Raw genomic sequence first — 72,089 nt, forward strand, 5'->3', positions numbered from 1 at the left:
ACAACTCCAAGTTCCCTCTCCTGGTCAGTCACCGACAGCTCAGATCCCATCAACATATACCTGAAGTTGGGGTTTTCATCCCAATGTGCATCACTTTAGACCTGCCAACACTGAACTGCATTTGCCATTTTGTGCCCACTCACCCAATTCGGAGAGATCCTTTTGGAGCTCTTCACAATCCGTTTGGGATTTCACTACCCGAAAGAGTTTAGTATCATCTGCAAACTTGGCCACCTCACAGCTTACCCCTACTTCTAGATCATTTATGAATAAATTAAAAACCACTGGTCCCATGTACAGATCCCTGGGGGACCCCACTTCTTACTTACTTCCATTGTAGGGAAGGGAAGCTGCCTTAGACCACTGGTCCCTCTAGGTCAGTACTGGCTACTCTGACTGGCAGGAGCTCTCCAAGGTTTCAGGGCAGAATCTTTCTGAGCCCTACTTGGAGTTGCCAGGAATTGAACCTGGGAGGGACCTTCAGCATGCAAAGCAAATGCTCTACTGCTGAGCTACAATCCCAGCACATGTCACAGTTACTAGCTACAAATCTTCAGGCATTCTGGGACATAATTTAGAGCCCTTTAAGTAACTGCATCCCTTTGGAAAGTCATTAATTTAGATCACGCCTGCTCAACTTTGCCCCCCCAGATAGTTTTTGACTACAACTCCCATAATTCCCAGCAACAGTAGCCAATAGCCAGGGATTGTGGGAGTTGCAGGCCAACCTCTGCAGGAGGGCCAAAGTTGAGCAGCCCTGATTAGTTTCAAGTCATTCAATTCAAAATTCATAGGACATTTGGAAATGGGTTCTCCATTTTTGCTGCCTATGGATATGGTTGAGAAAATGAGAGGGACATTTTGACTCAGCATTAACTATAGGACTGAATGAACGGAATGGCGCATGGGCCATTTTGTCCATTTGGGCCCCATTCATTTTCATAACAAAGTGGTTAGGGGGCTTACTGTGTAGAGCAGTAGACTCCCCCCTCCCCGTTTTAAGTAACTGTTTTTAAAGTTGAAATGGAACGCCCAAGCTGTTCCTGTCAGCTGCCTTGTAGAAACTGTTGAACTGGGGGCTTTCATATCACTCTGGTTCCTTAGTCTAGCAGAAATCCTGCAGCAAGCCAGAGCTCTGTCAGGAAGCTATTTATAATCTGGTTTAATAAACTGGCCATGTTAACTGGCTGGTATAGCACAGTGGGTAAAAGCACCTGAATGCCAAGTTCTATGATCAGGGGTTCAATCCCCAGTGTGCACCCTGGGAAAAGGGCCAGCTAAAAGAGAAAACATGTTCTACCACCTGTGCAGTCGTGACAAGTTGAACAGTAAAGAGCTCCTGGCCCCAGGAAAGGGGGGCAAAAAAGGTTGCAGATGACGAGGGAAAAGATAGGGTGGTTGCTGCTGCTGCTGTAGCTGAAGTCAGAGCATCTACCTTGCATGCCAAGGGTCCCAGCTTCAGTCCCTGGCAGCATCTCCAAGTAGGGCTAGGAAAGATTCCTGCCTGAAATCTTGGAGAGCTGCTGCCAATCAATGTAGACAATACCAAGATGGACTGATGGGGGCTGTTCACACGATGGTGCAAAATCGGGCTAGCGGAGGCTAGCCCGATTTTGCCCCATCGTGTGAACCACCAGGCTCGGCTGCGAGCCCGGTGGTTCCTAGGCGGGTAACCCACCTAAGTACCCCTCCCCTTAGCCCGGGTTTGTGGAGCGAGTGTTCCGCAAAACTGAGCTATCTGGTCGTGAGTAGCGCGGCACGGGTCCACGCCATGGCTACTTGCGAGTAGACCCCCAGAGGGGAGGTAACCGCCTCCCGGATCTGGGGGTCTCCTCAATATGCCCTGCACACTCGTGCAGGGCATACTGGGGCTTCTGGGGGCCACACAGCCCCTGAGCTCCCCAGCCCCTGCCGACTCCACCACGGAGCCGGAAATCGTGTGGGCGGCTGATCCGGCCACCCAGGGCTCTCTCTCTGCTCACCACCCAAAACTGGCTCTCACGGATCGTGAGACCCAGCTCATGGTCTGATTAGGGCTGTGCATGGACCATTTGGCTCAGTTCAGTCCAAATTTGAACCCAATTTAGACCGAACCGTGGGTATGCAAACCAGTTTGGTTGAACCACTGGCTGCACTGGTTGGTTCGATGAATCAGCTCAAACTGGTTCGAAGCAGTTTGCGATCAGACCGCTCACAACGGTGTGGTTCATGTTGGTCCAGTTTGTGATCGAACTGGTCCTGTACATCCCTAGGTCTGACTCAATATTATGTTCCTATTATTAGCACCTGCATGGAATCTGAATGAATAATCAAGTTTTAACAGACAACACACTAGCCATTTTCATGAAATATTCAGGGTGCATGAATATTAGGGGTGATCTTCATGCATTTTGTCTGCACAGTGTGTACCTATCTCCTTGCAATTAGGAATCTTACCTTTCCAGGGTTTTAGATTGTGTGAAGATAGTCCTATGGACATACCTGCCTATCTGCCTACCATGCAGGTATGCACAGACTGGGGATAAAGCCTGCTTTCATAATCCTGTCCTCCCCTATATTCTCATTCACTCACCCTTTATATGTCATAAGAATAGGGATAATGTTAGTATTTATTTATTTACATCCCACTTTTTTTAGTATACCTTTAACTATTTTTAGCCTACTTTCCTTGAGGAAAGTAAGCTTAGGATATTATTATGTGTCTGTGTGTCTGTGTGTGTGTCCCCCTATCAACTTCACAATGCCTGTACGAGTATGAACCAAATTGGGTACAGTTGTAGTAACACAAAGGGACACCTCAATGGCATTGTTTGTGATGATGTCATCCACACCAATTCAAGATGGCAGACATGTAAATGTTTGAGGCGCTAACTTGAAAGCTAATGTTTAAATCTCGCACCTAGCCGATTTAAACTAAATTTGCTACTGCTGTAGGGACAGATAGGGACACCTCAGTGGTGTAGTTTGTGATGATGCACCACACAAATAGCGTAAAAGGATCTGAAACTATGAATCCAAAACACAACACAACCGATCCAATGATACAATTGGAAGAAAGGAAATAAGGAGTGATTATATAAACTATATTGTGAATTCTAAAGTCGTATAAACATAGTGATAATGATAGATCATGTGAGGTAGAAATGCTAACTAAACATAGGCTGTTACACATTCAGATCTCTTTGTAGATTTCTTCAGAAGAAAACAGAAGCAAAAGCCCGAAAGCTCCAGTGCTGTGAATGGTGCTAAATTTTTAAATTGGTTGAGATGTCTCTGAATAATGCTTCAGATTGTGCTAAGAGCTTTATAATTTATAGCCATGATTTGTTCCATTTATAATTCCAGAGGGTTCTATACTTAGTTTTTATTCCACAGAGGAGTTTTACGAACACCGGTAAATCCTATTTTTGCAACATGTATAATACACAGTGCTCTCCACAGACAGCTCTGAATGGGGGCTTTGTCTCTATAGTCCTCTTTATTTTCCAATAAGAATGCAAAGAGAGAAACGGATGGATTCCAGGACTTCATCATCGTTTATTTATTTATTTATTGGTCACAGAGTCCCCTGGAAAACTGATAAGAATTCTTCATGAAGAACAAAATATTCAGGTGTTTAAAAGGGATAAGAAAATATGCACAGCCATTTCAGATGGAGATAAGAAGAAGACCAGGGGATTTAATGTGGACACATTCGTACCTGCTGAAAGATAAGGCACAAGGCTTCACAGGCTCTGAAACTCCTGGTATTCCAGCATCATCTGGATGCAAGATTCCAGGCCTCTGATGCCTCCCCACCCACCTCACCAAGGTCCAGCCTGGAGCACAGGAGGATGTTTTCCCACCTTCTGTATATTTCTTTCTTACTTCATCCTGCTCTTTCTCAAAGAGCCCAGAGCTGTACATATAGTTATGTCTATCATCACAACAACCCTGTGAAGTAGGTTCAGCTGGGAGAAAGTGATTGTCCTAGACTGAGCCACTCAGTGAGTTTCATGGATGAATGGGGACTTGAACCTGAGTCTCTCTAAGTCTAGTCCAACACTCTAACCAATACACCATGCTGGCTCCCAAGGCCATTTCCCAACCCCTTTCCTTGGTTGTGACTTGCCACACAATTTGCAGCTTCAGGGGTGTGGCAAGGTTGGAGTAAGCCCTGGCACATGTTGAGAAGCTCCTACGACTTTCTTTTTCACCTAGGGTTGCCAGGTTGAGATGGTGAAACAAATTGATATCCATCATCAAAAAAGTAAAAAGGGATCCACTTTGCATTAAACGTGTCCATGTTTTGGGGGTTATGTATGAATATTTTGATAAAAATTGGATAATTTGAGGATAAATGCCACCCGCTACAGTGAAGCTGATGACCAGGTGAACTGTATGTCTGCTCGGTCTGCTGACTAGGAGCTGAGTTCTCAAGGCCTCTGCTTCTAGTAAATTCCTTACCTGCTTAGGTTTACCACACACACTGTCCTCTGCCTTCCTTCCCCACGGGTCACACAGTCTGCTCTCCCCAGCCAGGCCAGCAACTCCATCTCTTGGCTTGAGGCAGGGCAGTCATCCAGCTACCAAGCCAGCTTCTTTGCATGCTGGGGCAGTGGTGCATGCATGGTCTCCCATTCGTTTGCTTTTCTCTACAACCACCAACATGTATATACCACTTTTCAACAGAAGGTTTCACAGTGGTTTTCAATGAAAAATAAATATTAAGATGCCCCCCTGTCCCCCAAATGGGGGGGAAAGCCACCGAATGGCGCAGCGGGGAAAAAACCTGCCTAGAGAGCAGGAGGCTGTTGGTTCGAATCCCCGCTGGTGTGTTTCCCAGAATATGGGAAACTCCTATATTGGGCAGCAGCGATAGAGGAAGGTGCTGATACTCAAACTGCGTGGGAGAAGGCAAAGGTAAACCACTCCTGTATTCTACCAAGAAAACCACAGGGCTCTGTGGACGCCAGGAGTCGACACCGACTCAATGGCACAACCTTTCCTTCTTTCCTTCCTGTCCCCAAAGGGCTCACAGTCTTGAAGAAGAAGAAAAATCCAAGTTAACACCGCCATCAGCCACGGAAGGAATGCTGTTCTGGGTTGGATAGGGCCAGTTGCTCTCCCCATGATAAATAGAAGAGATTCACCACTTTAAAAAGGAGCCGTTTTACTCAGCAGGCATAAATGCTAACTGGGTAAAGTGCAAACTGTTAATCTTCCACTGCTGCCGCCACCATCACCACCACATGAAGGAAGCAAGCTGCACCTGTTGGGCCTACCTATCCATGCTCCTGCATCATTTGGCTCTGCAACCTGCTGCTGAAGCAGAAGCTCCACTCTGGCTTCCCCATTGGATGGATGGTCAGTAGGGTGCTGGCAGGGGAAAGAGACAGAGGGAGAGAAGCTGGTCATAAGCGCAACGTGTTGCAGCTGCTGTCCTATACTTTGGTCACCACAACAAATGCAAGAGAAGTAGTTTGGTCCCCCAAACAGTCACATGTCCTCTATAAAAGTCCCCAGTTGGCAACCTGTGTTTTTAACAAGTAAAAGTGAAGGACTGTGATCCAAGAGGTCCATAAAAGTATGCATGGTGGAGAGAGAGAGAGTGGAGAAAGATAATTTCCCCCCCTTCTCCTCTAACAACGATAGGACCAGGGATTATCTCATGAAATGATTATGAGAGCTGGTCTTGTGGTAGCAAGCATGACTTGTCCCCTTAGCTAAGCAGGGTCCACCCTGGTTGCATATGAATGGGAGACTAGAAGTGTGAGCACTGGAAGATATTCCCTTCAGGGGATGGAGCCGCTCTGGGAAGAGCAGAAGGTTCCAAGTTCCCTCCGTGGTTTCTCCAAGATAGGGCTGAGAAAGATTTCTGCCTGCAACTTTGGAAAAGCCACTGCCAGTCTGTGAAGACAATACTAGGGATGTGCACGAATAACTTCAGCACCGGCGAGAGTAGTTCTTTAAGGATGGGGGAGGGTGTACTCACCCCTCCCGCTGCATTTCCCCCACCAGTGCTCTGTTATCTTTAAGCCCCTCGGGGCGGCAGCATTCCTCCCTGCTGCCCCATTTCCTCCATTGGCCAGAAGTGGCAGGAAGCAGCGAGTGCATGTGCACCCATTGCGTGTGCGTGCCCGTCTGCCGTGAATGCACACGATTGGTGCACGCGCACTCGCTACTTCCGGCCACTTCCAGCCAATAGGGGAAACGAGGCGGCAGGGAGGAATGCCGCTGCTCTGAGGGGCTTAAAGATAACAGAGCGCCAGTGGGGCAAATGCGGTGGGAGGGGTGAGTACACCCTCCCCCATCCTTAAAGAACTACAGCAGGACAGCAGGATCACCACTGCCAACAGTGACAGGGGAGCTTCCTCCTCTGTGATGATGATGGAGGCTATTCCTGAGCAGACCACTCACTCATGAAAGTTTAAGGCCATGGGGATGCCCCACAACTCATGAGAAGAACTGTCAGCAGGGACAGGGGTGTTGAGCTGAATCACTATTCCCCCGCTGGCCTCCTTGCCACCCTAACCAGCCATCATCCCACAGCTATCAAAGCGTGCCCACTGTCAGGCCATCCACTCATGTGAACATCTCCATCTTTATTTTTGCCCAGAACGGCGACCCCACTCTTCTGGGGTTAGTGGAATTTGGGGCTCCCCTCCCCTGCGGTGGCAGATCTGCGTATGAACCCAGGAAATTTTGAATGAGCGTAAAGATCTATCCCCGGTCCCTGTGTTTCCTCTGTCTGCCCACCTGGCTACGCCTGGACACATGTAGCATCAAAATCTTCTTTGGGGGCATGAAAGGCTTTCCTGGAGAGGCGAGGGTCGCTGTGCAAAAGGTATATCATTAACCAGAGAGAACGGGGGCCCCACACAAATGGGGGCCCCTTTATTGGGTTAGTTCAACTCATGATGGTGCAGTCCAACAGAAGCCTAAGGTCCTCCTCAGTAGACTGGCCCTCTCATGAGATTGCTAGTCCCCTGGTGGCAGGAGTGTGGCTTGCTCTCCATGGACTGCTTTGCCAGGATGAGCTATCGCAAGAGCATCCTTGGTCACAGCGGGTCGGACCCCAGGATCCTTTGCCCTCCTCCATATACATATCCCTCCTACGAAGTCATCATGTTCCTTTCTGTTTCCAGAGTAACTGGGAAATACCTGGGTCATGGCCCGGCCATGCAGAGTCCCACTGCACAGGCACAGCAGTCTCCAAAATGGCCACCATGCAAAAGGAATAGGCCCAGAAAGGTCCAAGTATCCCTGAACTGGGTGATTTTTATGAAAAGAGAGGATGGTGGGGGGGAACTGGCAGGGAAGGTTCCACGGAACCCACCACCACCTTGGAGATGCCCCCTGGAGGGAGTAAGTTAAAAAAAAGATCCCCCCCCAAAAAAAGTTATTTGATGAACCCCCAAACTAGGGGTAAGGGGAGTGTTTGGTCTGGGGCTGAGGCAAACAAGGTGGTGCTTCAGCTCGACCCCGACCCTTCGAACTGAACCGGTGCAATATCAAGTCAGTTCGGATTTGAACCAGTTTGCACACCCCTAGAGACGGGTGGGAGAAGGAAGCCCAAAAACCTGGAGAGGTTCTTCAGATAAGCCCGGAAGCTTCCTGTAGCTCCTGAGCTACCTAATGCCTGCCCCCGATCTATGGGAACAAGATGCATGACAGGCATCCCACAATTTGGCATGGCTATCGTGGATTACATATTGCAGACAGAGCACTGATATCACCAGATATCAACTGTGTTTGCTGCTTAGTTACTTGGATGCTGCGCTCACCCTGTCCCAAGTAGTATATATCCTGCTTAGTAGTATATATGTGTCTGTGTCCTTTAAAAGGTTCACAAAATACAAAACTCACATCACATCAATGGACCCGAGCAAAGAGAAAAAGGAGAGAAGAAAAAGAGCATTTTAAAAATACAGAGTCAGGAGCAATTGTAAGTTTTTGTCAGACTGCTTCTTTTCCTGGCTCTCTCACTCACACTAGTGATGCAGCAGACTGAAGTGGTAAAGTACTGAAGTGGTAGAATGGATTGGATGCTTCATTCCAGGAAGGGATCACATTTTTTTTTTAATGCTTCCTGTGTGGGGGGAAAAACCTCCATCCCTGCAAGTGGAAACTGGCAGGTAATAAACTGAAGCAGAATCTACTTATTCTCCTGATACTACAGTGTTTTACTTGCAAAGAAATGTTCCCTTTTGTTTTTAGTGTGGGAGAGCTTTCAGAAATACAATGTAATCTTTTTTTTCTTTTTTTTTTAGTTTAAAGTGGGTAGTATGGCCCTTTAAGTGAAAGAAGAAAGGGAGAAGGAGAACCATGGATTTTTATGTGCTCAGAGGGGTTGTTCTTCATTTTATAGCTTCCTCTTCTCTCTTTTTTTTTTGCATATGTTGCTGCTGGAATCACAGGCCACATTTTTACGAGAGAATCTGAAGAGGCATTTTAAAGCCTGAACAGCTTGACTCAGGTAAGATAAGGATTTGGAAATATAATGGAGGCAGTATGATAACTTCACCTGTCTGAGTGGGCACAATATAAATATATAAATATCTGGTTGCAGTGTTTTTCCATTTTCTGCTTCTGTTTACTTTTGTTTTCTTGGGCTCCTGCTGCTGCTGCTGCCACCATTTAGGCTTTTGAGGATATTGCCAGAGACTAATCTCCTTCTGGACAGTGACCTGCAATGGGGCTTCTGTCAATGCTATTGGTACCAAAACAGGAGGACTAATCAAGCACTGGGATTTTGGAATTGCAGGTAGATTTTCCAGGATTTGGGAACGGCATCTTGTGCTGGTATTTTGAAGGGATGCAAGAGATAGCATACAGCAATGAGTGTCTGTAATTGTTGTTTATATAAAATATATGCAAACACATGATTATATAATATATGCAAATATATTATGGTGTATCTGTAAAACATGTGCCTCTGCACCTGCTTTGCCATTAGTTCTTAACCTTTACCCTTGAAGAAAAGGAGGTTACACATACTGCTACAGTTTGAAGTGTTACTGTCAATTCCACCACCATGGGATTCTTCCACCTCATTCTGCTGCATGAGTCACCCAGGCCCAATTTGGCTGTTGTGCTGGGGGAAGGCAGATCCAGGTATGTGATGTCTTTGCCGCCTTCAAAGCCGAACCTTCTCCATGGAGGCAGGTCACATTATGGCAAAATGCATGATCATTAGTTTACTCAAAACCACAATACTAGAAGCCCAGTTAGACTGTATATTCCAAAGGAGGAAAGGTACCACTAAGTCCAGGAGGATGCTAGCATGGCAAACAGGTAACGTTGAGCAAGCCATAAAAGGGAAGAAGACTTCCTTCTAAAATTGAAAGGCCTGTCCAAATGAGGAGAACAGAAAGGAACACAAACTCTGGCAAAAGAAATGCAAGGTGATAATAAGGGAGGCAAAAAGAGAGTTTGAGGAACATTTAGCAAAAAGCATCAAGGGGAATAACAAGAACTTCTTTAAATACATCAGAAGCAGGAAACCTGCCAGTGGGGCTGTTGGACCATGAGACAATGAGGGAGTGAAAGGGATTATTAAGGAGGATATGGAGGTTGCAGAGAAGCTAAATGAGTTCTTTGCGTCCATCTTCACGGCAGAGGATACTGAACATATACCTGTTCCTGCACCAGGCTTTTCGGGGATGGCAGCTAAAGAACTGAATCAGATAGAAGTGACAAGAGATTATGTTCTAAAAACTGTCTAGAAAAACTGAAAACTAGCAAATCGCTAGGGCCAGACAGCATCCATCCAAGTGTCCTCAAAGAACTCAAATGTGAAACTGCCGACCTCCTTGCTAAAATATATAACTTATCCCTGCAATCAGGCTCTGTACTGGAAAGTAGGACTGGAAAGTAGCAAATGTAACACCGATTTTCAAAAAGGGATCTAGGGGTGATCCCAGAAATTACAGGCTGGTTAGCTTAATGTCCATTCCAGGCAGATTGATGGAAAGCATACTCAAGGATAAAATTGTAAAGCACATAGAAGAACAGGCCTTGCTGTATTTTCGACATATTGAGGAAACTGATCTATCTGCTTGCCATATGTAATCATTTAAGTTTTCAATAAAGCTTTAAATTACAGCCTGTGTGAGGCACCTCTTCCCCCCCCCCCCAAAAAAACGCACATGAACTCACGAAAAAAGAATCTGAAGCAGTCTGATTGGCTGCAGTGTGTCTGTGACAGCCAGGCTGTTCACAACAATACCTGGACTTCCAAAAAGCTTTTGACAAAGTTCCTCATCAAAGACTCCTGAGGAAACTTAGAGGTCATGGGATAAGAGGACAAGTACATGTGTGGATTACTAACTGGTTGAAGGACAGAAAACAGGGTAGGGATAAATGGAGTTTTCACAATGGAGGGAAGTAAGAAGCGGAGTCCCACAGGGATCTGGACTGGGACTGGTGCTTTTTAATTTATTCATAAATGATCTAGAAGTAGGCGTAAGCAGCGAGGTGGCCAGATTGGCAGATGATACTAAACTCTTTTGGGAAGTGAAATCCAAAACGGATTGTGAGGAGCTCAAAACGATCTCTCCAAACTGGGTGAGTGGGCGACAAAGTGGCAAATGTGCTTTAGTGATGGCAAGTGTAAAGTGAAGCACATTGGGATGAAAAACCCCAAGTTCAAGTATACGTTGATGGGATCTGAGCTGTCAGTGACTGACCAGGAGAGGGATCTTGGGCTTGTGGTGGACAGCTCATTGAAAATGTCGACTCAATGTGCAGCAGCTGTGAAAAAGGCCAATCCATGCTACGGATCATTAGGAAGGGGATTGAAAATAAAACTGCTAATATTATAATGCCCTCATACAAATCTATGGTGCGGCCACACCTGGAGTACTGTGTACAATTCTGGTCACCACATCTAAAAAAGGACACTGCAGAATGGGAAAAGGTGCAGAAGAGGGCAACCAAGATGATCAGATAGAGCACCTTTCTTATGAGGCAAGGCTACAACACCTGGGGCTATTTAGTTTAGAAAAAAGACGACTGCGGGGAGACATGATAGAGGTCGATAAAATCATGCATGGTGTGGAGAACATGGAGAGAGATAAATTCTTCTCCCTCTCACATAACACTAGAACCAGGGGTCATCCCATGAAATTGATTGCCAGGAAATTTAGGACCAATGGAAGTACTTTTTCACACAGCGCATCATCAACTTGTGGAATTCTCTGCCACACGATGTGGTGACAGCCAACAACCTGGATGGCTTTAAGAAGGGTTTGGATAACTTCATGGCGTCTATCATTGGCTACTAGTCGGAGGGCTATAGGCCACCTCCAGCCCCAAAGGCAGGATGCCTCTGAGGAGCAGTTGCAGGGCAGTAACAGCAGGAGGGAGGCAATGCCCTCAACTCCTGCCTGTAGGCTTCCAGTGGCATCTGGTGGGCCACTGTGTGAAACAGGATGCTAGACTAGATGGGCCTTGGGCCTGATCCAGCAGGGCTGTTCTTATGTTCTTAGCATTCACTCCTTTCCCAATCCCTTCTTCGCTCTTTCTTGTGTTTTCATGGAAGGGAGGGAGGCAACTGGGTTCCTCACCTCCATCTCTTCCTCCTTCTCCTAGACCACAGTTAAACAAAGAAGGAAGGTGGGTAGGAAGTCGGCTGGGTTCTTTCCCTCTAGCCATCACAGTATAGCAGCTGAGCATGGAGGAGGAGCAGCAATGGCGGCAGTTGGAATATCTTTGATGGGCAAGTTAGTCAATACCTCCACATGCAGCCACATATGTTGCAGCAGAAGCTGCCTCCAGGACTCATTGTCTCACTGACAATGTGAGCCTGAGCCACCTCAGGTGTGCCACCACCTCCTCCTCTTCTAGCCCACAGACCAGCAGCCGTCTAGTGAAGCCTTCCTTCCTGTGGTGAGCGTTGTAAAGCTGAACAAGGTGGCAATCTCTGAATGTCTTAAGTGCCATTCATCTTTACTCGTCATGTCGAAAGTCGAGGACTGCCTGTATCTGTCACTAGTCCCTTTGAAAAAAATCTTTGCTGGATAAGGATATGATTCTACCCTGCTGTATCTTACCCCAGTTAAGTGGCTGCATTCACATGTAACATGGAACCAGAGTTGAAGGGGCCAGAGGTTGTTGGACTGTTGTGTCCGAATGCAGGATGAGCCAGAGGTTGTTGGACTGTTGTGTCCAAATGCAGGATGGAGTTCCCTTAGAACTCCAGTTCCATGTGGAGAGTAACCCAAGGATCCTCCCCGAACTCCAGTTTGTACCCTTGGGTTGTAGTGAGTTTCTCCGCCACAACCCAAGGTTTAACGCAGCCTGCATTACATCCAATTTCATAATGGCAGGCTGCATTCCTTCAATCCGGAGTTGAGGAAGGAAGCTCCTTCCTCTCTCTGGCTAGCATTGGCTTTGTGAGCTGTCATTCATGAAAGAAGGAAACCCGCATGGCCATTTCCTCCTCCTCTCTCTATTATGTCCAAATTCAGAGAGGAGAGTGGGGTGGGGAGGAGAACCGCGTTTCCAGTGGACCCACAGATCTGCATTACATGTGAGTGTGGCCTTGGTGTTGGCCTGACACACCACATGCTACAATTTAGACTGAGCAGAAAAGCTGGCCGTCAACATTGGATGCCTGCTCCAGTGAGCCATTTTTTCAGTTCAGCAGCAGCCCATTCAACCTTCTCGGGTATATTAGTCTCCTGATTCCCTGATCTGTATCTTCAACAGATTACATTTTCTAAACCATACAAATGCATGAATCTGCTTTATACTGAGTCAGTTCATTGGTCCATCTAGATTAGTATTTTCTGCCCAGGGCTTGTGGACAACCCTCCCTAGAGATGTCAGGGACTGAACCTGGGACCTTTTGCATGAGAAGCAGATGCTCCACCACGGTCCTATGCCTTCAAGTAATGCTCATGCTCTAAATATGGATTTACATTTATGTAACTGAGCAAATGTGGCCCACAGACCTTGCTTGCCAAAACATCTGGCACCAGTGTAATTATTTTAATGAAAACAGGCTTTGCTTAATTGGTCTATATTTAGTAATTTTGAATAGGGGCATTTAATTAACAGATGTGTAGAAGTAATCACAGTAATCCCCCCCCCCCGTTTCATTCTCTCTCATGATTTCTCCATTGTAAAATAGCTATATTTCTTTTTTAAATTTTAATTCAGTAGGAAATATCACATTGAGATACATCATATAAAGTTGCAAGTTACAAAAAGGAAACAAACCCACAAATTTTACCAATTACAATTGTTAAGACATTTTTAACATTAGAAATTTATTTTAAAATTTGTACTTCCTCTTATCTTCTTAAAATTGTCTCTAAAGAAAGGAGAAAATCATCCTGTATGATACTGTTACAGTAGCCTATACGTAGGCTCCCTCACTCCAAAAATCTGTCCTGCCTCCTTCCTTCTAATGCTTTTTAATATGTTAATTTTATCCTCAGGGTAGCCTTTTTCAAACCAGTTCTAGAAAGATGGGGCCCCATGCAATTTCCATTTTGCTGCTATGGATACTCTGGCCACTGCTAATAGATTGCATTTTAGGCAGTGGTGGTCCTTCTATGAGAACATAGGAAGTTGATTATACTATTACCAAGTCAAACCCTTGGTCCCTCTTGCTCGGGATAGTCTACACTGACTGGCAGCAGCTCTCCAAGGTATCAGGCAGGAGCCTCTCCCAGCCCTTTCCTGGAGATGTGAGGGAGTGAATCTGGAACTTTCTGCATGCAGGCATACTGATGTTCTTCCACCGAGCTTTGGCCCCATCCCCTAAAGCAGAGGTGTCAAACTCAAATCTGGTGGTTGGCCAGATTAGATTCCAATGCACCTCTGCAGGGCTGCACATAGCCTCTCATCATTTTCTGTCACCTCACGTCCACCTCGTACCACCTTCTGTCTTCCTCCTCCCCTTCCCCACTCTTTCTCTCCCCAACAGTCTCCACCCAACTTCAAATGTTGCTTGCAGATGTCAGGAGAATGTCAGCGACATAATTAATCTGAGGAATTCTCTGCCATGGGATGTAGTGGTGGCCACCAGTCTAGATGGTTTTAAAAGCAGTTTAGGCAAATTCATGGAGGACAGGTCTATCAATGGCAATTAGTCTTGATGACTATAGCCTGCCTCCTGGCTCAGAAGCAGAATGCCTCTGGATACCAGTTGCATGGAAGCAGCAGCAGAAGAGAGGCCATTTATTCACCTCTTGCTTATGGGCTTCCCAGAGGCATTTGGTGGGCCACTGTGGGAAACAGGAGACTGGACTAGCTTGTCATGAACCCAGGCCACCTGGACCACACACCAGGCCTGTGTGATGAGAGCTCAGGGGATGAGGACTCTGAATGGAGGCCAGACCCCCTTGCTGTACCCTTGCTCCACAATCCCAAGGACCCACAAAGTGAGTCAGAGCTATCAGCCTCGGAATAGGAAGAAGGGCATGTAGGAGAGCTGGTATCAACAGAGACTCTCAACCCAAAAGAATCACTGCCCCCACCTCACCCAAAAATTACTTTCTTGTCTCCATCTTTTGACTCTGAACCACAACAAACAGAGGAGGAATTAATCCCCCACCGGAGAAGCCTGCATATAAGGAACAGGGCGTGGCTCATTTAAATGACTGCAAGTCCTAGAAGAGGGGGCGGGGGCGGGGGGCTGAAACAGGGATCCTGGAGCAGGCCCTATTTAACTGCTCAGTCTTGAAGGAGCAGTTGCTGAAGCAACTTTGTTGTACAGGCTTCCTGCCTGCTACTGAGCACTTGCCTTGACTCCTTGGTTCCTGGCTGACGGCTTGCCTGATTTTGCCTCCTCCTGTATATTGTCTCTGGCTACTGACCCATTGCTTGTCTGAGCATGCTTCTTGCCTGCTCCTGTTCATGTCAACATGTGATGAACAAGATCACAAGTTGACATGATCACATGTCAACATGTGAGCTTGATCTGCCAGTACTGACCTTTGCACGTATGATCTTGACCTTGCCTTATCCTATGGATTGCCTTCTGGTTTTGACCCTTGGCCTGATGACTATGATTACATGGACCTATGCTACGCTGATCGGCTCACCCGTACATTCCAAACATGACATAGGTAGGCCTTGGGCATGACCCAGCAGGGCTATTTTTATATACTTATGGGCAGTGGAGGGAACCTGACATTCTCCACACAACATTGGCAGGTTTGGACAACATGGACAAGCTGGGTCACACCTGCCAGGAGCCCCTGGTTCCCTCTTTTGTGTTGCTAACTGATTTGCTGGTGATTATATGACGCAGGCCATAGTGTGCCTTGAGTTCTGCATGTAACCCATTTCATTCCTTGCATTAGACTAGACCGGCCTTGGGCCTGATCCAGCAGGGCTGTTCTTATGTCCTCATCACAGGGGCTGCTTCTAGCCAACCCCCCTTGAGCTTTGCAGCCATTCGAGCTGCTCGTTTTCAGAAGGCAGAAATTATAAAGCCATTAGTCACTGTGACTTAATGGCTGTGACACCTGAATAACACAGCCTGGCAAAGGCTAAGATACTTATCTCTAAAACACATACTGAAAATAGAGTCACCAAAGTTGTCAGGCCCACAAGGTGTTCAGTGGGAGTAATCTGTGAAGATAAACATCTGCTTAGTTGCACTCATAATTGCTAATTATGTTTATTACTAATTATCTTTTCTTTTTCATATGGCTCCTGAGGAACACCTTGAGGTCAAAACCGATTTGCTGGCTCGGCTTCCTCATGTAGCATCTTTAACCCTTTCTCCCCCTTCCTCTCTGGCTCGTGACCTGCCTGGTGCTGTTTCCTAATTTGATTATGCTCTGTGAATCCTTCTTGTGGGCCAGACTTGATATATTTGGTGACTGCACCTTTTTGAAAGGTAATTACTTGCACTGCAGAGATAATCATTCATAATGCTTGGCACGTGTTTGTTTCCTTCATATTAAGATGCTGTAATGCTGGATGCTGGCTATTTATTTGTTGCTCATTTAGATGTTTAACCCACCCTCTTCTGAAGACTCAGGTCCTTTTCATACCACACTTGTGGGGACAGTAAATGTGTGTAGGGAGGGGAGCAGGATTGCAGCTGGAGTATGTGTATTTCCCTCCCCATGCATTTGGGAACCCTGGATTCTTTATTGCTCAGAAGAGTTCCTAGAGAGGCAACCTGAGAGAGTGCCTTTCCCCATATGTCCCAACTAGGACCTTGAGATCTTCTTTGGAGGTCCTGTTCCAAGTGCTCCTGCCAAATGAGGTAAGGCAGGTAGCTAGTAGAGAGAGGGCCTCTTCAGTGGTGGCACACCATCAATGGAATAGGCTCACCTGGCATCATCACTCTGTTCTTTTAGACGCCAGGTGAAGACCTTTCTATTCATTCAAGCTTTTAAAATTTGATTTTGAAATAATTATTTTATTTTATTTTTTTAAAATGCTTTATATTGTATTTTGTGTTGTAATTTGTTTGTGTTATGTGTTGGATTTTTTTAAAACATTGTGTTGTTGTGAGCCTCCCAAATAACAATAGGGTATGGGGTGGCTAACACATTGTATTGTTTGTTCTTACCCATGTAGGAGTCTCTATAATCAAACATGTGTGGGATGCAGATGGAGCTTACTGCCACAAGCCTGCCCACTCCCAAGGTGTAAGGGAGTGAAGTTAGCAGATGTGCTTCCTTGGAGGAAGGGTGGGTCTGATGGGGAGACAAGATAAAATCGGGGAGTTTGGGACTATGGCGATTTTGTCAGCTCAAATAGTCAGCAGAGGATAGCCCAAATAAATCCTTGCAAGCACTTCTGAAGTGTTCCAATGCTCACAGGTTGACTCACCTCCATGGGAAAGGAGGACAACTCATGTGAAGCCTCTAGGTCTGATGGAGACATGGGCGAAGATTGGTTCCCCCTTTGTGGATACTCTGATGGGCTTCCCAGACAGCAGTGGGCAGTGGCAGCAACAGAACACCTTCCAATGTCGCCATTTTAATTCCTCCCAAATGCTCCAATGTAATGTCGCTCCAGATCTTGTGGGGGAATCAGAATGGTGGCTCCAGTGATACCAGCAGGAAGGAGAAGACTGAGTGATTGTGTAGACATCACAGCAGCAGGCCCGCCCTCCGGGGGCACTGGACTCTCAGCATTTTCCCAAGGGTGCCATTTGTGGATGCTGGTCCTGTCTCTCTTTGCACTCTTGTCGTAAGGACTTCATATGCAGATGGTAGAGTTTGGGCACACTTCAGAGACATGATGGGCAGGGGCAGCTGGCTAATAAAGCAAAGTGAGGTGATGGCCTGAGGTGGTGCCTGCACCTGAGGGCAAGTATCGGCATCCCACCCCACCCAACCCCCACCACCCATGGGGGTCAACTCACCTGCTTGTCACTCCCCATGCCACCCACCATCTCCTCCATCTCCCTTCTCATGCCTCTGTAGCATCTGAGCATGCAGAGATGGATGGGTTTTAAGTTGGCATGCTCAAAAGGTACAGTGCTGGGAGAAGAGGAAGGAGGCACCTGAATGAGGTGGGATGGAGCTGGGCTAGTTAGCCCAGCCTTTGATGCTGGTGTCTGAATCAGGGTGTGTGGCCAGCATAGTGGGTGTGGCCAGTAAGCCTGCTCTAGTGATGAGACATGGAAAAGAAGTGGTTCCAAATATATTCAGGCCCCATGCCATTTAGGATTTTATAGGTGGTAACAGCCAGGGCCATGACTGGAGCCTGAAAGGCAGTAGGGTGTCCGTGTTAATGATGGGACACCTGTCAAACTGCATTGGCTCTGGTTTCTGAGTGCAGCCTTTATTACATAGTTATATTCCCCTATGTTTTGAATTTTAAGAATTAAAATAGTAGGCGGCAATTCCTTAAGAAGATAAAGCACAGCAATAAAGCTGAAGGATGTGGCCTTGTAGGTAGAAATAAGCTACAGCATGCAAACTAATCAGATATTTCTCACCTTCTCTTCATGAATGAAACAGTGTTTCTATCGTGATAATGGCATGAGGGATTCCTGCCATTTCAAAGACAATGCTCTAGGATCTCCATGTGATGAGCAGCCCTCTGGGGTGAGCCAAATGAATAATCAGCAGCAGCACCTATTGGGTCTTGCTAGGAGACACCTCTTTGGAAACAGCTGGCAAAAGGACCAGAGAGTGCTTCTGCTCTTGCCACTTGGCCTTCAGTCCAAGGCTTGCTAGGGTAGCCGTAGCCGTAGCTGTAGCTTACATAGGAAGCTGCCATATACTGAGTCAGACCATAGGTCCATCTAGCTCAGTATTGTCTTCACAGACTGGCAGCAGCTTCTCCAAGGTTGCAGGCAGGAATCTCTCTCAGCCCTGTCTTGGAGATGCCAGGGAAGGAAGTTGGAACCTTCTGCTCTTCCCAGAGCAGGCGGCTCCATCCCCTAAGGGGAATCTCTTACATTGTTCACACATCTAGTCTCCCATTCATATGCAATCAGGGCAGAACCTGCTTAGCTAAGAGGACAAGTCATGCTTGCTACCACAAGACTAGCTCTCTTCCCTAATGACAGCTTAATGGCAGAGCACATCCTTTGTGAACAAAAGGTCTCTCAGGGTCATCCCAAACTTCTCTGCATGGAACTGGGAACATATCCCTCTCTGAAACCCTGGAGAGCCAGTCAGTGGAGTCAATATGGCTGTTCAGTTGTATTGTTGGACCAATATGCCACTATTGGGCACTATTGGAAGGGCTTCAGACACAATAGCAAGGAGCCCTGTCAGTTAGAACTCTGACTCCTCCTACTTCCGACATTCCTCTCCAACCAGCTGCACTTGGGGCACTGCATGGTAGAAATCCAAGGAAGAGGGAGTAAGGCAACACCCATAGGGTTGGAGGGTTCCCTGTGGGAGGAGGATGCCTTGTCCTCCTCTTCCCTGCCCTTCAAAAGCACCCCTGTTGCCGAGTCAGGGAGCAATAACCTTGACTCTGCAGCTCAGAGGCTATTGAAAGGCTCAACTGCATTCTGGAAACCTGGGGAATGGGGGAGGGCACAATCAGGGGGCCCCCTTTAAAAAAGTATCTCCAAGCTGGCTCCTGGACTGATTTAAAGGGACTGCACCCTCAAAATCACTCCCTTGTGAAGGCTGCCTTTGCCCCCCAGTTTCCAATATTGGGGGTGCGGGCCCTTTAAACCAACCAGGGGTTTGGCTTTGAGAGACTCCCTCCAAGCCAGCTCCTGGGATGTTTTTAATGACTGTACTTCCAAAATGGAATGGGGCAAAGGCAACCCCACCCCACCTACCCAGAGGACCCACTGGGGTTGAGAGTGCAAGAGACTGAGAAAATATGAGCATCCACTCAGCGACGTGACCTTTCTGTCAGCATACATCTGTGTTCATTGCTCTAGTTGTGTTAGTCTGGATGTCAGCGACTGATTATTATTGAATAGTGTTTGTATTCATGGCTGGATAAGAGCCTTTGACTGCTGTGGCATTAATTTGTTGACGTAGATTTGCTATGTGAAGAAAGATGGCCACATTAAAAATTAAAGCTATTGTCCTCTGTTTATTGTCCCGAATTCTTTCTCAATGGGAGGCTTGGACTAGCTCAGTTCCACCTGTGGTTAGCCAGCCCTTCAGAGCAATCTCCAAAAACCTCTCCTTAAATTGCCTCTACTCAGACCCTTGTATATATTATAGTGCAGATTTTTAATTCTTGCTGATGAGCTTCTACTCCAGTGAAGGGACCACTTCTGTGGATCTGCAACACAAAGATGTCCCATCTATTGAAATCAACTTCGTTCAGAGCTCATGTATTTACAGAAGATAGTTGAATCAGGGTCCATAACTCTTAAACGCGTGGCTTTGGGTCCATTATGACATTCCCTTTAGTAGCAGGGGAACTATTGCAATGGGGTAGCAGGGGAACTATTGCAATCTCAATAAAGCTGGATGCTCAAGGTCCTGTAAGAGGAATCAATAGCATGGCTTCTTTTATGCTAGCATTGCTCTATTTTGGAGGAAGTAGAGTAATGCTGGCATGGAAGAGAGGCATCACATGGTTCCTCTTAAGTCAAAGGTTCTCAAACTTGGGCCATTGTGGCTGGGGATGATGGGAGTTGAAGTCCAACCACATCTGAGGACCAACATTTGAGAACCCTTGTCATAAGTGATTTTAGCAGATGGTGTGGGAAGCAGCCTTGATGCAATGGCTCCCAGTATGTTACATAGGAAGGGGTGCTTATGCAGCTGAATGTCCATCAGAATGCTACATAAGAAGAGCCCTACTGGATCAGGCCAAAGGTCATCTAGCCTAGCACTGTCTCTCAAACACATAGCCAACCAGCTGTGTCCAGGAAGTGGGCTCCTGATATAGTTCACTGAGTAGATGGCTGAGCAGTCCAAGGCACCCTTGCTGCCTCCATCTGGAGGTGTGGCTTTAAATCCCACTCCTGCTGGGCCAGCCTTTTGTCAGAACAGCTGAGTGCTCAAGACATTGCATTTAGGCTACAGTCTTGTGTGTGTTTGTTTCATTTATTTTTACATTTATCTCCCACTGTCCTCCTCCAAGGAGCCCGGAGCTCATGTCTACACCAGTGCATGGCTGCGCTTATCCCCACAACAACCCTGTGAGGAAGCTTAGCCTGAGAGAAAAGTGGCTGGCCCAGAATTACCCAGTGAGCTTTGTGGCTGGATGGGGGATTTGAACGCCAGTCTTCCTGGTCCTATGTTGAGACATGGGTTCAAAACCCACTCCTGATATCCTGTCTGCTGATTGCCAGTTACTGGGAGGTGACGGCAGGGGAGGGTTGTTTGTTTGTTTTTATTTCAACGTTTATATCCCGCTCTTCCTCCAAGGAGCCTAGAGCGGTGTACTACATACTTAAGTTTCTCCTCACAACAACCCTGTGAAGTAAGTTAGGCTGAGAGAGAAGTGACTGGCCCAGAATCATCCAGCTAGTATCATGGCTGAATGGGGATTTGAACTTGGGTATCCCCGGTCCTAGTCCAGCACTCTAACCACTACACCACACGTGCTTCGTCGCTTCTCTGAGGCATCTGGTTGGCTACTTTGGAAGCAGGATGCTGAACTAAACTGACCTTGGGTCTGATGCCACAGGGCTCATATGGAGCCCACAACAAAAGCCCTTCTGCTATTCAGAGGCGCTCTTACCCCTGGACTTCCAGGCTGAAATCCAGGGTCTTCACACCTCTGCCCCCTCCCCCCAATCCTCTTTAGTCTGTCCCAGGTGGTGTGGTTGCTACACCACGCCGGTGGCCCATGCTGTGCTGGGCGGCCGAACATCACTGTGACCTGCGCCACGCGGCTGAGCATGACCTCTGCTTTAGAGTGCGGGAGTGGGGAAAGAAATATGTGGGGTGGGAATATATTATGGGTGGAAATGTTTCTGCTAATGCATATTTGTACCTATACCTGTTTTATATTCTTACATTCATATTAGTTGTGTGTGTGTGTGTGTGTGTGTGTGTGTGTGTAGGGGAATGATGCTTAACTTGCAGTGGGGCAGGGGGGGCACCTCCAGAGGCCTTTAGGGTCCAGGCTCCCAAATTACCTAGGTGTACTTCTGTCAGAGGTGTTGATCTTTAGGATGGGTTTTCTAGAACAAAGTAGTCTATAAACACACACACACACACACACAGATGCAATCCAAAATGATTCGTCCAACCACTGTTGGAAGGGCATGCAATTATCATCGCCCTGCTTTTTACCCCAAATGGAGCTGCAGACATAGCCCATCTGATGCCAACAGCATCAAGTGCTTGGCTTATTCCCTGCCAATCTGTTTGTCAAGGACATCTTTGAGTGGATGAGCTCCAAACTGGCCTATTATACTGGTGCCTGGCAATTTCATACAAGGTGAACCAGGCAGCTCTGCTTCTCTTCCTGCCTTGTTTTTTTTAATGTAATTTAATCAGATAAATATGCATTTGATTGCGCCGCTAGATATTATTCTCCCCTTTTTACCGCCCTCTCACCGCTCTGGAAAAATAACAGCCATGGCTCCAACAAAAGATTAAAGAGATCAAATAATTAACCCCATGCTTGGCCAACAGGAACACAACCCAGAAGTGCCAGATGTTATGTAAGATGGAAGATTAAATGGGCCAACAAGCATTATTTGAGGGCAATGGAGAGGGCTGCTAAATGAAGAGATGCTGAAATCCCTCCTGCTCTTCACAAACATGATGAAAGCCCCATTAAAAGTGACTTTCATGCCATTTGGAAGCTATTGCTAAGTTTTTCTTAGAAGCACCCATTGCCTCATTAAACACCCTGCTAATAGAGACACAGCTAAACCCCATTGTTTGGATTTTTTTTACTGTATATTGATTGTCTATTAGGTGTCTTTTCCTCTCTCCTTCAAACCTTGCATAGCAGCCAGTGTACAGAGAAGACACATGCTTTCTTCAGACCTTAAGTGGAGTGAGTGGAAACTGGGGGCAGATAGGATCTGCCAGCCTCCCATAAGCTTCATGTATGCTATTTATGATCAGAATAGTAAAACTTGGTTAAGCTTATGTTGACTGCAAAAAGCCCAGAGTTGCATATAGGACAACCTTGTTATTTGTGGTCCCACATATCTGTGGGTCTTATAATAGACAACTGTTTCCAGTATCCATGGATAGTAATGGGTTAAAACCCACATATCCGCAGTTCATAGAGGGACAGAAGTGACTGCGGAGGTCACTTGCGGCTGCCATTTTGTCTTTTGTCCTTACAAGGGCAGAAGTAGGGAGGCAGTCCCACTGCCCTGCTGTCACTAATCCCACCCCTCTGCACTTGATGAACATGCTTACTGAGCCATTTGTCTGAAGGGGCAGGTGCTGTTACATGTTTCCTGGCAATTCCAGGAGCTGCAACCTGGATGCAGGTAACTCGTGGAATCGTTGGGGAACATGCTTACGACACTGCCCTATTCAGACAAAAAGCACCAAAAGCATGTTCATCAGGCGTGGGGGAACATAGAACATAGGAAGCTGCCATATACTGAGTCAGACCATAGGTCCATCTAGCTCAGTATTGTCTACACAGAGTAGCAGCAGCTTCTCCAAGGCTGCAGGCAGGAATCTCTCTCAGCCCTATCTTGGAGATGCTGCCAGGGAGGGAACTTGGAACCTTCTGCTCTTCCCACTGTGGCTCCATCCCCTGAGGGGAATATCTTGCAGCGCTCACACATCTAGTCTCCCTTTCATATGCAACCAGGGTGGACCCTGCTTAGCTAAGGGGACAAGTCATGCTTGCTACCACAAGACCAGCTCTCCTCCCTCTGAGGGAGGGTGGTAAGTGACAATGGCAGGGCAGGACTTCCTCCCCACTTTTGCCATTCTAAGCATGGGTGACCGCTATGCTCAGTGTATGTATAGGGCTACTATTATGCAGCATACTTGAAGTAGTAGTTAGAAGTGGTTCAGATTTTTCACCCATGACTATGTTGTATGGAATGGAGCACCAGTTGTATGTGAGGGAAACATGTGTGCATGTGCGCACACGTGTGCGCACACAAACACACTGGGTCAGTTAGGTTGTATCATGAGAAGCAGCTTAATGTCACATGTTTGTCTCGGGTCAGTTTTGTTTGATCTATAATGTTTCAAATTTATGCATTGAAGATATGTAAAGGTGAGGTACATAAGGAGAGTTCTTCCAAGCCCTGTTCCCACCAAGCGACATAACCTGACTCCAACAGGGCTCTTCCTGGAGGCAGGAGTAAGGAATTTCACTCGGCAGACAGTTCTGCAAAATCTATTTTATTATGCTTGACATTTTCTTGCTTTGTCTCCTGTTATCTTCAGTTTTAATTCAGCACGGGACAGTTTGAAGAGAGGCTGGGATGCAAGAAGCGATAATTTTAAGCTATACATTTTAAATGCAATGCTAACGTGGAAAAATACACTAGTCTGCTTTACAACAGATGCTAGTAATTTCACACACACCCCTACCCCTAACTCAAAGGTGTTGTCTATCCAGAATTAAGTTGTCTGAACAGTCAATGTCCATAAACCACTAAAAGAAAGTTCCATCTTTTTCAAAGATATCATCAGTCAAGTTGATTTCTTTGAGAAACCAACAGAAAAATAAGGCAGCCTGTTGAAGGAGACTTCATAAACACCTCACAAAGACTGCTTTGAGATTGATTGATTGATTCTAAGTATTTATATCCCACCTTTCTATAACCAAAACAACTCTTAAGGCAGCTTCCTAAAATTACATAATCATTTTATTACAGACAAAATCTACCATTGAAGCAACTGTAGTTTCACAGCAGCTATAAAACATCACTTAAAGCAGCAGATACAGCACACTGGCAGACAGATTAAAAGCCTGCCAAGATAAGACCTGTTTTTGTGCAATAGGAAGAAATGAACAAAGGGGTAAGGCAAGCCTCCTTAGGGAGGGAGTTTCAGAATCTGGGCCTAGGTCTGGAGAAGGCCTTCTCTCCCCCCGCTCCCACATCCCAACCAGACAAGCCTCAGATCTTGGTAGGATGCAGAGAAAGGTCTCACCTTAGCATCTGGGCAGTTTCATACAGGAAAAGGTGACCCTTCCGGTACTGAAGGTCTCAAACTCTTGGTGTTTTAAAGGCAAACCAATCACAGTTTTGAATCGTGATTGGAAATGTGTTAGGAGTCCCTGCAGTTCTTGTAGCGTGAGAGTTGCATACATCTTACATCCTGCCTCCGTCCAGCTGCAGTTTCCAAACATTTTTCATAGTTGGCCTAACATGAAGCGTATGGCAGGAACCCAGACGCAATGTCACCACAGCAAGAGTCACTGTGTCCTTTTCATTGCATATGAATTAATTTAACTTGTTCAGCCTACTTTCCTTGAGGAAAGTAAGCTTATGAGATCACCTGAAGTGGGCTATCTTGTGGGGTTGCTAGTTATCGTGAAAGTAAAGTAGGCAGATTAGCTCTTACCAGAACAACTTGTTTGAGATATATAGCCTGTTGGAATGGTCATAGACACGTTTTTGGCACAGCCACAGGAAGTGATAATCAGGTAATTGTGGGTGTCACACACTCCATTCTTATGCAGGAGTGGCAGATCCACTGAGATCATTGATCTTGAAGACTTATAAATTCAACTGGATCCTGTAGTGCTAGGACATGCATCCATCAAGCTGCCAGGCAATTTTGTCTCTTGCCTTGTTGACCAATGGACTAATCACTATGCAACTGACCATAAATTGGCGTTTATGGAATTTGCTGTCACTCGATTTGATGATGGCTATTAGCTTGGATGGCTTTAAATGGAGATTAGATAAATGTATGGAGTGCAGGTCAAATCAATGGACGTTAACCATGATAGTGAAACAGATCACTGATCAGTATGGTCTATATGCAGAGTCACTATGTTACTCAATTGCGGTTTTGGGGAATCAACAGAGGGAGAGGGCTTTCTACTTCATGTTCTTGTAGGCTCCTTGGAAGACTACATGTCCTGCATCTCTGGACTTCCCAGAAAAAGCTGGCTTGCCATTCAGGAAAACATGATACTGGACTAGATGAAGCTTTGGTTTAATCCAGCAAGGCTTTTCTTAGGACACAACTTCTCCTAAGCATTCGGTCTCCCAACCTCAGGATCCTTTGGGGTCTCCGAGATGGTTTATGCTTTGAAAAGATTCCATGAAGCTGCTAGGGAAACAGTCTGTGACAAATCCAGCCAAGCATGGCTTAGGGCTCTTCTGAAGGCCTCTGTTGTAATGAGAACAGCAGCATAGGAACATAGGAAGCTGCCATATACTGAGTCAGACCATAGGTCCGTCTCATTCAGTATTGTCTACACAGACTGGCAGTGGCTTCGAGGTTGCAGGCAGGAATCTCTCTCAGCCCTATCTTGGAGATGCCAGGGAGGGAACTTGGAACCTAGATGCTCTTCCCAGAGCAGCTCCATCATCACCTAAGGGGAATATCTTACAGGGCTCACACATCAAGTCTCCCATTCATATCCAACCAGGGTGTACCCTGCTTAGCTAAGGGGACAAGTCATGCTTGCTACCACAAGACCAGCTCTCTATCATGACTCATACTTCCCCATCCTCATTGCATCTGTCTCTCTCTTTATTTTCCTTTTCAGTTATACTCATGTATATTATTGCTATCCTTGATTATGTTATATGCACTGTTGTAATAAAAAGGATTTAAAACAACAACAACAACAACAAAACCCCACAAAGCAAGAATTGACTCCTGGATTTTAATCTGGCCTGGATATTAAGGCAAGACAGAGAAGAGTTCCATTCTTTCCTCCCATCAGCAGTTCGTCCTAAGCAACCGGGGTGGGGGGCAGGCACCAAATGAGGCACAGCTGCTTCTGGTTCCCAAAAGATTGGGTTCTGCCTCTCTTCCCCATCCTGCCTGGCAGGCTATAACCATTCATCAGGTAGAGTTGAGTGGGCTAGTTAATCATTGACCAGTCCACCCAGTTCTACCTGATGAATGGCCAGTCTGCAGGCATCACAGCTTTTGTTAACACCAGGGAACATATGCGTAGGGTCCATTGGACAAGGGAGGACAGGTGCCCCTAGGCCTGGAGGGTCAAGGGGCCCACAAGCAGAGGTCTCCTGGGGGGCCTCCCAGTGATCCGGAGGGCCACTGCCTCCCACCAATATTTCTCACATTAGAGCTGAACAATTAGAGCCCAGGGAACGCTCACATGCATCCACTCCCTTTCTCTTCTGCAGCGGCAGGGATGGAGAGGGGCCGCCAGAAGCTGGTGCGGCTCTTTCTGTTTGGAGGACACAATGTGGCGGTTCCACTAGCAACTGCACAGGGCTTGGTAAGGGCTGTGTTTCCCTCCTCCCTTTTGAATGGAAGCACTGTTTTGTAAAATGCCCTTGGATCTACCATCTCTGGATCTACCATCGCGGTGGAGAGGAGGAAGAGGCAAGCAGGTTGCCCCACCCCCTTGAATCTGACATCAGATGCAGTGGGTGTGGCTTGGGGCTTCCTTCATGCTCTTTAGTCTCAGGCCCCAGGGAAGCTCGCTACGCCCCTTCCAGGGAGGGATGGGAGGGAGAGGCAGAATGGGGGATACCAGGAACCAGAGGAAGCTGGATCTCTTTTGGTGCCCCCCTGGCTCATTAGGATGAGCTTCTGCCTCTCCCTCCCATCAACCCAACTGCCACCTCTTCCCACTCTTTCACCTGCTCATATGCTTACCCTGCAGCTACTATTCTGGTTCCAATAGTGAGAGGGAGGAAGAAAAAGGTCCCTCTGTCTCCTCTGGAGGCTGAGTGACTGTGGGGGGCAGGACCTGGGTAGATCAGAGCATCAGATTGATTTGTTCTGCACCTGGACTCAAGGCTGTCTCTAATGTTTCTCTTGGGTGGAACCCTAATATTCCTTTCAAATTCAATACCTATATGGAGGCAGTGGTGCCCTTACCCTGGACTTCGTGGCCAAAGTCCAGGGCCTCCACACCCACTGGGGGTCCCCCAGTCCTCTTTAGTGTGTCCTGAGTGGTGTGTGTCATAAATCTGTCAGGCTAGCCAGACAAAGCATAACAGAGGCAGAAGCAGAATAGCAAAGTCTAACAGGAATAAATTCTCCAAACCAGGTCCAGTCTGAGTCAATCCAATAAATCCAACTGAGTCCAAAGCAAAATCCATGGGCAAGGTCAACACAGTCCAGGGTCCAAACACGGTCAAGGTAATACACTAACACAGCCGATTAGCTCACAGGAAATGTATGTTGCTATCAGCAGGGTAGCTATGGTACAGGCGTCTTAAATAGGCTGGCCCCCAGTGCTGTTAATTAAGAGTTGCTGAGTCAGCAATGTGGCTCCTAAACTCTTGCTGTCTCTTGGACCGGCACCTCTCCACAGCTGAGACCGGTCGCGCCTCCTACACAAGAGCTGCCTCACACGGCTCTAACTCATCTTCAACTCCCTCTGCATCAGACCCACTCTTGATTGCAACTTCTGGTCCTTGCCTACCCTCCTCTGCTGTCAGCTCTGTCTCCGCCTCAGAGTCTTCCAGCATGCCCATGACAGTGTGGTTGCTGCTGGCCTGCACTGTTCCGGGCAGCCAAATGTGATTATGACCTGTGCCAGGTGTTTTAGACACAGAGTGAGGAAAGAAATATGTTGTATAAGAACAGGGGAATGCTTGCAGCGGGGGGGGGGGGGGGCTCGAGCAAGGGGGGGCTCCAAAGGCCTTTAGGTCCAATCTCCAAAATTACCTAGGTGCACCTCTGCATGGAGGAACCATGAAATTCTTTTTCAGATTTCACTTTGGAGAACATCTGGTTCCAACCCTTCCGGGCCATAATCCAGGCCTGGTCGCTGGGCAGGAGAGAGAGAGGGCAGCAGCTATTATTTTATTATTATTTCTTGTTTACACAGTCAGACAGGTGTTATTGACTGGTTTGTTTTAGCCAGACATCAAGTCCTTCCCAAGGACCTGGGATGGCTGAATTTTATTGTCAATGTTGTTGCTGTTGTTATAGATATCGTCGCAGAATATAGGCTGTTCCCAGTAAAGCTGTTTTTTGTAGTTGGCTGATGGTGATTTCTGTGGCCCCTATGGTGTTGAGGTGCTCTTCAAGGTCTTTTAGAACTGCACCCAGGGCGCCAATTACCACTGAGATTATTTTGGTCTTTTTCTGCCACAGCCTTTCAATTTCAATTTGTAGATTTTTGTATTTTGTGACTTTTTCTATTTCTTCTATTCTGCTATCCCCTGGTATTGCTATGTCGATTATTTTAACTTGTTTTTCTTTCTTCTCGACTACAGTTATATCTGGTGTATTGTGTGGCAGATGTTTGTCTGTTTGGAGTCGGAAATCCCATAATATTTTTGCATCTTCATTTTCTTCAACTTTTTCAATTTTATGGTCCCACCAATTTTTGGCTACAGGTAGCTTGTATTTTTTGCAGATGTTCCAGTGTATCATCCTTGCTACCTTGTCATGCCTTTGTTTGTAGCCAGTCTGTGCGATCTTTTTTACAACAGCTGATTAGGTGGTCCACGGTTTCATCTGCTTCTTTACACTTGCTGTTTGTTGTGGATTTTTCTACTTTTGCTCTTATTGCATTTATTCTTAGTGCCTGTTCTTGTGCAGCCAGTATTAAACCCTCTGTTTCTTTCTTCAAGTTGCCATTTTTAAGTCATTGCCAGGTCTTGGTGATATCTGATTTTCCACTTATATTGTGCAAATATTGACCATGCAGGGGCTTATTTCTCCATTTTTCTGCTCAGTTCTTGACTTGCTCTTTCTTGTACGCCTGCTTTGTTTCATTGGTGTTGAATAGTTTCTCGTTATTGACCATTTTAAGTGCATCTTCTTCACTGTCCTTGATATATTCTTCAAGGCCTCTTTTCTCCTCCTCTACTGTTTGATGGACTTGCAGCATTCCTCTTCCACCTGAGCTGCGAGGGAGGTATAGCCTATCGACATCACTGTGGGGGTGCAGAGCATGGTTGATGGTCATTATTTTCCTGGTCTTACGATCTAGCGCCTCTAGCTCTGCCTGGATCCAGTCTATTATTCCTGCATTGTATCTGATAACAGGTATAGCCCAGGTGTTTATGGCTTGTATGGTGTTCCCGCCATTGAGTTTGGACTTGAGGATTTTTCTAACTCTCCTGATGTATTCATTTCCAATTTTTCTTTTAACTTCAGTGTGTGCGATGTTATCAGCCTGGAGAATCCCTAAGTATTTGTAACGTTCTTTCTCTTCCAGGTTCTTGATCTTGCTTCCATTGGGCAGTTCTATTCTTTCTGTTTTTCTTATTTTCCCTCTGTTTATTATTAATGCAGCACACTTGTCTAGTCCAAACTCCATTGCTATATCGCTACTGAATATACGGACAGTGTTTAGCAGTGATTCAATTTCTGACTGGGGATTTCCATACAACTTCAGATCGTCCATGTACAGCAGATGGTTGATTTTACTTGATGTTTTACTGTAGATGTTTGGTATCTGAGGCCTGTTTTGTTTATTATTATTTATTATTTTATTTGTTGTATTGTTTTATGCCTGTTTTTATATGTTTTTATACTCCTAGCATGTTGTTTTTATTGTGTTTTTATTGTATGTTTTTAACTTTTGTAAACCGCCTTGGGGCTATATTTTAACGAAAGGCGGCATAAAAATGCAAAAATAAATAAATAAATAAATAAATAATAATTAATTCGATTTCTATACCGCCCTTCCAAATATGGTTCAGGGGGGTTTACACAGAGAAATAATACATAAATAAGATGTATCCCTGTCCCCAAAGGGCTCACAATCTAAAAAGAAACATAAGATAGACACCAGCAACAGTCACTGGAGGTACTGTGCTGGAGGTGAATAGGGCCAGTTACTCTCCCCCTGCTAAATAAAGAGAATCACCACATTAAAAGGTGCCTCTTTGCCAAGTTAGCAGGGCTAATGAAATGAATGAGTCAAGAGCTGTGGGAATGGATGCATGCTTCCATTCTGGACTTAATTTTCAAAATATTCCTCTAGTTTAAATGGAATTCAGGAAGAATGGAACACAGCAGGGAGTGGAGTTTCAGAGCAATGAAGGGGCACAATCGAGGAAATCTACTCATCCCTACTTAAAACACTGCATGTTTTTCCTAGCAGGAGCATCTTTCTTTAAAAGCAAAGGTGAACACATTTTGTTGAAGACTAAGCAAAAAGTGTTCCTCTTTTCTTCCCCCCCCCCCAAACCCAATCAAGCCTTTAAGTGGCAATGGCCTGTTAGAAGCATCAGGTAACCTTGCTATGAAAACATTGGAGGAGATTGTCACAGAATTTGGCCTTTCCTTTCAAAGTGCCAGTTACTGCTGAAACATTTCATTTAAACAAACAATCTTGGGAAACCACTGAAACCGTCACTCAGAATATTGCTGTTTTAAAGACTCTATCAAAATGCTCCAAGTGTGAGACGGATTTAAATAATGCATTGCATGTTAGCGTCTAGCCTCTGAAAGTAGAGCAAACCAGGAGGCAAAAAAAATTGCTCGTGAAGGTTGACTTAACATATGCTATAACTGCTGAGTTAGCAGTATTCTTTAAAAAAAGAAGAAGAAGAGAGAGAGAGAGAAAAGAATCTGAAGCAAAAAGCTCCCTGGAGCTGAATGCTGATACAGAGCCGCTAAGTCAGTGAAAATGATTTTAAAGTGTAAAAAAAAAAAAAAAAAGTTTACTGAGAAAGAGGTTGGCAGGTCAAAAGAGTCCTATCAGAAAAGCAATTATTACAAGCTATTCATACTGCCAAGCTTTGTTCTAGGAATCATTTTTAAGGGAATATCCAAATCAGGTGCATTTTAGACCCATCTTGAAACCCAGGAGGGCAGGGATTCTCATCCTTGGGACCCCAGATATTATTGAGAACCAGCATAGCGTAGGTGTTAGAGTGTTGGACTAGGTCCAGAAAGACCCAAGTTCGAATCCCCATTCAACCATGAAACTCACTGGGTGACTCTGGGCCAGTCATGTATCTCTAAGCCTAACCTAGCCCGCAGGTTTGTTGTGAGGATAAAAATAACCATGTACACCACTATGAGCTCCTTGGAGGAAAAATGGGGTATAAATGTACAAATAAATAAATAAATAATTGGGCTACACCCCCCACCATCCCCTGCCAAATGCTATTATGGTTGGAGATGTTGGGCATTGTAGTCCAAAAACGTCTGGGGATCTAAAGTTAAGAACTCCTGCTGTACGGAATGTCACACAGTTCGGATTAAAATCAGAGTGGCCTGGTCCAAAGAGCCTTTTCAGAAGGCTCTTAACACAGAGACATTAATAAAATCTGCTTATAATTTAGATATCTTTTAATCATTTTGCAGCAGTGGAATCCCACGGTCCTGCTGTGCTGACAGCTACTAATTTCAGGGTAATGTTATGCCAGCACAACCATAAAGAACCCAGAGAGAGAGAGAGTGGGCATTCTGTTCACATCCAACTGTTGCTCCTGAAGCTTTGGGATCCACCATCGAGGCAGCGAGATGGCGGGGGACCAGGGAAACTGGGGAGGGGTAGGAGAGGCAGCTGGGGTGTGGGGGGAGAGGCAAAAGGCAGCAGCCCCTGGTGGTGAGTGGCTCGCATTTTTTGAACATGTACACTCAATTGTAGCTCCGCTCCTGATGCTTAGTGGGAGTGTGCGTGATACAAAAGAGAATCTGAAACAAGAAATCTTTATATGCATCTCAAATATGTTCATGAAGTTGGTGGATATTTTTAACTGGAGGTTGAGATGTGCTGGATATAGGCAAACAAACCGAGGCTTGATCCAGATAAGTTGGAGGCAATAGGAGTCCAACCTTGTTATAGATGGGGTTGCATTCCCTTTGAAAGATTGGGTGCACATCTGGGAGAAAGACCAGGAGATAAGAACAGAAGAACGGTCTTGCTGGACCAGGCCCAAGGCCCATCTAGTCCAGCATCCTGTTCCACACAGTGGTCCACCAGATGCCTCTGGAAGCCTACAGGCAAGAGCTGAGGACATGTTCTCTCTCCTGCTGTTGCTCCTCTGCAACTGGAAATGTGATGGCTGTAGTCAGGAGTGCATTTTTCTCAGCTTCAGCTTAACTACTGTAAGATATTCCCCTCAGAGGATAGAGCCGCTCTGGGAAGAGCAGATGGTTTCAAGTTCCCTTTTTGGCTTCTCTAAGATAGAGCTGAGAGAGACTCCTGCCCGAAACCTTGGAGAAGCCACTGCCAGTCTGTGTAGCAGACAATACTGAGCTAGATAGACCAATGGTCTGACTCAGTATACAGCAGCTTCCTATGTTCTTATGTTCCTATGATAACTCTTCCTTAAGAAAGTAGATTTGGCTACCATCCTCACCAACCATACCAGCAGCCCCTTCCTTCTTTTTATTATATAGGCTCTAGCAATTCAGCCTGAATTTCAGCAGAAGTACTATTTACACAATACCTTTGTTACAAAAAGTGAAGGTGAAATTTTCAAAGAACACAAATGCTCCAAATACTCACATTCCTGTTCATATGAAGGCCCTATCACCCAATGGCATCGGTTAAATATTGGTCTTTCTACACCCCTTCTATTTGGTGATTTCCTACAACTCAAACCAGAGCATCTTTCTGGCATGTTCTAAGAACCTTCGGTTTGGGCTGGCTCTCTGTGGTGAAATTTAAGCACATTAAGAGCTTGTGGTAGTAGATCATAGTCTTCAATGGCATTATTTATTTATTTATATGTATGTATGTATTTATTTATCTGATTTATATACTGCCCTTACAAAAATGGGACAATTAAAATCATTTAAACTTTAAAATCTTTAACATTAAAATTATTTAAAGCCAACATTAAACATTTAAAAACTAAATCAGATTAAAAGCCTGGGTGAATAAATGTGTCTTCAGTGCCTTTTAAAAAGTTGTCAGAGATGGGGAGGCTCTTATTTCAACAGGGACTGCATTCCAAAATCCAGGGGCAGCAACAGAGAAGGCCCATCCCTGAGTAGCTGCCAAATGCATTAGCAGCAACTGCAAGCTAACCTCTCCAGATGATCTTAACAGGTGGTGGGGCTCATGGTGAAGAAGATGTTCTCTTAAATACTTAGCATTTTGTACATTGTTGTTTTCAGATGCTATAGCTGATGATGAGGTGAGATGAGAGATAAGTCTAGCAATTCAAGATAAGAGATAAGGCTAGCAATTCAAATAAGTAAGCAATAAATACTGTTCTTTCCCAAACTTTCTTTTCCTTAGATCAAATGGGGAGTGTATCCATGTGCATGAGAGAGAACACAAGAAGAGTGTCAGGAACGCTGAACATTCAAAGTGCGGGCATTCAGCTGTGCACATTTAATGGAGGCAGCAGAAGACCCTGCGTGGCCCAGGAAGTGTTGAGTCAACTCTTGAGAAAATGACACAGCGTGTGCTGGCATTGTTTGTGTGCCAGGAAGTCCAAGTCCTCCCAGATGACACAGTGTCAACAGACAGCTTGATTGGCTCACCAGTTAGTGGATGTTTCACATGAAAAGGTACCAAATATTAGACTGTGGTTTGGTAAATATTAATCAGTCAAGTACCCCCCTTGCTTGTTACCCATAAATGGATCAACAGAATGGAAAATATCTGGGAGAAGGCAAAGTGTCTTGGCACTGTATTTATTTATTTATTTATTTTTATTTACCGTATTTAACATGGTTTTTATACTGCCACCAAACTTGCATCTCTGGGCAGCTTACAACAAAACAAAATAGATGACAACAGAAAAAGCTAAAACATTACAACAATTTAAAATGTTAAAACAGTATTTTAAAACATTGTTAAAACTATTAAAACAGTATTTGATTAAAAGCCAGGGTGAACAAATGCATCTTTAAAGACTTTTTAAAAGTTGCCCGAGATGGGGAGGCTAATATTTCAGCAGGGAGCACGTTCCAAAGCTTCAGGGCAGCAGCAGAGAATGTCAGTCCCTGAGAAGCCACCAGACAAACCTCTTCAGATTATCTCTCCAGATGATCTCAGTGGGCAGTGAGGTTCATGAGGAAGAAGATGTTCTCTTAAATACCCAGGGTCCAAGCAGTTTAGGGCTTTATAGGTTACAACCAGCTCCTTGTATTTTGCCCAGAAATCTATCAGCAGCCAGTGTAACTCTCTCAATATAGGAATAATATGGTCTCTCCGAGATGACCCAAAGAGCAACCTGGCCACTGCATACTAGACCAACTGTAGTTTCTGGACTACATACAAAGGCAGCTCCACACAGAGTGCATTGCAGTAATCCAGTCTGGAGCTTACTAGCTTATGTACCATTGTTCTGAGATCGTCTATATCAAGAAACGGACACGGCTGGAATATCAGTCAAAAGAAGGCACTTCTGGCCACTGCCTCAGCCTGGGACACCAGGAAGAGGTTTGGATCCAGAAGTACCCCCAGATTGTGTACTTGTTCCTTCCAAGGAAGTGTGACCCCATCCAGAACAGGCAGATCAAACTCATCTCCAGAATTTCGACCCCACACAATAAGAACATAAAAACAGCCCTGCTGGATCAGGCCCAAGGCCCATCTAGTACAGCATCCTGTTTTGCACAGTGGCCCACCAGATGCCACTGGAAGCCTCAGACAGGAGTTGAGGGAGTGCCCTCTCTCCTGCCATTACTCCCCTGCAACTGGTACTCAGAGGCATCCTGCCTTTGAGGCTGGAGGTGGCCCACAGCCCTCCGACTAGTAGCCATTGATAGACCTCTCCTCCATGAAGTCATCCAAACCCCTCTTAAAGCCATCCAGGTTGTTGGCTGTCACCACATCCTGTGGCAGAGAGTTCCACAAGTGGATCACGCGTTGTGTGAAAAAGTACTTCTGTTTGTTGGTCCTAGACCTCCTGGCAATCAATTTCATTGAGTGACCCCTGGTTCTAGTGTTTTGTGAGAGGGAGAAGAATTTCTCTCTGTCGACTTTCTCCACACCATGCATGATTTTATAGACCTCTATCATGTCTCCCCGCAGTCGTCTTCTTTCTAAACTAAAAAGCCCAAGGTGTTGTAGTCTTGCCTCATAAGAAAGGTGCTCTAAGCCCCTGATCATCTTGGTTGCCCTCTTCTGTACATTCTCCAGTTCAACTATGCCCTTAAAAAGGAATCTAAAAAAGATTCCTTTTTAAGATTCTGTACATTCTCCAGTTCAACTATGTCCTTTTTACACCAGAACTGTACGCAGTACTCCAAGCGTGGTCGCACCATAGTTTTGTGTAAGGGCATTATAATGTTAGCCATTTTATTTTCAATCCCCTTTCTAATGATCCCTAGCATGGAATTTGCCTTTTTCACATTGCCGACACTTTCAACGAGCTGTCCACCACAACCCCAAGATCCCTCTCCTGGTCCGTCACTGACAGCTCGGATCCCATCAGCATATACTTGAAGTTGGGTTTTTTCGTCCCAATGTGCATCACTTTACACTTGCTAACATTGAACCGCATTTGCCATTTTGTCGCCCACTCCCCCAGTTTGGAGAGATCCTTTTGGAGCTGCTCACAATCCATTTTGGATTTCACTACCCGGAAGAGTTTGGTATCAACTTCAAATTTGGCCACCTTTCTGCTTACCCCTGCTTCTAGATCATTTATGAATAAATTAAAAAGCAACGGTCCCAGTACAGATCCCTGGGGGGCCCCACTTCTTACTTCCCTCCATTGTGAAAACTCTCCATTTATACCTACCCTCTGTTTCCTGTCCTTCAACCAGTTAGGAATCCACACATGTACTTGTCCCTTAATCCCATGACCGCTAAGTTTCCTCAGGAGTCTTTGATGAGGAACTTTGTCAAAAGCTTTTTGGAAGTCCAGGTAGATTATGTCAACTGGATCACCTTGATTCACACACTTGTTGACACTCTCAAACAAGTCCAAAAGGTTGGTGAGGCAAGATTTACCTTTGCGGAAGCCATGCTGGCTTACTCCCAGCAGGGCCTGTTCTTCTAGGTGCTTTACAATTTTATCCTTGAGGATGCTTTCCATCAATTTGCCTGGAACAAACATTAGGCTAACTGGCCTGTAATTTCCCGGATCGCCCTTGGATCCCTTTTTGAAAATCGGTGTTACAATTGCTACTCTCCAGTCCTCTGGTACAGAGCCCGATTTCAGGGATAAGTTAAATATTTTAGCAAGGAGGTCGGCAATTTCACATTTGAGTTCTTTGAGGACTCTTGGATGGATGCCATCTGGCCCTGGTGATTTGTTAGCTTTCAGTTTTTCCAGACAGTTTAGAACATCATCCCTTGTCACTTCTATCTGACTCAGCTCTCTAGCCTCCATCCCTAAAAAGCCTGGTTCAGGAACAGGTATATGTTCAGTATCCTCTGCCGTGAAGACAGATGCAAAGAACACATTCAGTTTCTCTGCAACCTCCATATCCTTCTTAATAATCCTTTTCACTCCCTCATTGTCTAATGGTCCAACTGCCTCCCTGGCAGGTTTCCTGCTTCTGATGTACTTAAAGAAGTTTTTGTTATTCCCTTTGATACTTTTGGCTAAATGTTCCTCAAACTCTCTTTTTGCCTCCCTTATTGTCACCTTGCATTTCTTTTGCCAGAGTTTGTGTTCCCTTCTGTTCTCTTCGTTTGGACAGGCCTTCCTATTTCAGAAGGAAGTCTTCTTCCCATTTATGGCTTCCTTGATGGTACCCGTTAGCCATGCTGGCATCCTCCTGGACTTAGTGGTACCTTTCCTCCTTTTGGGTATACAATCTAACTGGGCTTCTAGTATTGTGGCTTTGAGTAAACTCCATGCACTCTGGAGCGAAGTGACTCTCCTGATTTCCCCTTTCAGCTTTCTTTTCACCATACTCCTCATTTTGGAGAAGTTTCCTCTTCTGAAATTCAAAATGTCCGTGTTAGACGTCCTTGGTGATTCTCTCCCCGCATGTATGCTGAATTTGATGGCACTATGATTACTGTTCCCTAAAGGGTCGTTGACATTGACATCACGCACCAGGTCCTGGGTGTCACTCAGAATTAGATCCAAGGTCGCCTTCTCTCTGGTCGGTTCCATGACCAACTGTTCTAGGGCACAGTCATTTAGCGTATCTAGAAATTTGACCTCTTTGTCCTGACTTGAATGTGAATCTACCCAGTCTATGTGTGGGTAGTTGAAATCACCCATAATTACAGCCCTGCCTCTCCTTGACGCCTCCCTGATTTCCTCCTGCAACTCCCAGTCATTGTCGGCATTTTGATCCGGAGGGCGATAGCACGTCCCCAGGAGCATGTTTCCTTTCCGGCCTTGTATAGTCACTCACAGGGTTTCTGTGGAGGACTCCAGTCCACCTAGGTTTTCTAGCTTGTTAGATTCTATCGCTTCTTTAACATACAGTGCTACCCCTCCTCCAAGGCGCCCCTCCCTGTCCTTTCTATAGAGTTTATACCCAGGGATAATAGTGTCCCACCGGTTCTCACTGTTCCACCATGTTTCTGTTATGCCCACTATATCTATTTATGCATTTGCAACCAAGCACTCCAGCTCACCCATCTTGGCTTGGAGGCTTCTGGCATTGGCATATAAGCACCTATACACTGAATCTCTCCCCTGATGTATGCTATTCTTTTGACTCTTTGACCTGCTGGCACAGGCTCCCATCTGCTCTTTATGCTGTTCTGCTCTGTCCCCTTCTGTTTTATCTGAATTCTTTGCAGCCTCACATTTTAAAGGATGGCTTTTGCCAAATGGGATACTGCCGAGCTCCCATCGGCTGTTCCCCAGGTGTCATTTTAAAAGCTGCTCTGCAACCTTTTTGATTTTAAGCGCCAGCAGTCTGGTTCCATCTTGGTTCATGTGCAGCCCGTCCCTTTGGTACAGGCCTTGCTTGCCCCAAAATGTGCCCCAGTGCCTAACAAATCTAAACCCCTCCTCCCGGCACCAACGTCTCATACACGCATTGAAACCCCTCAGCTCTTCCTGTCTCACTGTACTTGCACATGGAACAGGTAGCATTTCTGAGAATGCTACCTTGGGGGTCCTGGACTTCAAAATGCTACTTATCAGCCTAAATTTGACTTGCAGGACCTCCCAACTTCATTTCCCCACATCGTTGGTGCCGACGTGCACCACGACAGCTTTCTCCTCCTCAGCACTGCCTATGAGCCTGTCTAGACGCTGCGTAATGCCTGCAACCTTCGCACCAGGCAGGCAAGTCACCGTGCGGTCAACATGCGGGACACAAACCCATCTCTCTATCCCTCTAATGATCGAATCACCGACTACAAGGAGGCCCCAGCCCCCAGAGGAGTATCCCCTGTGCGAGAGGATATGGGCTCATCATCCACGGAAGGGGTCTCTTCTAAAGGAGCATTTCCCTCTTCCTCAGACCGATGTCCTCCTTGCCCAAGACCTTCATTCTTCCTGACAGCAGAGGAGCTACCAGCCCTGGAGTGGGATGCCTCTATCACATCCCTGAAGGTCTCGTCCACATGCCTCTCTGTCTCTCTGAGCTTCTCCAGATCCGCCACCTTGGTCTCGAGGGAACGGATTTGTTCCCTGAGAGCCAGGAGCTCCTTGCACCGAGCACACACCCCTGACTTCTGCCCATGGGGCAAATAGTCGTACATGTGGCACTCTGTGCAATACACTGGGAAGTGCCCCTTCCCCTGCTGACCTTCTATCTTCATACTGTTTTAGTTGGCTGTTTACAGTATTTAGGGAGCTTATTGTCCGTTTATTAGATAGTTTATTAGGATAGGCTAAGTACCTCCGTCTTATTAGGATAAGTACCTCCATCTTATCTGGATTCAGTCTTAGTTTGTTATCCCTCATCCAGCCCATCACCACCTCCAGGCAGAAATTTAGGGAAGTTATGCCTTCTCCCGATGATGTTCACATGGAGAAAAAGATTTGGATGTCATCAGCATACTGATAGCACCCTGCACCAAATCTCCTGATGATCTCTCCCAGCGGTTTCATGTAGATGTTAAACAACATTGGAGACAATACAGAGCCCCAAGGGACACTATACAAAAGTTCAGATTTTGAAGAACAACAGTCTCCAAGGGACACCATCTGGAAACTGCCCAAGAGGTAGGAGCGAAACCACAGCAAAGCAATGCCAGGAGAAGCACTGCCAAGAGAATGCAAAGCAGTGCCAGGAGAAGCACTGCCAAGAGAATGCAAAGCAGTGCCTGGAGAATTCTCTCATGGAAGGATATCTGCAGTTTCTTGAGAGAAGGGATTGCAGGAAGCTTGACTCTCATCAGGTGTAGTGAGGAAAATGGGATTTAGTCTAGGGAACAGTTAGCAAGTCAGTTTGCGTTATAAACTTATTTTCTTTTAGTGTGCTTTGCAAATCCTTACAACTAGTCTATTGTATTTCATCTGTAACATAACAAACTAAGAAACACTGAACCTGGGCCCATCTATCAATCCAGGGCACTGCAAAAGTCTCTTTAACCTTTAAAGGTGCTTTCAAAGATTCCTATATTCCTGTTCCTTGCAACTGGGGTGCTTTTTGAACTATTCTTGCTAGTTCTGAGTGTTCCTCTTACCTGTTACTAAAAGCTGAGAAAGCCTCAGACGGAAGCGGTCTGTAGTATTTTAAATAAGTTTTTTTCCCCTTTTTTCCTTTGCAATTTTAACCAGCCTCTTTGAGTGGATTTTTAACTCAAGAAAGGGGGGCGGGAAATGGGTTTTTGTCTCTGGTGCAACACACGTCTCAATTTGATTGCTCAGCAACTCTACCAAGTTTTCTCATCACGTGTAGGCTTGCACGTGGAGGTTTTTGTGTACTTTTCCATTTGATAAAGAGAAGGAGAGTACCCTGGAATTTCACCCACACCAGTGGGGGACTAAACTCTGTTAAAAAGTGGGCATGGTGGCAGAGATTAAGCTACTGGGGAAACAGGAAAATTTAAGTTTTAAAGGAACAGCCTTTGTGGGTGAAAGCAAGGGAGAGGATGATTCAGCATTTTTCTTCCCCTCTTGCTTTGAGACAAAGACTGGGTTAAATCCACAACATGGCACTATGAATTCCTGGGCTGCCCTGGACAAACTGGCCCCAATATGAACATTGAAGTCCAACACCACGCCTGAGACCAAGTCGTCAGCTCAGTTAGGGACTTTGTTGAGCAGCGGGGTGATCAGTACACCAACAGAAGTCCCAATCTATCCTGGTCCCCAAACTTAAGTACACAGTGCACATATGCAATATGATCCAACACTTCAACAGGGATCCTGGTAAGGGAGATGTTATTCTTATAGACCACAGCCACTCCACCTTCCCACCCACGGTCCCTCACATGCTCCTCAACAGAGTACACTGGAGGGAGAAGCTGGGACCAGGCCGGGCCACCAGCCTCCCCCAACCACATCTCTGTAATATATACCAAGTTGACGCCATCATCCAGAATCAGATCATGGATGGTTTCTGATTTGTTGTGGACTGACCTGGCATTACAAAGGAACAAGGTGAGGTTCCAAGGGTAGTTGACACTTCTCTCCAAGGTCAACGAGCTGATAGGACAGCTGGAAGGGGAAATAGCTATTCGATTTCCAATTCCCCTTCCCCTGTAATGACTCACTGACCTGCCAATGTTACTTCCGCTGTTCCCCACCACCACTGGAATTGCCACCCCATAATTAGTGGATACGCCCCCTATCTCCCCATCTCCAGACAGCCCTAGTCTCACCCGAAGGATACTTAATACAGAAGCCAAAATGTTATATACCCATTTACTCAACCACCACTAATACAAACAAGGTTCCTGGCCAGGAGGCCTGGCCCTCACCCTCATTAACCCCTGAAGTGGCTCCCCCAAAGGGGCAATCCCCTTTGGTGTCACTCCTTCGGTGGTGACCCCGGTGCCACAAGTAGTGTCCCTTTATAGGCTCAGATGGCCATTCTGGGCAGATAGTATGCAGGGACTGCTGAGTCACTCCTGGGCCCCAATCCTGCACAGACTCCCTGCAGAGTGGCTACAGTCCCACAGGTCAAGTAGGGGCTGGCAGGGGCTCCGACCCTCTCCCTCTCCTGCAGGCAGGCACTCAATAGCATCAATAGCAGCAACAACAGACAGCCAACACCAGCCTCTCACCCTGGGGGCTGTCTGGGAAGCAGGTGGTCTCTCCCTCTGCTGCAGGGCTTCTGGCCATATGTGCTCCAGTGCAGTGACAAAGGAGTTGAGCCACGGGCAGCAACCACTAGAGGTCAGTTTTGACCTTAGGCTGCTATTTAAAAACATATAACAAAGGACTATGCAAGTCAGTAAAGTCAGGATAGGATGTCGGAAATTCCAGTCCCCACCAAAGGGTAATTGCCCCTGGCAGTGCAGTGTTGTTGGAGGCTCTGTTATTGTTGATGGAGGTGGTTAGGTGGCTGAAGAGATTCTCGGGCAGGTAGGCAGTGACACAGGGCAGCTTGGGAAAGTGCATGGGGAGGGTGAGAGAAAGCACAGGATGGTTGGATACTGCAGTTCTGCTCAGAGCTTCTCTGATGGGAAAAGCTCTGAGCAGAACTACAGTACCGAGCCATCCCACGGTTCCTCCCAGCCACCTTACAAGCTTTTCCAGGCTACCCAGCAGTATTCCATGCCTGCCCCAGATACTCCTGAGAATGTCTTCCTCCGCCCCTGTGCCAGTGCTAGGTTGGCAATTTTAGAGCCATCACCACCACTGCAGAATTGCCCCCTATTCTGCTGCCTCCTCATGGTGGCATCCGGGATTTCTGGAATCCTATCCCAACTTTACTGACTTGCACAACACTACAACAGAACAGAACACGGAACAGAGGACTTCATCTCAGTCCTTCACCATACGCAATGTCCTATTTCAGCAGATGTACGAAGTAAACAAAGAAGAAGGTAGAGATACATGTATGTAGACAGACAACAGTGAATATTTATATAACACTTTTCAACAGAAGTTCCCAGTTTACATAGAGAAATAAAAATGAATAAAGATGGATCCCTTTCCCCACAAGGCTCACAATTTAAAAAGAAACATAAGATAGACACCAGCAACAGCTACTGGAGGGATGCTGTCCTGGGACTGGATAGGGCCTGTTGCTCTCCCATTGCTCAGTAAAGAGAATCACCATTTTTAAAAGGTGCCTCTTTGTTCAGTCAGTGGGGGAAATCCTGAGCTTGACTGCACTTAAATCTTAACCTTCATTAAAGTCAAAGAGATTGTCAGCAGAGGTACACACATATTAGTTTGGTTTCAGAGGCGATTACCATCTATAAATCTGAGCTTACAGATAAACCGAAAACCAATCTAGCACAGACAGAACAAATCCTGGGCTCAATATACATATCTGTGATTTTAAATTAAGTATTTTGCTAATATACTGGAGTTGATGGTTCCTCTTCATCAGAACGTCTTGCACCATAACTCTAAAGCAGGCCTGCTCAACTTGGGCGTCCCAGATATTTTTGGACTACAGTTCCCATAATCCCCAGCCACAGTGGCCAATAGCCAGGAATTATGGGAGTTGTAGGCCATTATCTGCAGGAAGGCTGAAGCTGAGCAGCCCTACTCTAAAGCATATGTATATTTATTTATTTTATTTATTTGTTAAAAGATTTAATATACCGCCCAATCCACAGACTCAGGGCAGTGTACAAAACAAGAACAGCATCCGATAATTTTTTTTAAAAAAAAGATTTAAAGGGTGGGAAAGAAATGTCTTCAATAAGGTTTTAAAGGCTAAAAGGGAGAAGGCAGACCAAATCTGAGGACCAAATTATGGTGTTTTTGAGTGTTGGTCCAACCCCCAACCCCTGTTTTCACTGATGTGTGTGTGTGTGTGCAGCAAAAGTGTGTGTATTGGGAAGAGGATTTTTTTAATTCATCCATCCATCCATCCATCCATTCATTTGATTTCTATACTGCCCTTTCAAAAATGGCTCAGGGCAGTTTACATTAAAACAAAACTAAAATCAATTAACTATTGAAATAAAAAACTGTAAAAACAACATAAAACCATTATTAAAACAAAAGAGTTTTTAAATCCCTGGAAAACCAAGCCAAACCTTTTACGGTTTAAAAACAGTTTAAAAACCTTGGAAGGCCAGGCCTTTGTCACTTTTGCGAAGGGTATAATAAAATTTCCTTGACCTTTGGGGGATAGGAGGGTTACCTAAGGCTAGAAAGTAGCAGCAAACATGTGCGTGCGTGTGCTCACACACACAGAGACACTGTGGTATTTTGTTAGCATTTTTAAAAAACAAACAAGCAACAAAACTAAAAAGAATAGCAGCAGTTTGTTTAGCTGTATTGTATGCATTCCTGCTCTTCAGTCAACGAGATTGTTGTCCGCCTGGGGCAAAGCTCTGACTGCGTAATCTGATTGATCGGCTTTGTTTGTGCAAAAGAGACTGAAGTGTTAATAAAAGCTCCTCAAGTGCAGGCTGGAGGCGATGCATGATGTGGGCGAGGTTCTGGAATGTTCTGACATTTGAATATATACATCAGCCTCAAAAATGTCTAATGGGCTAGACGGCGTGACTCTTGTGAATGAGCGGCAACTTTATTTTTGCTTTGTCAAACCAAAGGGCAGCCAGTTTATTTTTAATGTGCAAGATGAAAGGAAAAAATGATGACTGCAATGTATTTAGGTATTGTTGAATTTTTTTAAAAAGAGCTAACTTTCACCTCTTTTCAACGTAAAGCAATAAACTCTTGATCTCCAGTTTTGGGGGAAACCCAGAAACAGGTTGAAACCAAGCTCAAATGTGTAGATGGTAATCGCCTCGGAAATCAAGCTAATATATGTGTGTCTCTGCAGAAAATCTCTTTGACTTCAATGAAGGTTAAGATTTAAGTGCAGTTAAGCTTAGTATTTCCACCTGTTTGTTTGGGCTTTAAATAGCAGCTTGACCCAAAGAGATTAACCAAGTAAAGATCCTCCTGTCACTTTAGCTCCCTTTTAGGAATTCATCACTTTGTTCCCCTCCCCTCTCTCTGAGAGCGAGAGAGAGTGAGAGAGAGAGGTTGCTTTTAGAAGCAGGAGAGCAGGACCCGAAAAAAGATGGCAAACTTTGGTGTCACTATATTTCCAATAATCTTTCTAAATGTGTTTTGTCAGGGCTGGATTAACCATTATGCGAAGTGAGTTACATAAAAGGGTACCTCCAGTGTAAGAGTCAATTAACGTCCATTAGATTGAACAAGTACAAACCAACAGAAAGGTGGTAAGAGATACTAATGCTGCAAAGCAACTGTAAGGAGACTCTTCATTTATTTTACATGACAGCAGTTAGGTCGCTCTCAATTGGTTTGCCATCTAACAATAACACTGGCATTGTTAGCACCAGGCCCAGGGGGCTCAAGCCGAGACCTACTGGCTGCCTGGTTGAGAGTGAGGCTGAGAGTCCCATTCCTATGGGCTGCCTGCCCCATCCCTTGTTTGGACCTTGTTTTGAAGAAGCAGGAGATGAGAGAGAGAGAGAGAGAGAGAGAGAGAGAGAGGGTCATGCTCTGAGTTGGAACTTTTCAGGTGTTCCCCATTACTGTCTCCTCCATTGCTGTGCCTCACCCTTCTGTGTGATTGTAATGGAAGGGGGAAGGGGACGGAGCCAGGCTTCTTTCCCCCATTTCCTTTGATTATTCCTTCCCTTTCTATAGAAACCCAGATGCTGGGGCTTGGTGGAGCGGGACGGGCAATGGGTTGCCCTCATACCTAGTGGCGATCCAGCTGTCCAGCAAAGTGTCAAGGGTGGAGCATGACCTTTGAGCCTAGAGACAATCTAGCTGCAAGGCACAGTGGAGGAGGCATTGGGCAGTGGTGCCCTTTGGACCAGACCTCTGGTCTGAGGTCCGGTCCTCCACTGGGTGGGTGGGGACTCCAAAATATTCCCCCAGAGGGCCTAGAGTGGATCGTGCCGTGGCGGCCCACCACCGAGCGGCTGAGTACATGAGACCCACGGCCAGGGCCCCCACTAGCTTGCCCCAGTCTCTTTCCCCCATGGAGAAGGGGAGAGCATGGTCAACTCAGTGCAGGCCATGCCTGCCTGTCTCTGTGGCAATCCAGCTGCTGGATATGGTGGAGGGGCTGGTTGCTGGCCCTCACACCTGGCAATAGCCCATCAGTTAAGTTTGTTGGAAGGTGATGGATGGGGTAGGAAGCCCTCATACCTATAGAAGCAATTCACCAGTTAAACATGGGGGAGCGGGCTATGGCGCACGGCTCTCGTGGCCAGCAGCAACCAGCAGAGGTGGTGTTGATGGCCCAGGAGTGGAAGGTGGGTAGCCTCACCTAAGAGAATGGTCTCCCCTCCCCACAAACAAACAAACAAGCAAACCTAGTTTCGATTGCTATATACTACTTCCAGATTCAGAGGCATACTGCCTCTGAATACTGGTTGCAAGGGAGCAATGGAAGGAGAGGGAACACATCTTCATTTACTGCTTGTGGGCTACCCAGAGGAATCTTGTGGGCCACTGCTGGAGAAATGATGCTGGATGAGATAGACCTTGGGCCTGATCCAGCAAAGCTTTTTGTATGTTCCTTTGTAATTTCACACATACATGGATTTTTCCCATGGAGGAGCATTCCAACATGAATACACACCCACACCTGGACCCTCAAGGGGAACAGTACAGGTATAGCTTTCCCACTGGATTTTTCTGTGTATATGAACTGACCCCTCCGAGCACTGCAAAGGTTCTGTGCGGAGGTTTGCAACAGACTAGCCTGTGATCTGCTTTGAGTGATTCATGCATTAGTGTCTTGGTCCAACGATTATGAATGTTATTTAGTTTTGAGTAAAGCTGTTGGCTCCACTGGGTAAGGAGATTAGTGCTTTAAAAAATGAGAATGAAGCTATGGAGGAAAGCACTATGTTTTATTATGATTTCCATGCAGGTGTTTTTTTTTTTTTACCCTTTGGGGTTTTCTGGTGGACTGAGCATGTATCTTTTTTGGTATTCTGCCCAAATGAAGACCGAATCGGCCTTGCTAGACATACAGAACACAAACTTCATCTTTTTTAAACTCCCGCATCTGTGCTGGCTGTCCATGTGGAAGTTAAAAATCCTCTGACCCTCTGAGATAACTTTAGTCTCCTGTCTAACATTCCCTCATCTAATAAAAACAAGACTTCAAGGTCCAAAGCTCTGTGTTGACTGTTTCATAGTGCCTTTTATTTATTTACATTCAGCCCTGCCCTTCCAAAATCTTTCTTACAAGAGACACCTAAAGGATGGGTTTTTTAAAATTAAGGTTGCACCAAATGTTTAGCTCTGAACACTTCGAGAAAGAGAGGTTCTCTTTCAGGCTGCCTGAAATGTTTTCCTCAATCCCCTTGATTTTACACCCCATCACAATTGTTTCCAGCATTCTGCAGCCATTTTATTTCTCACTACTTCCAATGGATTTTTGTATGTTTGTTTTGTTAGGGCTTCTTTCTAGACTCATTCCAACCAGTTAGATATCACATAGGGAGTGTGATGACACCACAACACCATGCAATCAGCTAAATTTGGAGACATGATGGCAAACAAAGCCTATTCAGAGTGAGAAGCATTCACATTGCCATCACTCAGAATGGGTGCCACTGCCAGAATAGTTATCAGGGGGTGAGAGGCCACTGGTCAATGTCCCTTCCCTCCCATGCTATCAACATTTTCACCCCCTTTCGAGCTCCCAGTTGATTAAGGGGGGGGGGACTATCTGTGGATCAAAGTGTTAGCAACAGCAACCTGCCCTCAATCAGTTCAGCCTTTTTAAAACAAAAATTTAGAAAACATATAACTTTATTCACTTACTTGCAATTCTGTTGCAAACCTTTTTCAAGAGGAACATTACTTAGAGAGGTTCAAACTTAGCTGAAAGTAAAATTCATGCAGCCCTCAGGGACATATTTCCGGAAGTGAAAGAGCACTTTTGGAGAGAGGAGAAGCAGCAAAAATCACTGCTCCCTTCCTCTGCACACATGCTCTGCTGCTCAACAAGCCTTTAGTTGACTCAGAGAAGCCGTTGCTGCAAAGACACAACTCCTTCTCTGCCTCCTAATGCTGGGTCCTAATGCGGTACTGGATCTCAGCCGATACATATCACACACTAGAACAGAAAACCCACATACTTTTTCCCACTTTATATCCTGTTCAGGCACTCAGTGGGTACCCCAGTCTTCTGATCATGGAAACAGAGGAAGTCACACTTTCAGTGTTCATCTCATCAAATGAATGCTACTTTATGCGTGAAGAGTGGGGCGGGAGAGTGAGTGATGGGCTGGGGGTGGCATCTCCGACCTGCTTCCAGGCCTGTAAGTGTGTTCAACGGCGTTCTCTTTGAATGCCTGAACAGGGCTCATATCTGCTGTATAATAGGAGTGTGCAAACAGGTTCGACGTTGTACAGGTTCAGCATCAAGCCAGTTTGGTTCGACAGTCCAGGATCGAACCAAATCACCCCATTTGGTCCGACCCCAGACCAAACACCCCCAAATGTTTGGGGGGGGGGTTATGGACCATTTTAGTAAAAAACAAATTACCTTTACTCCCTTTGAGGTAATTCTTGGAGGCAGCAGGGGGGGTCTGTGGATGTCCCCCTCCCCCCACTGGCCTTCCTCTTGCCCCCTTGGCCGGTTCAGCCGCTCTTCAGCTGGTTTTCAGCCTTCACCCGGCTACCTGGTGGCCATTATGGAGCCCGCGCACCTGCACACTTAGCCTCTGCATGGCCCGGGCCACACAGAGGCCAAGTATGCAGGTGTGTGGGCTCGATAATGGCCACCAGGCCACCAGGTGAAGGCCCCAAACTGGCCAAACTGGCCAAGGGGGGCATGAAGAAGGCCAGTGGGGGGAAGGGGAACCTCCGCAGACACACACACACCCCACCGCCACCTCCAGGAACTCCCCAGGGGAGGAGGTAAAAATTTTTTTAATGAAATGAAGCTTGTGAAACCCCCCAGACTGAACCAAACCGGGGGGGGGGGGTTGAGGGGGGGTGCCAGACCGAACTGGCCTGGTTGGGTTCAAGCCTTGAATCCAACTGGGCCAGCTGGTTCTGTGCATATCTCTACAGTATAATTATATGTGATCACTATAATCACAACTGATAAAATACCTAGCATATTCTGAATATCTAGAATATTCTAAGGTGTGAAGACTTGGGTGAACAGACAAGTCTTCAAATGATTGAAGTTGCAGGGGAGTAACAGCAGGAGAGAGGGCATGCCCTCAACTTCTGCCTGTGGGCTCCTCAGAGGCACCTGGTGGGCCACTGTGTTAAACAGGATGCTGGACTAGATGGGCCTTGGGCCTGATCCAGCAGGGCTGTTCTTATGTTATGATTCTGGAAAGCAGGGAGTAAGGAAGAGGGCAAACATCCACTGGGCAGACATTCCAAAGTCTGGGGGCAACAACTGAAAAGGCCCTGTCCCATGTCCATGACAGCTGAGGCTTTCTAAGTGTGGTACAAGGAACATGCCCCCCTCTGTTTTATAAGAAGTTGCCTTATTCTAAATCAAATTATTGATACATATCTGTTTATAATACAGCAACTTTCTGGGATTTCAGGCAGAGTTCTTTTCCAGTCCTACTTGTAGATGCCAGGGATTGAACCAGGGACTTTCTGCTAGGGATGTGCACGGAACCATAGGGACCTCTGAACCAGTTCAATCGGCCGACAGTTCCACTGGTTCGAAGGCAGGGGGAGCATACCTTTAATGGCGGGAGAGGGTGTCCTTACCCCTCCTGCTGCATTTTCCCCTCTGGCGCTCAATTTTAGAAGTCCCCTTCGGGACGGCAGTGTACCTCCCTGCCGCCCAATTGTTCTCCTCAGCCAGAAGTTAACGGAAGCACCCGGCACGTGTGCACATGCCGGGCATGTGCCCATGCAGGTCGGGTGGGCACGCAAGCGAGTGCGATGTACATGCACACACGCCCAGCTTGCATGCCAGGTACTTCTGTTAACTTCGGGCTGAGGAGGAGGACTTTTAAAATTGAGTGCCAGTGGCGGAAATGCAGCAGGAGGGGTAAGGGCACCCTCCCCCGCCCTTAAAGGTATGCCCCCCATCTTTGAACTACCCTCCACCGGTTCCATGCCCATCCCTACCATCTGTTTGAAAAACATGTGCTCTGTCTCTGAGCTATGGCCATATCCACAGTCCTTTGGAAGGAGGAAGATGGCTCTACCATTTCTTGCCAGAGATAAGGCACTGTGGAGCTGTTATAGCACAAGCCACTGCCAGAGTGATATCAAATGAATAGGACCAGGCTGTTAACATTTAACCTTCAAGACAGTAAAATTTGCCAAAGTGTTCTCAGTCTTTGCTACTGAAATCATGGGCTTTGCTGCAAAAGTTATAGGATGATAAACACTCAACTTTTAATACCACACACTCCATAATCCAATAAAAGATGCCATTTTAATCTATTGTATTATTGTTGTGGTGATCGCAGCTTTGACTCATTTAGTGCTAAGAAGCTAAAAACGCCTTTCTAGACATGGTTTAACTCTCCTTTATTTTCCCTTGAAGTTGTTTTCTATTCTCTTAGGGAAATCACGTTTTCTTGCCTCTTTATATGTGCGGTATAATTAGATGTGATCTTCATAATCGCAGCCAAGTAAATATGCATCACATACAGCACATTCTGCCGGTATGGCTGTGCTAGAAGGTCAGCCAATCAGTGTTAGGACTGGGGGTGGGGGGAAATTGGTGGGACACTGCGGAAGGGAGAAGGTGGATGGGGGAGGTAAGCTTTGAACCACATGTTAGATTTCTGCAAAAAAACCCACCCAAAAATGTATATTTTAGGGCTATGCAAAGCAACCTCAGTTTGATTCAGAAATGCCTTGGCACTTCGGTGGTGGGGATGCAATTCAGTTTGGGGCTTCAGGGAGGGTTCTGCTTCTTATTGTCCTGAACAATAAGGATTGCTTCAGTTTTGGACCAAAGCTTTCCCCTCTCCCCCACTTCACCACTATGCTGACCTCTGTGGGTACTAAACAGCTAAGAAACATAGGAAGCTGCCATACACCAAATCAGACCCTTGGTCCATCTAGCTCAGTCTTGTCTACACAGACCGGCAGCGCTTCTCCAAGGCTGCAGGCAGGAGTCTCTCTCTGCCCTCTCTGGAAATGCCAGGGACAGTATTCAAATAGATTTGACTTGGATCTGGCCAATTTGAACTATTCTAATTCAAATCAAATCACCCCTTAAGAGGGTGATTAGATTCTAATTCAAATCGAATTGGCCAGATTTGAATTCAAATCCATTTGAATCAATTCAATTACCATTTAGGGACATTTTGGCACTTTTAAAAACCATCCAGGTGCCTGATTGGTTTAAAAAATTGGGGGGGAGGGTGCCAAGATAGGTCAAATTGATTTGAATTAGAATCAAATCGACCTGTTCAGGGTCAATTTGATTCAAATTCTATTCATATCAGCCAGTTTCAATTCAAATTTGATTGAAATTGAATCTGAAAATCAGATGTGTGCACCTCTATTGCTTTGATCAACTCTGTCATGTGTCTTCATCTGGCTATGTAATGCCCATTACAAAGCAGGCAGAAGCAAGAATTTGGAGGTTAGGGTTGGGAGGCACTCGTGTTCTTCTACCCATGTGTTCACGAAACCTGGCCCTGGCCCTGTATAGTACTGGTCCAAATCAAGGTAAGGAATCACCAGGCTTCATGCTCCTGGCTTAGACATCTTTAAAGGGGAATCAGAGAAATCATGAAGGATGTGCTTATTAGAGAGTATTCGCCATGATAAACAAATGAAGCCTCCATGTTCAAAGGCAGTATAGCTCTGAATACTAGTTGCTGGGAAGCAACAGAAAGGGAGGGCTATTGTCTTCAAGGCCTGCTTGTAGGCTTCTCAGAAGCCTGTTCCTTGGTTACTGTGGAAATACAGTCCTGGATTCGATGGGCCCTTCGTGTGACCCAGCAGCACACTTCTTATGTTCTTAAATTTTATAGAAGGGAGGGGGTTTTTTGGTGGTGGGGGGGCATTCATGGAAGTAAACATTATATTGAGTCAGATTATCAGGAGACCATCAGTATTCTGTACACTGATTTATTGATTTATCTTTTATTGTATTTATTGTTAAATGTTTATACTGCCTTTCATTAAAACAATCTCAAGGCAGTTTACAAAACTTTTAAAATCACAGAGGACTATAAAACAGTTTCATAATACAAATATTAAATTGAAATAGAAAAATACAAATCTAATTAAAAGTTTAAAAAACATACACAATAAGACCATGAAATATAGAGCAGTAACAACAAACCATGGTTTTCCCTGTAACACTCTATGGATGCGAAAGCTGGACTTTGAAGAAGCAAGATAGAAAAAGCATTGACGCTTTTGAACGTTGGTGTTGGAGAAGACTTTTGAGGATACCATGGACAGCCAGGAAAACCAACAAGTGGATCCTAGAACAAATCAATCCAGAATTTTCACTTGAGGCACAAATGACCAGGCTCAAACTATCATACTTTGGACACATTATGCGAAGATCCAGCTCCCTTGAGACATTCATAATGCTGGGAAAAGTTGAAGGAAAGAGAAGAAGAGGATGACCAGCAGCAAGGTGGATGGACTCGATGACGACAGCAATGAATGCACCACTGAGAGACCTTAAAGGCCAAGTTGAAGACAGATCATCCAGGATAGAATCTATCTATGTGGTCTCTAAGAATTGACACCGACGATGGCACTTAATCAAGCAAGCAAGCAAGCAACAAAAAACAACACTCATATAAAAGCCTGGGTAAAAAGCTAAGATTTCACTTGCTTTCCAAAAACTGTGGGGGAGACTGTGGAGCAGATGCCCACTGGGAGAGCATCCCAAACTTCGGGGGCAAAGACTGAGAAGGCCCTGTCCCATGGTCATGTCAGCCGAGCCTCCCTCATTGTCAGCAAACAGAGCAGAAGCCCTTCCAATGACCTCGACAAGCGGGCAGAAACCCTTGGGAGCAGGCGGTCCCACAGGTATCCAGGGCCCAAATGGCTGATTGGCTACAGCTCCAGAGTTTCAGTCTGGGGTCTACCTGAAGATGGTATGGATTTAGCCTTGTGCCTACTCTACTACTGAACAACACTGCTTTCTCCTAGAGCAGCTCCAGTGGCAGGTAGGGACATGTGCCCCCCCCAACCCGACAAATAGTTTTTCCTCCACCTGCCCCCCACCAATTCTGTTTCAGCAAACTAATATCAACACTATTTGCCAAACCCCTCCCCCCCACCCATTTTCTGGTGTCACCAATGACTTTCTGAAACATACCTAGGCCAATGTCCTTTGGTATCTTTTAGGAGCATGAGAAGCTGCCATAGACTGACGCAGACCATTGGTCCATCTAGCTCAGTATTGTCTACATAGACTGGCAGTGGCTTCTCCAAGGTTGCAGGCAGGAGTCTCTCTCAGCCCTATCTTGGAGATGCTGCCAGGGAGGGAACTTGGAACCTTCTTCTCTTCTCAGAGCGGCTCCATCCCCTAAGAGGAATATCTTACAGTGCTCACACTTCTAGTCTCCCATTCATATGCAACCAGGGCAGACCCTGCTTAGCTAAGGGGACAAGTCATGCTTGCTACCACAAGACCAGCTCTTTATATGTAAGATAAAGGTAAAGTGTGCAATCAAGTCGATTTTTACTCTTGGTGCCCACAGAGCCCTGTGCTTTTCTTTGGTAGAATACAGGAGGGGTTTACCATTGCCTCTTCCCATGCAGTATGAGATGATGCCTTCAGCATCTTCCTATATCACTGCTGCCCGATATAGTACTAGTGGGAATTCAAACCGGCAACCTTCTGCTTGTTAGTCAAGCATATCCCCGCTGCGTGACTTAAAGTTCTTTATATGTACACATGTACACATGCTGATATTAAAATGTTAAAAAGGTGTTCATTGCTATTATTAATCGTACCCAAAGTAAATCTATTTGACATTGTAATTAACTTAAAATTGCACAAGCAATAAATACACAATTGCATTCTTGTTAATATATTAAATTGGCAATTAAGTTTATGCAACATGCATTTAATTGATATTTTAAAAATTTAGCTGAGGTAAATTGCAATTAATATTAGAATTTGTTCACTGGTAAGCTGAATACTAATTGGCATGCAATGTGGCACAGTAGAAGGTGTTGGAATTCAATAGAAAGGTGAAACGGGAAGATTTTCAAGGATATAAATCAAAATTTGCAAATTCTGATGATACAATACTTGATTCCATATACTAACGAATCATACTTGTCTCAGTTCCTCGCCACCAGATGTTTGTATCTACCGCCGACTCAGTGGGGCCTGAGAGAGCTAATCCTATACTGCTGTCATCCTTAGTTCTGCTGCTAACCCCACAACTATACTTTTTCTGGGGATGGAACCAAATTTCAGAATTGAGAGGGGTGTGTGTGCGCGTGTGTGTGTGTGTGTGTACACATGCACATGTTTACATGCTTCCTGGTTTTCCTCCATGTTTGCTTCAGAAGTGACAGGCCCCAATAGTTTATGGCATTTAGTTAGTTAGTAACTTTAATGTCCAGCCGCTGTTTAAAATGCTCAAGGTGGTTCTCATTTTATTTATAAAATAAATGTACAAATCACAATTAAACACACTGACTGACATCCTGACTAAATTTTTTCGAAAAGGTCCCCTGGGAATGAAAAGGACATGCCTAACCTGTCCTTTTAATTTCAACAGGACCTCTTTCAGCAAATTTAGTCAGCCACCGAAACAAAAGAGCAGGGGCAGCATATAATGGATAAAAATTATCCCCTCCAGGAAACAATTTAAAGCCATCAAAGTGTCAGAGAGAAGTCTTCATAAGATGTTGGGATATCATTACAGAGGGGGCAAGATGAGAGGAGAGCTGGTCTTGTGGTAGCAAGCATGACTTGTCCCCTTAGCTAAGCAGGGTCCACCCTGGTTGCATATGAATGGGAGACTTGATGTGTCAGCACCTGTGGCTCTCCCACCTGTATGAAGTTCAAAGAGTATTCTAATCTCCTCCCATCTGGGTGGTGAGATGCAAAGTGTCCCTATCTCCTGTGACAGATAAGATTAGGGAATTCATGAAGGGAGGGTCTGCTAGATATTGTGATGTTTATAGTTTAAAGTGATTGCAGTATATATGTCATGCAGAAGTAAAAGCCACAAGTTTGCTATCATTTTAGGTTTATTTATCCACCCATCTGATTTCAGAAAGGACAACAGAATGGAGTTACCCCAGTTTCTTAGGATTTGCAGATAAGCATTTGAAGGCAAAGAGAGCTTTTAAAGGGACTTTCCTGTGATCTGATATGCAAATCCTTATTTTGAAGGAAGTGTATAAAAAGATGTACTTTTGGTGATGGAGGAAGGGGAAATGTTTAACGTTCACATGCAGAGAAGACGGAGTAGAAAGTGTGTGTTGCAGCGGTGGGGTGGGGGAGAATTTCTCTCTCTGCTAACTTGGCAAAGAGGCACATTTTAACATGGTGATTCTCTTTTATTTAGCAGGGGGAGAGTAACTGGCCGTATCCACCCCCAGCACAGTACCTCCAGTGACTGTTGCTGGTGTCTATCTTATGTTTCTTTGTGAGCCCTTTGGGGGCAGGGATCCATCTTATCTATTTATTATTTCTCTGTGTAAACCACCCTGAGGTATAAACCACCCTGAGTGGCAGTAGGGATGTGCGTTTCGTTTCGGATACAAAACGTTTTGTGAACAAAACAGGCCATTTCGGCTGTTTTGTAGCCAAAACAAAACACCCAATGCTCAAAACAGAAAATTTTGTAGCCAAAACAAAACGTCCCTGTTTTGGATACAAAAATTTTTTTTTTGTTTCGGCTGTTTTGGAACTCCATTTTGCAATCACAGAAAGTCTTTCTCCTTCAGTCTCCATTTTTCGTTTTGACATCTGTTTGAATTTCTAGCCCTTCCAGCCTGCAGAATGGCCAGCAAAAGCATGGGCTGATCTGCTGGAAATTGCCTCCTTATTCCTTTTCAGCAAATTTAAGGGTAAATTTTACCCTCATTGGCCAGTGAGGCAGTGTGCATTTCATTGTTGTGTGTAGATCAATTGCATTTCAGGCAGGGGGGATGTGGATGTGCATGACCTTTGGAAATCTGCCTGGTTCTTTGGAAAGCTCTGCTGTTGTTGATACGTGATGTTGATGTTATTTGGGGTGGATTCAGGGCTTTGGGGGCAGAAGAGTGGATCAGGTGGTAGCGCCCTAATGCGTACCTGCTGCCACCCAGATTCTAAAGGAATTGGGGGAAAGGCTGATTTTTAAAGAATTTCTGGTTGAAATGTCTTTGGGGCAGATTCGGGGCAGAAAGGGGGCCTGAGGGGCAAAACAGTGGGTTGGGTGGCAGTGCCCCAAGGGGTGCCTGCCACAACCCAGATTCCAAAGGAATGGGGCAAAGGGCTGATTTCTTAGGAATTGTTGGAAGTTTACGCTTCTTTAAGCCCCCCCCCCCGGAATAATGGAGGTTTCAACAGACCCATAACTCTACCTGGGGGGCACTGGGGCAGGCGGGAGTGAGTGGTGGTGTAGTGCATACAGGGGTGCCAACCGCCCCCATGGGTTCCTAACCCATGGGGTGCTGGGTTCTGTTGTTTCTGAGGTGTTCTGAGTGTAGATTCTCTGGTAGCATATGAGATTTTCAATGACAAACCATGAATCCACTCTCATATGCTACCAGAGAATCTGAATTTACACTCAAAACATCTCATAAACAACAGAACCCAGTACCCCATGGGTTAGCAACCCATGTAGGTGGTTGGCACCTTATGTGGTCTACACCACCACTCGCTCTGGGCCACCCTGGTGCCCCCCAAGTGCAGTTATGGGGCAGGAATTATGGAGGTCCATCATTCCCTATAGGGAAGAACTTTACAGACACACAAACTCCATTACATCTTTAAAAATCAGCCTTCTGCCCAATTCCTTTGAAATAATTCTGGCAGCTTACTTGCCCCCACTGGGCACTACCACCCACCCTACTCTGCTCTGGGCCACCCCACCCCCTTTTATACTTTTGCTAAAACCTCAATTCTTCCCTAAGTGAAAAATCCTATACTTCAAAAATTCACCCAAACCCAGCCCTTTGCCCAATTCCTCTGAAATTTGGGTGGTAGTTTCCACCCATTGGGCACTACCACCCCCACCCACTAGTTTTTCCCCGGGGCCATTTTTCAAAATCCAAAATGTTTCGGATTTGGATTTTGCAATTTCGAACAAATAACAAAATTGGGGTGTTTCAGATTGGCTGATTTCGAACAAAGAACAAAACGGGGGTATTTCGGATTTGGGTCAAAAACAAAACAGGGGGGGGGGGAATGCACAACCGTAAGTGGCAGTATAGAAACTGAATGAATGAACGAATAGCGCACTATACAGTAGCTGGGGTGAGAGAGGTAGGTGGGGAAGAAACAATACATGGGTTTTCACACACACACACACACACACACACACACACACACACACACACACACACACACACACCCCTACCTACAGGGAGAAAAGAGAGAAAAACACAGTGACTTACAAACAAACCAGATAAGTTTTTAATGTTTTTTGCAGTTGACTTAATTTGGGAGCAGCTTTTCCTCTGCATGTGCTTTCAAATGCCAAGCAGGGGAGGAGCACAAGGGATGGAAGGAACTACAGGAGAGCCAATGAGGCGGTGGCTGCTGGTGCTGTGAGAATGCAGGGGGCAGGCACAGAAAGCAGGATTGATTGGTCCCTCTCCCCCGCCCCCCGCCCCGGCTCAGGAGAAGGGAATGTGGGCGTGTCATGGCTCTTTTTGATGCCCATTAACCCTTGATGCTCCTTGTCGAGGCCAATCTGGCCAATGGCTAGAGCCGGTCCTGCCCATTGACATCCAAGACTCAGTTAACTGTGATATGTGAGAAACATGATGATAGGAACATAGGAAGCTGCCATATACCGAGTCAGACCATAGGTCCATCTAGCTCAGTATTGTCTTCACAGACTGGTAGCAGCTTCTCCAAGGTTGCAGGCAGGAATCTCTCTCAGCCCTATCTTGGAGAAGCCAGGGAGGGAACTTGAAACCTTCTGCTCTTCCCAGAGCGGCTCCATCCCCTGAGGGGAATATCTTCCGGTGCTCACACATCGAGTCTCCCATTCATATGCAACCAAGGCAGACCCTGCTTAGCTAAGGGGACAAGTCATGCTTGCTACCACAAGACCAGCTCTCCTCTCCAAATGGCCTTTGCTGTGGTTGCACCTAGACTCTGGAATGCCCTTCCAAGGGATGTTCATAGCAACATAAGAAGCTGCCATACCCCCTCCCTCATGGCTTGAAAGCTAGAGGACAAAGGCCTGGCCAGTGTTGACCCTTTCTCATCTGCAAATTGGTGTTCCATGGGAGAAGCTGTAGAGGTTGACACTCTCTCAGCCAAGGACCTGCCTACTGATAGACTAAGGTAAAGCTCTGTGCTAGTCAGTTAGTAAATGCTTTTTGTATTTTCTTTTGAATTCCTGAGTGCCTTTCTTTACTCCCAGTTTCAACCTACTTCCCCCCAATTCCGTATTCTGTGTGCAACCCTTGTTTCTTAATAAAATTCATATATTTGGAAGTGGCTTCAGTCTGCTTTAACAGGTTCTGTTGGGTTACTTGCAAAACTCTTCCCCATGTGCCTCGTAAGGCCATTCGCTACTGTTGAGTTCTTTTCGGAACAATATCTTGTTGTCTAGAGTGGCTTGTGTGGACTCTGGCTGTACAGTGCCTGTAAGTCTCTAGCCAGACAGTTCTAGATTGTTGAAGCCATGAGTAAGCCTGGTCAGTGGCTTAGATCAGTCTTCAACTGGTGGCAGCCTACCTTGAAGGAGCGGTGTGCTCCTAGATTTGGGATCAGAGCAATCTCTCTACTGAGGGTAGATCCCAGGAAAGCATGGAGTCACCCCCATTTCATCACAGGAATGTTGCTAAGGTTGTATGTATGCATATATCAGGTTACAGGAGTAGGCATATATGTTAAAATTGTTTCTGAGCTAGGAGAATAAGTGTGCACAAGTAAGTGTGTGAAAGTGTATGTATATAAGAAGGGTGTGTAATGTTATATGCACAGAAGGGAAAGAAAGGGCATCCTAAGGAACTTGTTTTCATCATGTTCTTACAGTTGTTCTGCAGTAAATATATGGGGGGAGGACCCAAGAAGCCAGGGAATTGGGGGGGCTTCACTTCGTGTCCCTAGGCCCCCTCCAACCTTGATCTTGCTTAAGCTACCACAGCTCATCATCCACCTACTTGTAATATGCCCCTAAAATTCACCCAGCTAAAAGTTGAAAGAAAGAAATGTGTGTAAAGTAGGAACATGGGAAGCTGCCATATACTGAGTCAGACCATTGGTCTATCTAGCTCAGTATTGTCTTCACAAACTGGCAGCGGCTTCTCCAAGGTTGCAGACAGAAATCTCTCTCAACCCTATCTTGGAGAGGCCAGAGAGGGAACTTGAAACGTTCTGCTTTTCCCGGAGTGGCTCCATCATCCTCTAAGAGGAATATCTTGCAGTGCTCACACTTCTAGTCTCCCATTCATATGCAACCAGGGCAGACCCTGCTTAGCTAAGGGGACAAGTCGTGCTTTCTACCACAAGACCAGCTGTCCTCTAAATAACTCTCTCCTCTGAATGAGTGTCTACTCTCGGATCCATGCAATCCCTGTCCTTCATTTCTGGACGGGGGGGTGGGGTGGGGAGGAGATGACCCCCAAGAAAGGCATAAGAAACATTAGCGTTCAAACTTCACCAAGAATTGAAGATTTTTCATTTTTTATTTTTATTGTGGTGAGGGGGGAGAGAGAAAGAGAGGAATAATGTATTGGATGAAGCACAGCAGGATCAGGAGCCCAATCGAGGCAGCATGCATGATCTAACAAGGAGGTTTGTGAGGGTGAACAGGGACTGCTGACACTATGCCCTCTTGCCCATGCAGGGGGCATGGTTGTGTTTGCAAATGGGGCAGCACGCCCTGTATGCAAGTAAATAACATCCAGCGCCGCATTTGCAGGGCAGCCGGGAGTGCTTTTTCCTACTTTTACAGGCAGGGAGATGTGATCTCAGCCAGGCTGGGAACACAGTGCTGGCTGAAGCTTTTCAAATGCATAAATATATAACCTGAGGATTAGCGGAAGCCAGACTCAGTCCTGTTGAAGACTATTTTTTTAAGTACATGACTTCCAGCCATTTTTCAGTAGACACTACTGTACCACTGGGTTCTCCGATGTCATTTAACATTGTCCCCAAAGGTGGACAAAGTTGCAGCAACAAGCCTGGACCTCTTACTTTGCACTGGTTGATGCTAAAATATCTTGACAAGCTTGTCAGAGCAGGAGCATGGCCGTAAACTTTCTCTTCTGTGATTTCACCTTTTTATTATGTTTGAGAGCTTTGTTCCACTCTAGTAGCCTGTGGCAATGTGCTGGGAAGATGAGACTTTAGCAAAATATCGAACACTCAAAAAGATGTGTCAGAAATTGCAGTGAAAGGGTTTTTCTTGATTTGTGAGGGTAAAATCAAATGAAATGTGTTCAAAGAGACTACAGGAGACAGGGGCATGTTCTGCGCAATTTAGGATAGACCCTGGCAAGGGGGGGAAAGAAAGTCAGAAAAACAAACATTGCCTACAAGGCAAAACTCAACAGTGTATTCTCCCCAATAAAACTCTTTTATTTCCATGTATTTCACTTATTTGTGGGTGGAGCAGACAATAGTTTATATCGTAGCTTTGCTTCCTTTTACACCAGAGCTTAAGAACAGAAGGACTCCATGATGCATCTCTCAGGAAGCTGGGCCATTGGCAGTAGTTGATAGGAGGCGCAAATCTGAGGGCAGAACTGGGAAAGTCCGGAACACGCCAGGGATCATGCCAGATTGGCAGTGAGGAGGGAGGATGGTCAAGACAGGAACTGAGAGTCAGAGGCACACCAAAGGTCTTAGAGGAGAGCTGGTCTTGTGGTAGCAAGCATGACTTGTCCCCTTAGCTAAGCAGGGTCAACCCTGGTTGCATATGAATGGGAGACTAGAAGTGTGAGCACTGTAAGATATTACCCTCAGGGGATGGAGCCACTCTGGGAAGAGTAGAAGGTTCCAAGTTCCCTCCCTGGCTTCTCCAAGATAGGGCTGAGAGAGATTCCTGCCTGCAACCTTGGAGAAGCCACTGCCCGTCTGTGTAGACAATACTGAGCTAGATGTACCTATGGTCTGACTTGCTATATGGCAGCTTCCTATGTTCCTATGTCAAGCCAGACCAACAGGAGCCAGAAGGAGCCAGCATGTGTGGATGCCATCTTGAGTGCTCAGTTTTGCTGACCATTCAAGTTGGCAACTGGACATACTCAGATGCCATTTCCTGCTGGAAACAGGGAACTTCCTGTTCCTAAGCAAATGCAGCCGGCAAACAGAGAGCCCGGCTGCTTCATACAAATAGCGCCACTCTGGGGCGGTGGGGGAAAGTGGAGTTGAAATGGAGGGGCAGGTAAGGCTTGCTTTCCTCCTTTTAAAGTTCTTGCGCACCCCCAGCCAAAATGATTCAGCTGGGTGGCTCAAAGCGTTTCAGCACCTGGAAATAGAGCTGCCAAAACGCTTTAAGCACATCCCAAATAAATGTTGTTACATCACTGGTAACAACATGACATGGTAACATCTGAAGAGTTGTTGCTGCCTCCCATCCTGCACCAAAGTGTGTCTTTCTACACACAGACACACACAGACACAGACACAGACACACACACACACACATCCTGTGTACCTTCAACATTTTGAGGTCCTTTCATGTGCCCCCTACTCAAGTATAAAGTTTACAGCCACCCTCAAATCTCCTTGAACCCCCAAAAGGATTCTAACATACACTGAACATTTTATTCAGGGAATATTCAGGACCAGCAACAGAATCAACATACATGCAAATAATGCCTGACAATGATAGCACCCCCATGAGTCTTTATTTTCATGCACCTAAAATCAAACCATCCCAGATATATCCGTGACTTTCATGACTCAACATATTCACTCCACTAAAAGGGTAATTATAGATCTTCTGAAATCATTCTAGCAGCTGATTCACCCATGCATTTTCATCATCAGTAACTGCAACATCAGGTGATGACTTGGCATGTATGAAGCAGCTGTCACAATCAGAATTGTCATCACCTGACATTAAACAGAATGCTTTTGAACAGAGGAAGTCCACACATTTAGTTGTGTCAAGAACAGAAGTGTCATTAGGCAATGAACATTGGGATCAGCTCTTGTGTGTCTGAGCCAAAAGGGAGCCAGAGTTTGTTGGCATGTATGCTTCCAAATCTCTCTCAGCAGGGATTTAAATCCAACTTACAGGTAGAACAGAGAAGTTCCTTGCATAGCCCCTGCTAACTGGGCAAAGAGGCACCTTTTACCATGGTGATTCTCTTTATTGAGCAGGGAGAAAGTAACTGGCCCTATCCACCCCCAGCACAGTACCTCCAGTGACTGTTGCTGGTGTCTCTCTTTATGTTTATTTTTTAGATTGTGAGCCCTCTGGGGACAGGGATCCATCTTATTTATTTATTATTTCTCTGTGTAAACCGCCCTGAGCCATTTTTGGAAGGGAGGTATAGAAATCAAATTAATAATAATAATAATAATAATAATAATAATAATAATAATAATAGCCAAAGGATGGGCTAAATTTGTGTGGGTTCCTTTGCTTTATTTTCTACTCTCTTCTGCTAAAAATTTCCAAATTTTCTTCCATAACTGAAAAAAATGTATTTTAATGTAATGATTATGCACATGTGGTAAGGGAGAAGTTGAATCCATCCAGCATGTTCTTTTGCGCTGTCCATTATATAGAGATTTAAGATGCTCCTTATTAACTCCTCTTCTGACACCCTCTCCAGGCTGCTCAGGAGGTTTTTATGTCTCTTATCTTCTCGCATATAGAATTTTAGATGTCACCTTTGAGGTGGTCAAATTTTGTTCTATTGCAGTATTGTTATAGCAGCGAGTTCTTCTTGATTAATTTTATAATTTTTATTGATTATTTATCCATGAATACTTATGCACATATTTACATATTTCCTTCATCCAATTCTACTTTCCTATGTTATGAGATGTTTTGTTTATGTCATGTTATGCTGACCTTTGGTCATAAATAAAGAATTCATTCATTCATTCAACATATTTTTCAAATATTGCTTACTCATTAATAAGAGAATATGTTGCAACATATGCATTTAAGTAAATGTTTTTACAGAAATGTACAGAATGCATAGTATCCAGAGCCATCACTGAAGCTGTTCTCATGACCAAAGATTCCTGGGTAGAAGGGGGTTAACACAGTAATCTGTGGTTGTCTGGGTTACTTGGAGCCCTCCTGACCCAGCAGTTCTGAACCTGGGTAGCCCACATTTGCTACCCGGATTAAAAGTAAGGTAGGACACAAAGAGAGCCATCCTACCTTTCTCTTTGGGTTCCCTGCAACACCAGCATGTTTTAAATTGTTCCTGGGCTGCTTTACCATGCCAGGTAGAGGAGAGCACCTAATGGTACAGCGGGGGTGTAACTTGCCTAGGGAGCAAGAGGCTGCTGGTTCAAATTCCTGCTGGTATGCTTTCCAGACTATGGGAAACACCTATATTGGGCAGCAGTGATAGCGGAAGATGCTGAAAGGCATCATCTCAAACTACGTGGGAGGAGGCAATGGTAAACCCCTCCTGTATTCTACCAAAGAAAGCCACATGGTTCTGTGATCACCAGGAGTCGACACCGACTCGACGGCACAACTTTAGCTTTACCTTTAGAGGAGAGCAACTGCAGTAGTGAGGGCTGCCACTCCACTGCTTATGTGGTGTATTCGGGTATACTGGAGGACCCAGCTTGGGTTTTTCTCCCCTCCCAGAGAGCACAGCAGCTGATTGTGCGGGGGCTGGGTAAATAAACCTAGACAGGGCTTGGGTCATCTGGAAGGCATAGAGACTGTTCTCAGAAGCAATCAAGCCTGGGCCTGGGCAGCTGGGATCCATGCATATCCTGGTGCAACTGCACCACCAAACCTGGCTCTGGAGCCCAGCTGTTAGCCAGAGCTAATGGCACAAGTGTGCCCTTAACCCAGGTGCTGTGATCATGTGTTGGCCCAGGATGCTTTCATGGAGGCATATCCCTTACTCACTGTGCGGTGCATTGTGGTATCTCCAGAGGCTGAGCCGGCCTCCAGAATGCTGCCTGGCAAGATGTGCACTCCGCACGGTTCAGGACTCCAGAGGATCATCTGCAGGGAAGGTAGGTTATTTGTTTGTTTGTTTGTTTATTTAACATATTTGTATACAGCCCAAGATGCAAGTCTCTGGGCAGTTTACAACAAAACAATGAAAACAACAACAACAAAGGTTAAAACTTTGCAACAATTTAAAGGTTAAAACTATTAAAAATGATTAAAACAGTATCTAATTAAAAGCCTGTGTGAACAAATGTGTCTTGACCGCCTTTTAAAAAGCTGTAAGATATGGGGAGGCTCCTATTTCAGGAGGAAGCATGTTCCAAAGCCTTGGGGCAACAATGGAGAAGGCCCTTCCCTGAGTAGCTACCAGACCAGCTGGTGGCAACTGCAGACGGACCTCTCCAGATGATCTCAATGGGCGCTGTGGTTCATAGCAAAGAAGTTGTTCTCTTAAATCCCCAGGGCTAGAGCTGTTTAGGGCTTTATAGGTTATAACCAGCACCTTTGTATTTTGCCTGGAAATTTATTGGCAGGCAGTGTAAATATTTTAAGATAGGAGTGATATCGTCTCTCCAAGATGACCCAGAGACCAATCTGGCTGCCACATTCTGAACCAATTGCAGTTTCCGGACTATGTACAAAGGCAGCCCCACATAGAGCGCATTGCAGTAGTCAAGTCTGGAGGTGACCAGCAGATGTACTACTGTTCTGAGGTCATTTATCTCAAGAAACAGATGCAGCTGGCATAGCAGCTGAAGCTGATAGAAGGCACCTCTGGCCACTGTCTCAACCTGGGGTGCCAGGGAGAGAATTGAGTTCAGAAGCACCCCCAGACTGCGTACCTGTTCTTTCTGGGGAAGTGTGACCCCATCCAGAACTGGCAGATCACAATCGTCTCCCAGGTTACAACCCCGCACAATAAGTACTTCCATCTTATCTGGATTCAGCTTCAGCTTTTTATCTCTCATCCAGACCATCACTGCCTCCAGGCAGGCATTTAGGAAGGTTATGCCTTCTCCTTAGGGAGGTTATGCTCTGCCCTCCCTAGTCCAAAAATGGCCATGTGAACGACCTTATAGAGTGAGAGCATGCCTCCTCTCCAGCCCACCCCCCATATGGTCATGAGAACAGGCTCACTGTATTTTATACAATCTGATCTGCTGGGGAACAGGAGAGATCTGGGACTATGCTGCATTCCATTGTTATTTTTTGCAAGGGTGGAATCAGGTCTTTAGTTTCTGAGCCAGCTTTCTCTTGGACAAGGGAACATGGAGAAACTCACTAATGTCTGCATGTGGATTACTATGATATTTTCATCCCACATTCCTCCATGGAGTTCAAGATAACATTAATGACCGCCCCCCCCCTTATACTCATGCACGAACCTATAAGGTAGGTTCAGCTGAGAGACAGTGGCTGACATATAGCACAATGATGCCCCAGTGCAGTGAGAGACTTTTCCAACTAACAGCACTGGTGCAGTGGGCAAACAGCCATCTTTGCCATTCACCCCTTTCCCAGAACATCATCTGTGCTACCCCAAAATATGTCCCCAATGGCTGCACAACCTTCAGGGACATCTTTTGGACTGGCACAGAGGACTTCCTGCAGAAGGAGAGAGTGTCAAAATTTGCCACTTCCCTGCTGCACTGGTCCCATTAGTTGGGAAGTTCTGTTAGGCTATTTTCTAACTGCACCAGTGCATCCTCGCTCTGTATGTCAGCCAGTGATTAGCCCAAGGTCACTTGGTTAGGTTTGTACCACTGGCTATCAGTAGAGGACCTCCCAGGCTCACTCCTAAAACCAATCAACCTGAGATTGTGAAAGAATGGGGAGGAGTTCCTATGCTGAGATGCTTTCATAAGTTCTCTGCAGTTTCCTTGGTGAACACAATAGTTTAGGTGGTTGTAATATGCCTGTTACTAATTCTGCCTGCTACAGGATCCTCTGCTTCCCTAGAACTTCACACACCCCTCCAGTTTTTCTGTACCCTCCAGGAGAGCACTGCACAGTTTGAGAACCTTACTTTGCCTTAAGACAAAGTAGCACAAAATTAATTTGCTATTAATGTATAATGCTATCCCTGACAAATGCTATAGCACTTCTGGTGGTATGTGATATAGAGAAAGCACTTTGGTGAGCTAATGACTGTGCTGTAATGCCATGGTTTATGGCATGGTGGGGGTCATAGTAATTAATAAACCCTTTCTTAAGGAACTGTTTGCTCATGTGGCTGATCTTGGCACAGGTATCGATATTTGTAATTCTCATGCATGTATCTTGGCCATCACATGCACTTCAGTATCATGGCTGAAATTACTTTGAGCATTTCAGTTAGCATACTCAACTAACATAGGCACCACCTAATCCATTTCTCTTAATAGGCAAGGCATTTGTTGACTGGCTTGGGCACAGGGGTTCACTGAGCAGCGGAAATGATTACGCATTCTTTATCTAATACATTATTCAGAAGACATTTCTCTTTTTCATTAAATAATTAAAATGAATCACTTTTCATCCAGATTTGGCCCTCGTTATATGCACAGAATAATGGAAATACTAGACAAATAACTCATTCTTCCTAGCACTTGACTTCTATGGGATGCAGAGATTGCTATAAGAATGTCAATCACTCAGTGATTGAATTCATGAACCATAGCCCAGGCTCATACATTAGCCCAGGAGTTTCCAATCCTGGATGCCCAGATGGTTGGGTTACAACTCCCATCTTATGTTAACCAAACCTGCTGAAGAAGAACCAGCATGTCTCCTGCAAAGGTAATTTTTGCCTCACTAAACTTTTGGAGTTTTTTGAGAATGTCAGTTGACATTGTGGTGATCCAGTTGACATAGTATACCTGGACTTCCAAAAAGCTTTTGACAAAGTTCCTCATCAAAGACTCTTGAGAAAATTTAGCAGTCATGGAATAAGGAGATAGGTTTGTGTGTGGATTGATAACTGAAAGAAGGACAGGAAACAGACGGCAGGTATAAGTGGACAGTTTTCACAATGGAGGGAAATAAGAAGTGGAGTCCCCCAGGAATCTGTACTGAGACCACTGCTTTTTAATGTATTTATAAAGGATCTTGAAGCTGGGGTAAGCAGTGAGGTGGCCAAATTTGCAGATGATACCAAACTCTTTCAGGTAGTGAAATCCACAATAGATTGTGAGGAGCTCCAAAAGGATCTCTCCAAACTGGGGGAGTGGGGGACAAAAATGGCAAATGCGGTTCAATGTATGCAAGTGTCAATCGATGCACATTGGGACTAAAAACTCCAACTTCAAGCATACCCTGATGGGGTCTGAGCTGTCAGTGAATGACCAGGAGAGGGATCTGGGGTCATGGTGGACAGCTCGTTGAAAGTGCAACATCAATGTCCAGCAACTGTGAAAAAACCTAATTCCATGCTTGGAATCATTAGGAAGGGAATTGAAAATAAGAATGCTAATATTATAATGCCCTTATACAAAACTATGGTGCAACCACATTTGGGATACTGTGTACAGTTCTTGTCACCATACCTCAGAAAGAACATTGTAGAACTGGAGAAGGTGCAGAAGAGGTTAACCAAGATGATCAGTTGCCTAGAGCACCTCCTCCTTATGAGGCAAGGCTACAATATCTGGGGCTTCTTAGTATAGACAAAAGATGATTGAGGGGAGACATGATAGAGATCTATAAAATCATCCATGGTGTGGAGAAAGTGGATAGAGAGAAATTTTTCTCCCTCTCTCATAAAAGTAGAACCAGGGGTCATCCTATGAAACCGATTGCCAAGAAATTTAGGACTGACAAAAGGGAGTATTGTTTCACACAATGCATAATTAACCTATGGAATTCTCTGCCCAAAGATGTGATGATGGCCAACAGATGGGTTAGTATATATTCATGGAGGACATGCCTATCAATAGCTACTAGTCTTAGGGCTATATGCCACCTATTGTCTGAAGGCTATAGGTTAGAGGTGCCTTTAGATACCAGTTACAGGGGAGCAACAGCCTGAGAGAGGGCATGCACATACCACTTGCCTGTGGGCTTCACAGAGGTATCTGGTGAGCCGCTGTGTGAAATAGGATACTGGACAAGATAGGCCTTGGGCCTGATCCAGCAGGGCTGTTCTTATGTTCTTAGTTTTGGGGGATAAAGGAACAGTATTTCACAAAAAACAAGGTATATACTACCTTGATAGTCAACACCTCAACTCTAAAGGCCTACTGAAAGAAACAATCTTCCATAATGTTTTGAAAATGAACTGCACTACATGTCATGTTGCATTAGTTAGAAAGGCCGACATTCAGAGTGACGCTGCACCACAGCAACAAAGATGCATACATGCAAGAAGGTTGCATAACTGTGCAGATGGTCAACTTTTTTTGTGGAATTTGTCATGAATAAAAAAAATCTCTTTTAATAAAAATTCTCAAAAAATCTTTATTACGATACGAATATGATGAATGTTCAACATAACGCTTTTCATCAAAAGTTCCTAAAGAATTTACATAGATATAAATAAATAAATAAGATGGCTCCATGTCCCCAAAGGCCTCACAATCTGAAAAAGAAACATAAGATAGACACCGGCAACAGCCACTGGAGGGATGCGGTGCTGGGGATGGATAGGGCCAGTTGCTCTCCCCCTGCTAAATGAAGAGAATCACCACTTCTAAAAGGTACCTTTTTTGTTCAGTTGTTCAGTTTTGTGAAATCAATATATATATTTGATTTCAAAATCTCATCTCCCACCTTCAAGAACAGCCCCGTTCTGCCATTCTCTGGCCGGTTTTCAGCCTCCCCCCGCCCAGTGCAGTGGCCATTTTGGAGGCCACCACACCTGCACAATGGCCTTCTGTGTGGACTGGCATGACTAAAAGAGGCCTGCAGGGGGAGGGAGAACCTCTGGGGGGCCCCCCACCTCAGACAACTCCCCTGGAGGGGTAAGTTTAGGAAAAAAATTAAAATATATTTTTTTAAGCTCACAACCCACCCACCCCCAGGACCGGACTGAACCAGGAGGAGGGGCATTACTAGACAAATCTGTTTCCAGAGATTCTATGAATATAGACGATACATGTATGCATCTATGTAACACACATACACATGCATCCATTGGTAGTATCTGGATGGCAGTCTCTTGCTCCCAATAATTTATATTGCCTCCCAGGACATAATGATGAATTCTCTTGAAAACTATAAAAAGGTGCAAACCCATGAACATGTCTTTTCTGGTAAATGCAGCTCTTTTTAAAAGCCTAAGGAAGCCCTTGACTCGGGGGGGGGGGATAAAACTGCCACGATGTCACCTTTTGTTGCTCCTGCTGCTATATTTTCATGGGAACTTCTGTTGACGCGCACAACAAACTTCACAAGGCTCACATCTCCTACAGTGTTGACTTATGGAATGTTGAAGTTGTGAAGTGACAATGCTCTTTGGGCTCTTTCACTGCTTACCACATCTGCCCAGAGCAACCATCAAAATACTGCTAGGAACAACTGTAAGACATATTGGTCGCACAATATGTGGGGAATCGCCTCCACCACTCACCTGGTTGCTGGCGAGGGCTTGCCTCCGTGGGAGCCAGGTGAGTGGCGGAGGCGATTTCCCACCGCGGGGGCTGCTGGGCGGCACAGAGCACCGGCTCAGTTTACATTTAAAGAAGCTGCCCACTGCCCCCACAGAGGCGCGTTCACGGCCTGCGCCTGCCTGCAGGAAATTCAATTTCCTGCAGGCATACCAATTGCATTTGGGGGGGGGGCTTTGTTTTCAAGCTTGCAAAATTGAATTTCCTGCAGGCAGGCATGGGCCGTGAACGCGCTTCTGTGGGGGAAGCGGGCGGCTTCTTTAAGTGTAAACGGAGCCGGTGCTCTGTGCTGCCTGGCATCCCCCACGGCGGGGAATGGCCTCCACCACTCACCTGGCTCCCATGGAGGTGAGCCCCCCACCGGCGACCAGGTGAGTGGCGGAAGCAATTCCCTGCCGCGGGGGCTGCTGGACGGCACGGAGCACTGGCTCCATTTACACTTTAAGAAGCCGCCCGCCCCCCACCCCCTGGAGGCGCATTCACGGCCCACGCCTGCCTGCAGGGATGTGACAACTATCTGTGATTTTCTGTTTTCAAAGCAGAAAAGGCATGGCCCAGCCTCATACTGGGGTGCAGGTAGCTTTGTCTCAGCTGCAATTGGATGAGACTCCTTATGGGAGCAGAGCTTGTTATCCCATCATGTTGCACCTCTCTGCCGATATCTCATTCTCCATCGACGTGGCTTCCCTTCTACCACCCTAGGCACAGAATTAGCTTTGCTGGTCATCCTTTTAGAGGCTGAGTAGGGACGTTTTGCTTTCTGGCAGATTGGCCTGAATCAGGGTGTGTGTGCTCCACTTACTCCTTGCTGTGTCTTGTTTAGTTAGGTTAGATCACAGCTAACAGGTTCCGTGTAGGACTGACTAATTGATGTGTACCCATAGGCAGTTTTTATCAATGGGGTAGGACCATTAGCCTTCAAGGCTAGACTAGGACATGATGTCTACGAATGTGTTTCCTCCCTACTTTCATCAACCTCAAAGCCTGAATGGCTTGGGGCAGTGAAGCCTCCAAAATGACCCTGACCCCTTGGGGTTGGCAAAGAGGAATAGGGATTCACCTTTGGCTTATCAGCTGCTCTGAGCCAGGTCGTGGCTTGGGAGGAATACACCATCGTCTGATCTCCTGCGTAAATGTAGGCCCACACTGTTGGGGTGTCCATTAGAAATGCTGTAATCATGTTCTTTTATCATCAATAAAGTTGTGGCCCTTATCCCATATAATCATGGAGCCCCATCTCATGATCCCGTGAGAGGGCAGGTGGTGGGGGAGGCTGTAGGAGCTTACCTTCCCCACAGATGACCCTGCTGCTGCCTCTGGCTGTACAGCTTGCAAGCCCAGATGTTCTGCTGCTGCCTCTGGCAGTATGGAGATGTGGGGGTCAGGAGGTTTCACCCCAGCCCCTGAAAATCCTACAATGAACCGTGTGAGTGCATGGTGCATTGTGCGGATTCCTCCAGTGCTGACACATGAGCAGTTAGACACATTTAAGGGCACGAGCATGTCCGTAACCTCAGCCAACTGGCAGACTTCTTTGGTAGGTTTGCCGCCAAGATTCCACCAGGATCCACACAGATCCTGGCGGTTCTTATATACAGCCTAACCTGAGCTGGAAGTCCCTAGCCCAGGTTCGGCTGCACGTGAGAACAGCCTCATGGTGTGTCTTTATTGCCTCATTTCCTTGATGTGGCCTTTTCAGTTGTGGCCCCTTGGCTTTGGAATGCCCTCCCTGAAGAGCTTCTCCATGCTCCCTCTCTCAGTGTTTTTAAAAAAGAATTTAAAACACATCTTTTTAAATGAGGCCTTTAAATGTTTCATCTGCTGCTTATATCTGGTAGGTTCTTTAGTTTTTATAGCTTCCAGTTTTTAGCTTTTTAATAAAATTTGATTTGAAACATTGTAATGTGATTTTAATTGTGGTTTTAGACTGGTCTTTTAACTTGTTTAACTTTATTAGTCTTATTTGGTTAAGTTTATTAGTCTTATTTCACATTGTATCTATTTTATTAATATTGTGATCTGCCCCAAGTATTAGTTACTGGATGGGCGGGGTATAAATATTTCTAAATAAATAAATAAATAAATAAAAATAAAATAAAATAAAATAAAATAAATTGGGGGGCAAATCACATATTCCTTGTTGTGGATATGTGTCTTAAATATGTCAATGTCCAAACCATGCGTGGAGGAGCAAAGAGATGCGAAAACTGTTGCACACAATGACTCAGCATTATGCTAGAGAGATTTGTTTTTGTTTTTCAAATGGGAAACATCATGTGCAACTGAGGCACTTGTGGATCATAATACTACACATCAGATATATAACCATTGTTTGGGTCAGCATTGTGGATTTTATTTATCGGCTATTTGCAGATAAGTGTCCCAAACCTGTAATGCCAGTATGCATGATAGAGGAAATATCTTCTGAAATAGTTTGTATATCTCTAGATCCTTCCCTTTACCAGTCACAACTTTATCAGTCTACTCTGCATTAAAACAGTCTCTTAGTTGGCTCCCCTCTGGAAAACTCACCTTCAAACAAGAGATGTGCATAGTGGACGGACTGCCCCAAAGGTTCTCCAGGTTTGCAGGAATTTGCAGATGTTATTGAGTTGAGCATGATTTCCATAATCCCCAGCCAAAGGCTACTGCAGCAGGGAATGATGGGAGCTGTAGTCAACAACATCTGGGAATCCCTGATAGAGAGAACACTATGGCTTTTCATGGGGACAGGGAACTTCAGTAGGCAGAAAGGAACAGGGAAACTTCCTTGCACTAGTTCATGCTGGCACTGGTGCTGACCGATATGCCAGCGTGGTGTAGTGGTTAGAGTGCTGGACTAGGACCAGGGAGACCTGAGTTCAAATCCCCATTCAGCCATAAGACTTGCTGGTTGACTCTGGGCCAGTCACTTCTCTCTCAGCCTAACCTACTTCACAGGGTTGTTGTAAAAGAGAAACTCAAGTATGTAGCACACCGCTCTGGGCTCCTTGAAGGAAGAGCGGGATATAAATG

The 72,089-nt window shown here is 45.6% G+C and overlaps 1 long non-coding RNA gene across 2 annotated transcripts; it reads left to right on the plus strand.

The window, feature by feature from the left end:
• Nucleotides 1–8,067: 8,067 nt before the first annotated feature.
• Nucleotides 8,068–34,081, plus strand: LOC128322787 (uncharacterized). 2 transcript variants are annotated; one of them, XR_008305993.1, is made up of 5 exons: nt 8,068–8,117; nt 8,400–8,458; nt 8,624–8,746; nt 15,660–15,841; nt 33,610–34,081. It is a non-coding gene; the product is annotated as an uncharacterized LOC128322787 (long non-coding RNA). The 2 variants fall into 2 exon arrangements; XR_008305991.1 differs by lacking the exon at nt 8,068–8,117 and having other exon boundaries at nt 8,299–8,458.
• The last annotated feature ends 38,008 nt before the right edge of the window (nt 34,082–72,089 follow it).

The sequence above is a fragment of the Hemicordylus capensis genome, chromosome 1 (assembly GCF_027244095.1).
Source record: "Hemicordylus capensis ecotype Gifberg chromosome 1, rHemCap1.1.pri, whole genome shotgun sequence".
NCBI lineage: Eukaryota > Metazoa > Chordata > Lepidosauria > Squamata > Cordylidae > Hemicordylus > Hemicordylus capensis.